The 72089-nt window shown below is 37.6% G+C and overlaps 3 protein-coding genes across 3 annotated transcripts; 1 reads left to right on the top strand and 2 right to left on the bottom strand.

Moving 5' to 3' along the window:
- The first annotated feature begins 14675 nt into the window (after window positions 1-14675).
- LOC140331961 (E3 ubiquitin-protein ligase RNF31-like) lies at window positions 14676-36880 on the top strand. Its single transcript, XM_072413286.1, has 14 exons — window positions 14676-14844; window positions 15297-15342; window positions 17758-17873; window positions 19335-19505; window positions 20172-20354; window positions 20873-20971; window positions 21642-21731; window positions 24589-24682; window positions 27340-27458; window positions 28502-28615; window positions 30121-30178; window positions 33796-33871; window positions 34225-34387; window positions 35109-36880. The coding sequence occupies exons 1-14, from the start codon at window positions 14809-14811 to the stop codon at window positions 35148-35150; spliced, it is 1407 nt and encodes a 468-aa protein (XP_072269387.1). The 5' UTR covers window positions 14676-14808; the 3' UTR covers window positions 35151-36880.
- Window positions 36881-44777: 7897 nt separating this feature from the next.
- On the bottom strand, window positions 44778-56724 carry LOC140330675 (aquaporin-4-like). Its single transcript, XM_072410998.1, has 4 exons — window positions 53065-56724; window positions 50478-50642; window positions 47661-47741; window positions 44778-46167 (listed from the first exon to the last, which is right to left on the bottom strand). Exons 1-4 carry the CDS (start codon window positions 53428-53430, stop codon window positions 45982-45984), a joined length of 798 nt encoding a protein of 265 aa, XP_072267099.1. The 5' UTR covers window positions 53431-56724; the 3' UTR covers window positions 44778-45981.
- A 155-nt stretch (window positions 56725-56879) lies between these two features.
- Window positions 56880-62841, bottom strand: ZFAND1 (zinc finger AN1-type containing 1). Its single transcript, XM_072413248.1, has 5 exons — window positions 62685-62841; window positions 59456-59498; window positions 58651-58690; window positions 57212-57339; window positions 56880-57170 (listed from the first exon to the last, which is right to left on the bottom strand). The coding sequence occupies exons 1-5, from the start codon at window positions 62737-62739 to the stop codon at window positions 56963-56965; spliced, it is 474 nt and encodes a 157-aa protein (XP_072269349.1). The 5' UTR covers window positions 62740-62841; the 3' UTR covers window positions 56880-56962.
- Window positions 62842-72089: the final 9248 nt, after the last annotated feature.

Here is a 72089-nt window from a genome sequence, read left to right as displayed (position 1 = left end):
CTGGGGACAGATAGGGTTGGATTTTGGAGTTGTGTAGAAGTGACAGGACCTGGAAATGTTCTGAATATGTGGGATAAATGAGAGGGCAGAGTCAAAGGTGATGCCAGGACAAAGTGCCTGAGGGGAGGGCCGAATAACAGTGTTGTTAGTAGTTAGGAATGTGTCAGGGGGAGATTTGCAATAAGAGGGGTGAAGATGATGATGAGTTCTGTTTTATCCAGGTTGAGTTTCAGGAATCGGTCAGACATCCATGATGAGATGGCTGACAGGCAGCATGAGAGATCCAGGACTGAGGGAGACAGGTCAGGGGTGGACAGATAGATTTCAGTGTCATCAGCATACAGATGGTACTGTAAGCCATAAGAGGATATAAGACTACCGAGAGAGGAGGTGTACAGAGAAAAGAGAACTGGTCCAAGGACTGACCCTTGGGGATCACCAACAGGGAGGAGAGTAGGAGAAGAGGAATTACCATTGAAAGAAACTTGAAGGAGCGGTCAGACAGATAGGAAGCAAACCAAGAGAGAGCAGTGTCACTTATACCAATGGAGCGCATGATTTGTATTAGAAGCGGGTGATCAACAGTATATATACAACGGGGGAAATAAGTATTGAGCCCATCAACGTTTTTCTCAGTAAATACATTTCTATTAGGGCTATTGACATGAAATATACACCATCAGAAATCAAAACAGATACAGTACCTCCATAAATTAGGTTATGTGTAATAACGTGCAATGACATAGGGAATTAGTGTTGAACATGCTTACTGAAAATCAGTTAATACTTAGTAGAAAAGCCTTTGTTGGTATTAACAACTTCAAAATGCCTCCTGTAGGAAGAAAGTAGCCATGTCTATGTATTTTTGAATCATTTCTTGTTTTTATGGCAGTTTTTCCATGGATATGGCTTGGTATCCAGATGAAACATTTTAAGCTTTAGTAATGCACTGATTCTGCCTTCTTCCTGAAGAGATGGACTAACAATGAAATAAATAAAGAATTTTAAAAGTGACTAAATAATAGCCAGGTCTATAATAATATGTACCACATCCCTAAATATACTACATATTTTTTACGCAACCATTGATGAGACTTTTCAGGTATGATTACAAAAAAGATCATATTTTATTAATACAATTTATTATTACAATACAATTGGTGCATTTGCAACCTTAGTACCATATATCACATTTCATAGTCCACAGTTTGCAAATATGGATTCTAATATATGGTACTAAGGTCAGCAATTGCATTACATTCTTTTATTGTGAATGATGAAATAATAAATTATGATCTTTTATGTAATCATACCTTAAAAGTCCCATCAATGGTTGTGTAAAAGTTTGTAGAATTTGAAAGTTGCCAAAAAGTACCTGCAAACCAATGCCAATATTAGTAAGACTATAACTGCTTACACTGAATTTAGAGCACATAGGGATTGATACGGAAGAATATAGGTTGTTTTACTTAATAACGTGAATGATCCCCTTGCAGGGCCGCATTTAGCTTAGCTTAGAATACAAATTTAATTTGAAAAACATACCTGCTCATGTGCAATGCAATGTTTTTGATTAAACTGTTTGATGTGTTTGCGCCCCTAAGGAGGCTGACAAACAAAGAAAGCATGGTGGCCTGGCAAATAAGGAGTTTACTAAACGAATAAGAAAGTTGGTGACTTTGCATCCAGTCCTCAATAGTAAGATGTCAACAAAAAAGTAACAGTTCAAAGTGAGAAAAGAATGAGAACAGCTGTATTTCAAAATGGTCAGCCAGTTGCCCTCACATTATGCACTTACAGTATATATATACCGTATTATAAAGTGCTGACGTATTGCACAGTCCTTTACAAAGTCCATAGTCATGACATAAGATATCATTCAAAGGGACTCACAATCTAATGCCCCTATCATAATTATCTGTTAATAACACATGGTCAATTTTAGGGGAAGCCAATTAACCTAACTGCATATTTTTGGAATGTGAGAGGAGACCCATGCAAACACAATGAGAACCTGCAAATATCATTCAGATTGTGTAACCTCTAATGGTGGTCTAACCTCTGAGCCACCATGCTGCCCGTACAAAACTCAGATTAAAAACAATATGGCTAAAAAATTTAGCAGCACACAATGTTATCATGAGCCAATGTATGGTATTTTCAAAACATAAATGTTTAGATGACCAAAATTACAATCTAAAATGTGACATAACAAGGATCCAAAATTAATTCTGCAGACTTCTTGTCTAGAGCAGCACTACATAAAAGACAAGTAAAAAAAACATCCAATACAAGAAGACACCTAAAATGAGATAGTTTGTTAACTTTTGCTGATTATTTAGGGAGTCTTACACCAGAATGCAACAAATACAACATCGTACTAGCAAAATTATATTCTGCAGTCGTTAAAATCAACTGTCCTATCTGGATCATGACCAAATGAAAAGACACATCATTTGTATTAGAGACTACTAGAGATTTAAATTTATAATTATTTAAAAATTTGCGATCAGGCAGGTGATCCCTGCCCAATTGTCAGGGCACATCCTGCTTCCCCTTTAAATGGCGAGACTGTGTGAAGAGGAGTTATTAGATCCCGGCCGACCAGAATAGTCAAAGTTGGGAATGTGGAAGAAAAGAAGGAAGCAGATGACCAGCATTGATGATGGAATGAGAACAGATGAGTGGGTTGACGGGGTTTACTTCTGCTTTATATCTGTATGCAGAATGGAAACATAAAGGACACAGAGTGATTACACCCAAAAGTATTCACCTAAAAATGATAGTACAAATCCACAAGTCCCAGTTTAGGACGATGTTCTAGAAAGGCCAAATCCAGACAAAAGTGCATAAAAAAGTAACACCTGCAATGAAATTCTACACAAACAGACAAAGAAACACAAATAACTGACTCTGCTCTGCAGTAAACTGGAAAATTATTATTCTCTGTACTAAGATAGTATTACATAATAACAATTAATTAATATTCAGACTGAAAAGTGCACCATATATATGCGAGACAGTTACAAGTTACAAACAACAGAAAATTAGTAAACAGGATGGTAGTTAATAGTTAAACACCAAAAAACACCAAAAAACAAAAACAAACTTTGATAAAGAAGCCAAGGAAGACTAAATATATGCCAGTCGTTTTGGATACAACCCTTCTGTTTAGCAGAAGATTAAGTGTGGTGAAAACGTACCTGTGTAGAGAAGGTTACATTCATAAGTATTCAAAGCAGATAGACATTTGTACTGAGGCAACAGAAGAGGGATACAAATACAACTGAAAAATCTTCACCAACTTCTAGTCTAGCTCTGTACATACCAGACAACAAATCAGAGCCAACTGATTAGAGGATGGCACTAAAATACTTTATACTCTAACAGTGTTTCTCAACTAGGGTTTTGTGGAACCCAAGGAATCCTCCAGGTTAGCTTTATTATGATTAGCTTTTCACTTAAGTGTGATTATTATATAACATAACTAAAAGGGAAAGCTTAAGGTGAACATATGCATTTAACTTAAAGAGAGCTTGACTGTGACAAGGCAGAGACCCGCAGTCAGTACCCCCCCTTCCTCTTTACAAATAACACAATACCATTGGTTAAATGGCCTTTTAGTAAAACCTAAATAACTTTAAATTAACAATGAAATAATCATAAATAACAATAAAACCACATTAAAAACTTTTCTATACCAACCATATAAACATAACCTAAACAACCACCTTTTAACCTTGGACCAATTTAAAACTCCTATGGTTAGAGGTCCTCGAAGTCCCACCAATTTACCTCCTTCTTTGGGTCAGCACCACCGTGATATATATGCTCCCAGCCGCAACCAACCAGCTCAGGAATGATACCAACAGCACTCGCAGCTCTTTATTCCAAAACCATTCAATCCTTCCAATAACAACATAATTCCAGAGACTCCTACACCATAGATGGGTCTTTCACCCCTACTGAAACATTAAACCAACCAAATTCCCTCGACGACCTTACCACCAGAGCTACAAGTGCAGTCTCTTGCCCTTGTGTGCCCCGCCACACCCGAAATGCCCTAGACATAAGACCAAAATCCACTACTCAGTTGCACCCCAAAACACCCCACCCCTTCTAACACAATTACCACTCCTTTTTACCATCTTATCCGTCTTGGACTTCGCTAACCGAAACCGCACCTGACCCCAAGAACAATCCACATCCCCCACCTGCATACCGCCTGGCCTTTGGGCGGCCAAACTCACCAAATCCCCAATCCTAAAAGCTCCAGAAAAGGATAAAACGAACGCCACCCAAAACAATAACACCTCAAACCTAGACCGACAAACCCCCTCCAACCTTCTTACCACTGCCACCAACAATTGAAAGCACACTGTCCGCCTCCCATCCACCACCCTTTTACCCTTCCTAAAACCCTTCACTGCCTGCCTAACTAAAAATTCCTTACTGAGGTCCCTAATACCCAACCATCTGAATAAAAACTGCAAATCCCGCAGGGTTATCTTCCGCCTTTCACAGGCACTGACCACTTCCCTCCGCAACAATTCCAACTTATCCACTGACAGCGTGCATTCCATGGCCAATGTATCAATGGTTATACCCAAAAAAAACAACTGTGTCGTGGGTCCTTCCCATTTTTCCTTTGCCAACTGTATACCGAATTGGCAAATTCAGTACACGGAATTCAAATGCACCCATCAACACCCTGCACACCGACTTCCTAGGCGGCCCGATGAAAAGGAAGTCATCCAAGTAATGAATGACTAAAGCCATCATCGACACTTCATGCACCAACCATTCCAGAAATGAACTGTTTCAAATAAAGCACAGGACAAGGAGCACCCCAAAAAAAAAAAGCTTTTTCCACAAAAAAAGCTCCTCAAGTACAACTTAAAAACCTAAGGTTATCCAGATGTACCTGCAGCAATCTAAAGGCTGCTCCAATGTCGCCTTTGCCAACAGGGCACCCCTACCATACCTCTAAACCCATTTCAAAGCACTGTCAAACGATGTGTAAGAAACCGAACATAGCTCCAGGTCGATAGCCTAGTTCACCGAGGCTCCGGCAGTGATGAATGAGGTGAAATTTATTTGGCTCCTTCTTAGGAACCACCCCTAAAGGAGAGACCACCAAAACTGTCACAGGCGGACCTTGGAATGCCCCCCCATTCTACCTAGCCCCACTTCCTCAGCTGGGTCCACCATGCAGCCCTCACTGGCCCTGCCATCACCCTGCCCTGCTGGCTCCTCCAGGAGCACTACCGCTATCGCCCTTTTCATCTGCCTGCATCTGCACACAGGCATTTGCCGCTGACGTCATCCGGCCTGCCTCCCCAGCTTGACACACCGCTCTGGAGCCTGATGGCCCTGTCTCCTCGTGCCACACATCCGGGACCTCCTTCCTGACAGCCAGGGTGGCCATCTTAGAAAAGGGCCACCGCCGCCAGGTTGGCGGGGACCGAGGGATCCCTCCTATTCCCAGGACCCTGAACAAGCGATGCCAGCCCCTGGGAGCCCCGCGGCCAGCCAACTAGGCCACAGCAGCAGCGTGCTGTGCTGTAAGCCATGGAGGGTCCCTAACAGGGCTCCTAACTAGGCACCGAGCCCTAGGAGGTCCAGGGTTCAGGGCTCAGGCGCACTGGAGGCCTAGACCTCTAAGGCCACCTTGCGTCCAGTCCCCCAGCATTGGAGAGCAGAACAACCCCCTGCGGAGTAGCTTCCACCTGCTCCTGAAACCATCCAGGTCCTCAATCCGCCGCAGCAGCCCTAAGCTGGGCCAGCAAAATATCCACGTCGGCCATGTGCTACTACATAGGCTGGATATTTACACAAACTTTTCCACTCCCTATCCTGCTGCAAAATGCTTCACCTCTTCCATCCCCCCCCCACCCCCACTTATAACTCTTCTGTTCCCTTCCCACTATTACGTCACCCCTTACTCCGACTAACTACCTCCCTTAAGACCACCCCTTAAACCTAAATTTCCACTGCCTGCTCCCTATTCCCTCCGAGTCATGAAGGCCTTCCACTAGCCCTTACTGCATTCACCCACTCAAGGCCTCTCTGTATTCCTCTTTCAGCAAAATAAGAAGAAAAAAACTAACCTGTAAACTGTTAGATAACATAAAGATAAGATTAGGTGTTGTTGGTGAGGGCAATAAAGGACTATATTACCAGCAACTTTTTCACAGGTCTGTCATTGTTAAAAATCCAAGCAAGATTTTTACCACTATGAGCAAATGACGCTTGTGCAGTAACTGAAAATTTCAGCCATATCATCCAATGTCACTGTTGGTACAAAGGAGTAAATTTGGGATGATGGGCCGCTTTATCAGGTAAATCTGCTCAACTGCTTGTTAAGGCAAATATTTAATCAGTAAGTCACATTATGAAGAGGACCTGCTAAAGTTCAAACTCAACATCAGAATGAGGAAGAAGGGTGATCTAAGCGACTTTAAAAGTGGTATGGTTGTTGGTGCTAGGCAAGTACTCAGTATTTCAGGAACTGATGATCTCCTGAGATTTTCCCACACAACCATCTTTCAATTTTGGTGGAGGTCAGAGGAAAATGGTTATACTGGCTAGAGCTGAAAAAAAGGCAACAGTAACTTCCTCCAGCGATGCCGAGCATCTTCTTCATAACCTTACAATACCTGTCCGCATCTGCATCCCCGGCGTGTGAACGTTGGGGACGCGAGGCCAGGGTAGCAGATGCCGGCCAGGTCTTAGGCTCGAGGGCTGGACCGTTAGGCAGGTAGGCGGAACCGGGCAGGAAATTTAAAATAATGAGGAATTTTAAGATGTACCTCTTTTACATTTAAAAATCCTCATTATTGTACTGCCAGGGAGGTTAGGTAGATGGGCTACAGCAGCAGGAGACCATACTGGTTACTATTCCTGTCAGCTAAGAACAGACATTTGAGGCTACAATTCACATGGGCTCACAAAAACTGGACAAGAATAGATTGGAAAACATTGCCTGGTCTCATGTGTTTTGAGTCTCTGCTGTAATATTCAGATGGTAGGGTTATAATGTGGCATCAACAACTTGAAAGCATAGATCCATCCTGCCTTGTATCAGCAGTTCAGGCTGTAAAGAGAAGGAAAATATTTTTTGGCACACTTTGGACCACTAAGTACCAATTGAGCATCATATAAATCGCTGACCATGCCCATCCCTTTATGACCACAGTGTACCCATCCACTAATGACTACTTTCAACAGAATATCGTTCCGAAGGCCCAATCTTTGGGTTTTTTAAATTTCAATGTGCAATTTTTTTCCTTTTGCTTTTTCTCTAAAGTTTCAAAAAGGTCAGAGTTTGACTCCATAGAGTCTGCAGAGAGTGTGCAAACCTGGAACTGGCTCAGAAACCTTACCAGAAGAGTGCCCTAAAAAAATTGTTATGTGTGTCCCTTTTAATAATGACCTATTTTTTAATTCATTGGGCTACAATGATAAAATAATATTAAAAGTTTTTAAAAGGAGAAGGTAGTCAGAGAAAAAGGTATTATTTTGAAGCTGCTACATGATTCCTAACCGAGTCCAGGGTAGCTTCAAGGACCTGAGATAACACTTTCGTTATTTGCAGCTTAGACATTTGGTTGGTGTGCTGAGTAACATTTGCCTGCTCCAGCTGTTAGTGATTAAACCGATCTGTTTAAGAACCCCTAAAACTAGGAAACTAATCTCAATCCTATATTTGGAACTTGTTAGTGTATCTAACCCACATGTGCATAAATATGTCTCCCAATAGGAGAGAGATTTGGGAGGGTCTATATCCACCGAAGAATGGTTTCTCACTTGGTCTAGGATGACGGGGTGTTCCAGGAATGTGACCACATTAGAATCGGCTTATAAGGTCATGACGCAATGGTATGTGGTTCCCTCTCGCCTCAAGCATTGTACGAACCAAAGTTCTAGTATGTGTTTTAGAGACTGTACAGAAGAGGGCACAGCAATACATATAAGGTGGAAGTGTCTATTTGTAAATAGGTTTTGGAGCAGAGTATTCAAATTTTTGAATGGTATGCTTCAAATATATCTCCCAAAAAATTATTGGGTTGCTGTGCTACATTTCAAACCCTCAAATCTAACCAACAGACAATTCCAGCTAGTTACCCAATTTTTTGCTTGCGGCAAAACAAATAATAGCACACCATTGGAAATAGCAGATTCTACCTTTTCATGAGGTGAAAGCCCGAACAATAATACATTAAAATTTTGAATAATACATAAAATGTATATGAATACATAAAAATTTACGAGTATTTCGTCAGATTCTCATGGCAAGTGTATGTCCATATGGGAGCCATGGTTACAATATGCGAATCCATCTATACCCCTAACAACGTTATCTGGTTGGTGACAACTTACCCTGCAATCATTATGGTTAATGTATATTTTTTTTTCCCCACAAGTTTCTTTTGTATTGTTTTCTATGGGTAGTTTAACTGTTTTATTTTCTCAAAGGTTAGGAAATGGACTCTGTCTAATAAAAGGAAAACACACTGTACAAAACAGTTTTATTGTCAAATTATCTGTACATGTATGCTATTATTAATGTATGGAAATCGGTATTGCCACATGTACTATTTCACTGCTCCTCACCTTATGTTATAGATGTATGCAAATGACTATTTGTTTATTGTTATTTTTGTTTAAAACATTTAAAAAAAAATTAATAAAACTCATTGAACACAAGGTCCTGAGATAACTGTTGAGACCGCTAGAGGCAAATGTATATAGTACACGTTTTAAATGCATCTTCATTGGGCAACTTGTTTACCTCCAAAATGACAGATCCCAGCATGGTGCTGGAAGAAGTTCTGCACAGCAACAACTGTATTCCACATTGCTTTTTGTAAATGTGTCAGGAATGATATCATGGGGATCACTTTTTAGTTTTTTATGTGACTTTCTGTGTTCAATATGTTCCAGTTTAGCAAGCACTTACAAAACATGAGCAGTTTATTACAAATTTCAAATGTTTGATGGATCATTAAGGTTCAGCTGGATCAGGTTGTAATGTCCCAAATGCACAGACTGTGGGCTAGTAAAGAGGTACATTACCTTACACATGCTGTCACAATTTGATTTTTGCAAACACTGGAAACCTCTGTTATCAATCACAAATAACAGGAAAGTACAGACAATAGAAAAGGTAGACTTTACCTATGGAAAAACAATTTAAAGGCAGATTTTCAGTATATCAGATGTAACAGCAAGTTGTCTGTCTACATTCCTTAAAGTGTGCGCAAGCTTTATTCTATTAAGAATGTGCGTCTTTAAGCTTTCTTAGACTTTCCAGGAAGTAAAAATACAAGCTAATCTACTTCAAAAAGGATGGAATCTTCTCTAAATATATATATATAATTGGGTTGCTGTGCTACATTTCAAACCCTCAAATCTAACCAACAGACAATTCCAGCTAGTTACCCAATTTTTTGCTTGCGGCAAAACAAATAATAGCACACCATTGGAAATAGCAGATTCTACCTTTTCATGAGGTGAAAGCCCGAACAATAATACATTAAAATTTTGAATAATACATAAAATGTATATGAATACATAAAAATTTACGAGTATTTCGTCAGATTCTCATGGCAAGTGTATGTCCATATGGGAGCCATGGTTACAATATGCGAATCCATCTATACCCCTAACAACGTTATCTGGTTGGTGACAACTTACCCTGCAATCATTATGGTTAATGTATATTTTTTTTTCCCCACAAGTTTCTTTTGTATTGTTTTCTATGGGTAGTTTAACTGTTTTATTTTCTCAAAGGTTAGGAAATGGACTCTGTCTAATAAAAGGAAAACACACTGTACAAAACAGTTTTATTGTCAAATTATCTGTACATGTATGCTATTATTAATGTATGGAAATCGTTATTGCCACATGTACTATTTCACTGCTCCTCACCTTATGTTATAGATGTATGCAAATGACTATTTGTTTATTGTTATTTTTGTTTAAAACATTTAAAAAAAAATTAATAAAACTCATTGAACACAAGGTCCTGAGATAACTGTTGAGACCGCTAGAGGCAAATGTATATAGTACACGTTTTAAATGCATCTTCATTGGGCAACTTGTTTACCTCCAAAATGACAGATCCCAGCATGGTGCTGGAAGAAGTTCTGCACAGCAACAACTGTATTCCACATTGCTTTTTGTAAATGTGTCAGGAATGATATCATGGGGATCACTTTTTAGTTTTTTATGTGACTTTCTGTGTTCAATATGTTCCAGTTTAGCAAGCACTTACAAAACATGAGCAGTTTATTACAAATTTCAAATGTTTGATGGATCATTAAGGTTCAGCTGGATTAGGTTGTAATGTCCCAAATGCACAGACTGTGGGCTAGTAAAGAGGTACATTACCTTACACATGCTGTCACAATTTGATTTTTGCAAACACTGGAAACCTCTGTTATCAATCACAAATAACAGGAAAGTACAGACAATAGAAAAGGTAGACTTTACCTATGGAAAAACAATTTAAAGGCAGATTTTCAGTATATCAGATGTAACAGCAAGTTGTCTGTCTACATTCCTTAAAGTGTGCGCAAGCTTTATTCTATTAAGAATGTGCGTCTTTAAGCTTTCTTAGACTTTCCAGGAAGTAAAAATACAAGCTAATCTACTTCAAAAAGGATGGAATCTTCTCTAAATATATATATATATAATATAAATGCGGGCAAAGGAGGGGAGGAGGGAACTGGTGGTGCTAGGAGGAACTGTTCTCTGTAAAATGTTCATTGTTTCTGCTGATTTGCAAATGACAGCTCCATCTCAGACGGCAAGACAACGAAGATAAACAGGCCAGTAATTGTTTTTCCTGTTCTTCAATTAAAGCATTTCTTTTTTCTGGTTAGCCTTTCATAAATATATCCTTTCTAACAAATTTAGGCATTTCTATAGTCATTATTTCCAAAATACCTCCACTGCTGTTTGATGCTTTTGGTGTGTTCCTGACTTGGGGTAGGTGAGATTCCTAATGATTTCGGTGTCTTTGCTTTATCCAGCTATTTCTTTTTTTTTCCCATTATGTTATTGTTGGCTACAATGGGTATGGAGATATGGATACCGTACATCTTCATTTGCCTACATTCTCACCTTATTTAGTTCAGTTTCTTGACAGTGGAGACGTCGTAGTTTATCTTGTGCAAATAACCCAACACTGCTAATAACCTGAGTGTGTTGTCTCAACTTTGAAAGTATGTTAAAGTGTTTTGCTTTTAGTACACAATACCTTTCTCCCTCTAAACGTGTAAAAAGGTGGCCAGATATGGCAGCCATGTTTCTGCCTTAGTACTCAAACTCCTTCACATTTATGTTTTGTTATGTTTGTTTGATTTGACAGCTTTTATGAAAAGCTCACTTATATAGTTATTTGTAATGGCATCATTGGGTTTTTTTTACAAAAGAATCAAATGCTTTACTATTGTCTAACAACAGATAGGAAAAAGTAGAAAGTAAATAAAAGACAAACCCCAACTAACATCATCAAAATGGAGAAAATGGAAATGTAATGGAACTTAAAAAAAAAGAAACTAATGGCAATTTTAGACATTTGGTTGACCAAAATGCTCTGCCAAAGGCTCAGTCATGTTCCCAATGTTGAATAGGAGTCTTTGGAAACCATATTGTGCTTGTGTTTGCTTTTGGCTGTGGTTGCAGTGGAGTGGGATGAGGCTCCCAAGAGCAAATAGACACTTGTGTGCTCAGTTGTTTTTGCTCCTGTTTGTTTTTGGGAGGAAAAACTGCACCTCGATCACACTTAACCTCACTCAACCAAACGGCAAAGTGGTTTTTAACACTGTGGTTGACATCATAGTAGTTTATGAAGAAGATTGGGAGTGGCTAAAAGAGTGGATTTCAGCCACAAGTCTGAAAGAGAATTTTTGGAAATGTATTGATATGGAACTTCTATTGCCCTACTTAAAAGATTAGAAAAAAAGTGGTAGAAACTTGGTGACACCCCAGGTAGGCTTAAATTATTTTATTAAAAAGACAAATAAAGTCTAAGTTTTAAAGTATGCCAAAGAGAATAAGCCAATTTTTCCATAGGTGAGGAAATTTCTAAATAGTCAGTTTTTCCAAACAGCAAACTGAAACCATGAGTAGGGGAATGCTGTTGAATCTCTACAATGATCTGTCAGTTTCACTTGAAGAGCATTGTGCAAAGTTAACAACACAAAGCTATCAGTTGGAATTTCCCTAATCTAAAATGAAATCTGAGCCGGGGTTTTTTAAACTTTGCATGTCAGAAGAAGTCCATATATAAGATGAGATGTTTGCTAAAGCTGCATACACACTTGCAATTTTTGTCGTTGGAAAGGATCTTTCACGATCCTTTCCAACGACAAGGGACTGCACGATGCATGAACGGTGCTGTACATACAGCACCGTTCATGCTCTATCGAGAGGGGAGGGGGAGAGCGATGGAGCGGCACCCTGCTGCACGCTCTCCCCCTTCCCTTTCATTAGGATCGGTCGTCGTCAATCGTCCGTGGATCCGGCAGGTCGGTCGTTCGGACGATGGACGACACCGACTGTACACACGGCAGATTTTCGCCCGATATTTGGCCGATGCCGATTATCGGGCGATAAAAATCTGCCGTGTGTACGTAGATTTAGGATAGGCATATTTTTAAATCAGCGAATCTAACTTCCACAGAAAAGCCACAGCAGGTGAATCTTTCTGGTGCACTCGTTTTAAATGGGAGCGATTTATTTACTAGGAATGAAGGTTTAGAAAAAAAACTCTTTATACTGACGCCTCAGAGAAAAATGGCGGTCTTAAAATTTATCTTGGTTTGTGTATACATTTGCTTGGAAAAAAACATTTTGTAAATGATTACTTGGAAAAATCAGTCTGTAGAGGTGGCATTTTCCAGGTATTTTTAATTAATTAGAATTTACTATGTCTTTTCCTGTATCTGAAGATAATTCACAAGACACATACATAATAATGACACCTGACAACAGCATCCTGGTATCTGTAACCATCACATGTTTCTATTTCTCAAAATATTTTCCACAGAAAATATCTTCTGGTCTTTTGCCTACAGCTAGCAATGTGTTCCGATAGGGACTGCTGCACTCTGGAGTCAAGCGTGCTCTTTTTGCAAAGTGATTTTTCACCTACTATTTTGAATACAGTGAAACTATGTCAATATTTACTGTGTAGAGTAAAAAAAACAAATCTAAAAATTAATTTTTGCTAATACATGATTTGATGATGTTAGCACAGGTTCACCTTAAACACTGCACTTGGTTAAAATTCACTCTGCAAAGTTAAAATTTACTTGACCACAAAATTAATTTTCGTTTATCTTACTGAATAAGGGGAAGCTATTCTGGATTCCATCATCCAGTAGTGGGCCTAAACAACGACTGGCCAACGACACTGATGAATGAGGAATGTTACTGGAAACGAATGACCGTCCCGGCGGATCAGATTGGGCAATGATCGTTCGCTATCTATTGCGTGTACGGTTGAGTAGTGATCGTGGATGGTTCTGCGGTACACTTTCTCCTGTACATGTCACTTCCTGCATCGTTTAAACAATCATATCTAGTGTGTGTACAATATTGGTGGATTATATTTGATCAATCGCATTGTTAGAGCGTGTACAGAATCGTGCACTATACGATTGTTCACAATAATCATTGATCGGTCGATAATCGTTCATTTTCCAACAATAAATATTGCACGTATGAACGTAGCCTAATTTATTAGGATACTGAAAGACTGAGAAAGATAGACTATCATGGGAGAACTTGAATGATCCAAAAACCAGGAATGGATTTCCAAAAAAAATAATTTCCGAAATCATCATCATTAGTTATCCTGGACCAGATCTATGCCAGGTTTGCTAAATCACCCAAGTTCTCCCTTAACAATCTTCTGTTCTGGAAGCTATCAAGGCTATTTTTTTATTGGATCTCTATGTTAGTGGTACATTTTTCCCCATCCTACAAAAAAAGGAGCACATTTGGAATTGTACAAACATCTAAAATCCAAATCTGAAGTTTAAAATTGAACTTACATGTAGTTGCTAAGAATCAAAGTTCTTAAACTTAATGGGGGGGGGCTACAAAAGACTCTTTCTGATTTCCCAAATTCCCAAACCTGTTTTTTTCATTTTCCTTTTTTTCGGTTCTTTGCTTACATGTTTAATTGTACTGATAGCCAAGAGTGCCTGCTGAATATGTTTCTAAAGCATCTAAATTCTTTTTTACCAACAGTTTCAGAAATCTAGGTTCCAATCTTTTGTGAGTGCCCCAATAAAGTCTTTAAGTGGAGAACCTTGATATTTGTAGGGCTAATAAACAATCTGCTGTCAAGCAAATAACATAGGAAACTGGGCACGGCCATGGGGATGTACCAACTCCCAGATCATCTCTTCTTACATAGAAATGTCAGCTTACCTTAAAAAATCCAACAAACACTGAAAAAACAGTTTCTTTGATTCTACTCATCTGTGGGAACATGAAGTGGGATGTGAACACTGAAATTGTGGCATGGGAAATTGTGGCATGGGAGTTTAGAATTTCCAACTTAGCATCTGAAGTAAGGATTTATAGTATTCTTTATCCAATCAGTTTAGCAGTATTTCCTTAAATTCCTATATATGAATATACATTTTCTACAATGAACCAAGATAATGGTAGTTTAAATGATAATTAAAGTTATATATATTTCACTGTAATTCATTCATGCAATATTTTATTCATCCATGCAGTATTATATAATATTGTCCTTTTGCCTTATGTTCCACAGAAACCATGAAAATAGAACATGTGGAAAATAACTGTCTTCAGGTTAGTTGGCACTGAAAGTTCTCTATAATGGGAGAGTGTGATACAGAAGCCAAAAAATTGTGAAATCTGATTTACAGAATGCTTGTTTTACTTCATCCAATATCAGTGCAGAGGTATTGCAAAACCTAATTTATAGGATGCTTTTTTGGCTTGTTTTTAATCACCTTCTGTATTGGAGACAGTGGTCACCAGAACAAATAAAGGGAGGTAATCTACCCGATGGGACAATTATTTTATTAATTTCCTACTTTGTGTCAAGTGTAATTACAGCCACTATAAAGCATATGTCCCTAAAAAGTTACACTGATTGTGCTGATATTTGTCTGTAGATTTATGTGAAGCTTTCACTTTACTTAACCTTCCTTTACACTTTGGTTATTCAGACCTTTCATGTTTCTAAAATATATTTTAACCTACATTTTGTAAAAAATTACTCTCTTTTTTGCTTTTAGATTTTCATTCATCAATGTTTTTATTGGCTTTGCTGCAAACAAACAGGTAAACCTCCTTTCATAAATTATCATTTATGGACATGGCTGGTATACAAGAAACTTGTGGTATAACCCTGATGAGTTTTAAATATATATTGTAGATTTACCTAGCATTAATAGGTATGATTCTTTGTTGGGAGTAAGGAATACCAAGTCCCGCATAGGGTTCCTAAATATTGGGCTCAATTAAAAGATATTGGAAAAGGCTTTCTACTAATTCTTTCCTGAACAGTGCAAAAGTAACTTTACTCCTTCAAACATTACTCCTCTAATTAGACACTTATAAATACTCATGTTTTCATATCAGGTTATCCCTGTTTTGGAATGTGTTGTCAAGAAAATGCATAGGTAATACGTAAGCATCCTTTTGACACTAATATGCACAAAGCCAGTCAACAAATCCTAATATCAGCAATATTTGGGAAGTGGCCTGTTTTTCTCATAGTACACCTGCTGTTGTCCACGAACTTGGAGAAGATGGAAAGAAGTCATTAGGTGTATTAGATGCTCCGGAGACAAGCTAGCACTTCACTTGCTTAATGCAACAGACATTTTAATATTTATGCATAGTAGGTCTACATGTATACAAACCATGCAAAGCAGCCAACGCAAAATTTGATAAAATAAGAAGAAAGAGAAATAAGCAGCAAAGACATTATTCTGGAGAAAGGAGTTGTCACCTATTCTTAGATTTACAGAAACAGGGATAGTTCTGGGTCAGGTATATCATTGGTTATAACAGCAAGTCTACTTTCCTTCCTTAAGGCTTGCAATATGTGGAAAATAGGTACGGTGCACAAAATAATTATTTGCTCGTAAAAATGTATGTTTTTTTGTCAGTAGAATATACCTAAATTTTCTATATCCCCTGATAAAAAAACATTTGTGAAATGTGTTGGGAAAATAGGGTCAATGTAGCTAAGATATCAGTCTAACCCATCATAATATTGCTTCAGGACTTTGACTGGTACTGTTGATGCATTAATGTATATAATTAAAGAATTGATATGTTTAGTAAAAGAATTTCCAAAGAAATGTACTTTCAATCTCTATATGGATTTTATGACAACCATGAAAGCCCCACTCTCCTACTAGATCTACAAGTATATGAGTCTTTTTGTATTTTAGTCCAACCACAAATTCTTTATCACATTAAGATCTGGAACCATACAGTGATAAATCTTCCCATAAAGCTTAAGTTTCTTGTGGACTGTGTCAGGTTTCCCCTGCATTTTGCTGTATTTCTACCCTCTATTATTATTTATTATTATTAAACAGGATTTATATAGCGCCAACATATTACGCAGCGCTGTACATTAAATAATGACAGACTAATACAGACAGTGATACAAGAGGAGTGGACCCTGCCCCGAAGAGCTTACAATCTAGTAGGTGGGGGAATTTCACACACAATAGGATGGGACTTTCACAAGCCTTCTTGCTGCAAAGAAAATTTCCCCCAAGACATGATTTTACTACAAAAATGCTTTACGGTCAATTTTTTGTTATCGAACACGCTTTCACTTTTAGGGGACAGTTTGTAAATTGATTATTTACAGTTGTGGTATATTTTTTTGACTTCCTAATGATTTATTTAACTGTACTCCAAGAATTATTCAGTAGATATTTAATCTTTTTTTTATTAGTTACTACTCACCAACAATTAGCCTTCCAGATAAACATGTATTCAACAACTATAAAATTAATCCAATTGATCACACAGAGAATTTCAATTTCACAAATGATATGACCTGAATGATGATTTAGGTGTGTCATAATAAAGGGGTTGTATACTGATGCAGTCAGCTATTTTATGCTTTTTCATTGTAATTCAAAACAGTAATTTTGTGGAGATCCATTTAATCTTTTTATTTAAAAAATATCTATTCATAAAATTAAATTCAGTGTGATCAAGAGTCTATTTAAAATGAATTTGTAAAGGAATTTCCTAAATGAAAATTGATTGTTTTGTTTTTTCATTATGTGTATATTAAGATAAGCAAACAAACCTAAAACATATAAAAAAAACTAAAGAATGGCAAATTGAATTTGAAAGGTACTAAGTCGACATGGATAAATGTGTATGTTGTATCCTTTCCTTTTCTACTTTTATGTTATTGCTATAGCATCGAAGAACTACATGCTTTGGGGGGTGTACACCGTGATAATGTTATATTGGGGATGGTAAAAGGTGAGTATTACAATGGTTGTGCTGGTACACTTTGGGCTTTGGGCTTATAAGTAAGGTGCATAGAGGGACTGCTATTGTTTTGTGTTTTTAACCCTTTTTATAGTACATGGTACTAAAAGATAAAAATGTTTATGGGGGTGAATACTATTTAATGTAACAACAAGTGTTTTAATCAAATACATTTATAGCAATATTTCTAGCGGACATATAATTTCTGTTTGTTTTTAACAGACTCTGTAAATACAGATAGTTCCATCGATGGCAATACAGACAGCACCATAGACGGTAATACAGAAAGCGTCAAAGCTGTCAATACAGCAAGTGAAAGAAGAAAAAACTTCACTCTAGTAAGGATTAATGTTTTTCGGCTCTAGTAGAGTCCATGAATGTTTCTAAGTTTAAACAGTTTCAACATGTTTACCATGTACAGTATTACTGTTAATGTCTTTTTTCACTGTTTTTTTTTTATTCAAACAACCCAATAGGAGACCAGGTGATTGTCTAACAGATTTAATTTGTCAAGTATGACTCCAGGGAGAGACTTTCCCGGACAATATATTTTTGTATGATCAGTATATAAATCTCCAGTTTTATGATGACCAAATCCATGTGTTTAGTCATCCATTGGCTATACAGAAATAGGTCTATACCAGCTCAATATGGCAATGAGCAAGTTACTATTTAGGTCATTTAGTTTGGTCTTAATAATTTGTGTGAACGACTTAATTATAAGTGGAATTTACTGTCTACCAATGAGCTTCACATTGCGAAATTTATGAAGGGGAAAACAGCACAAGCACAGATTAGGCAGCTTTATCTGGGCTCAGTAGGAATATTTGCCACCACAACAAGTCAAAATGTTGCATTTGCTTAAAGTATACTGCTATTATTCTGTATTACAATGTGCTTCCTAATAGATTTACTGGACATACTGGGGTTGATTTATTAAAGGAATACAGATGTTCATATTTTGTATGTTCACTATGCTTATTAAATAAGATGAAGTTGTGTTCACTTTACTCATTCATTTATGTGTAAGCAAAAGTCCTAATTTTTTCATTTACTATGAAGATGATTGCAGATTATGCAAACTGAGCACTGCTTATTCTTAATAACTTTGCAAATTAAACACTCTAGACAATTTGCTAAATGAACATTCATATTGAAAAGTAAAAACCCTATATTTCTTTAATAACACAACCCTACTGTCTTTGTAGCTGGGATACACTGGGGCTAAAAAAGCATCCGGATAAAGGTTTCTCTATTGTAAACAGAATGATCAATTATAAAAATAGCACTGTATAGCCATCAATCCCCTTGCAAACCAAGTCCAGTAGGTCCTGCACTGTCCCATTTTCCTTCTTCTTTCCACCACCATCTTCTTCCTTCTTATGCTTACGCCACCCAACCTTGCACTGTGCAGACGTATAGGTGATGCTCCTCTTTACCCATTCATGAGATTGGCACTTTTTTTCTTTAAATTCCAGGAAAGCATTCATTTCATTATATAGGAGGATTAACCACCCTTTTGTATAAAGTAAAAATGTGGTCCGCTCTAAAAATTCAATCATCTAAATCTCTGTATAGGAGAACCTGGACTCTGGCTGTGCAATGTGCTTGTACAAGTATTATCATAGCGTCAATAAAATGATTGTGTCCATAGCATTTGCCCCGCTAGGTAGAATACAGTCAACGGAAATGGGTAATTGCTCATAAGTTGTGGCTGGAAAAGGAAAAGAAGTTGCAGTGGGAAATCTAACTATTGTTAAATATTTCTTTTTAGTGATTCAACCAAATGTTTTTTTAAGTCACAGGAAATAAAACAAGAAATCTATGAGCGATTATGTAAAGTGAATAATGGCTTCTGGAGCCCAGAAGAAATTAAAGAGGCTGTTTCCTCCTGTCCAGATTATCAGTCTGCTTTCCAGTATCTCTCACATGAATGCCCCCTCTGCTGTGACAAATATCCATATTCCAAGGTATCTAATTTTTTATTAATCTGTAAACTATTTTGTGAGCCAACACAATTTTTTCTACCATTATAGATGGGGCCAGCATACTGCCCATGTAGTCTTTATTGCAGTATATAGGCCAGAAAACAAAAAAAGGAAAGCTTTTCCAAAAGTGCAATATGAGGCTTCAATCACAATAGACAGACCTTATATGCTAATCAGCTAAAACCCTTTACATTGGATTATATCCCAGTGTGGCAATGAATTAAGCTGCGTACACACGTGCAATTTTTTTCGTTGGAAAGGATCTTTCACGATCCTTTCCAACGACAAAGGACTACACGATGCATGAACGGTGCTGTACACACAGCACCGTTCTGATCTATGGAGAGGGGAGGGGGAGAGCGATGGAGCGGCACCCTGCTGTGCGCTCTCCCCCTTCCCTTGAATTAGGATCGATCGTCGTTCATCGTTCGTGGATCCGCCAGGACGGATTCTCGCCCGAAATCTGGCCGATGCCGATTATCGGGCGAGAAAAATCTGACGTGTGTACGCAGCTTTAGACTCACTAGTGCTGACTATGCCAGTAAAGATACAGCTGCAAAAATAGCTGGACAGTAAAGAGAGATATATGTCAGTTGTATTAAGGTCATATTTAAATTCCTAAAATATCACATTTATTTTTTTTTTCAGTTTGTGATGATGACACACTGCAATTGTTCTTTATGTGAAAAGTGCTTTATTCATCATTTCTCGTCGGTCATTAAAGAAAAGAGTATTATACACGTGGTGTGCCCCCTCTGCAACAAACCTGAACTGGAGAAAAATGGAAACTCTGAAGAATCTAGGGAGTTCTTCAATTTGCTGGACACACAGGTTCCTAATATATAAATATTAATAAACTGTCAATTTATTATAAGGTAAAGGGACAGGGCCAAGGCAGAAGAGAGACAGGAAGCAGCAGGTATGGCATGTTTTGGGGGGCATTCAATGGGTTCACATTGAAGGGCACCAGGTTTGTGTTGATGTCAATCTTTGAGTTCATCTTATGTTTGAGATGTTTGAGGCATTTTCATGATCATTAATTGATATCAATGTAAATAGATTTGATCTGCAGTAGACCTTCTTTTGACCAGTTGGCATTTGGCCATCTTCCTTCAAAAGGGCCATGTATGTGTACATTAATGTGTGTGAGGTTGTTTGTGATGTGGACATGTATGGCAACATGCAAACCCCTGCATCAAGATGCACATACAGGTGTGTCATGTGTAGAACTGGCTCATTCTTCTACTCTAGGAGCAGTAGTAGCAAAATCCAAATGCATCTGTTATCTATTCTTGGGAATATTGGACATGTATAATATGTACATGACTACTTTTTATTTTATTTTACAGATCCATCACTACCTTGACAAGGAAACTCATGATTTATTTCAAAGAAAACTGAGAGACAGAGCACTAATGGAAATTCCCAGGTTTAGCTGGTGCAGTCATGTAAGCTTCAGAAACTGTATTTGTAAATGTTATTTAATTGGCATTAGCAAAAGGGTAAAAAAATGACTTTTGTTCAAAAACACCCCTCTGCCATATTTCAGGTCTTCTAATTTTTTTTGTCTTTATGATTCTGAACATTCTGAAATATTTTTCCTCAAGTTCTATAATAACTAATTTCCTACTGTATAGTACCCTATAAGCTACTATATACTATAAGCTAGCCTATGTCGATTCATTATATGGAGCAACATTACATAAAATAAGACAATACACTTGCAGTAAATACTCAGGACTAATCCTAAGAATAGCCATAGACATTCATGCAATCTAGCCTGACCTAGCACCAATCTATAGTCTATGGGTTAATGGCAGACACTGTTGGCCACTGAAAATGCTGATAGAATGTTAAAATATTTTTCATGGCCACAATTTCTTTCCTTCTGTCATGCTAGCAAAGATGTAAACACCTTGTCAAGACACTGCTGTTCCTCCTATTTTTTTCTTATTAATATAACATTCGGTATTTGGATCCAAATATCCAACGTAGGGGATTTGTTATACAACATGTTAAGCACGGAGTATGTCCAATATGTTTCAGTTCAGATTTGATTTAAAGGAAATTCCAGTAAAAACAATGTCAATGCTTCATAATGTGTTTACATCCTTTTAGTGTCCTTTTGGAGTTGTACATGAAGGAGACATGTTAAAGATGGAATGTCCGTCCTGCAACAAAAGCACTTGTTTTAACTGCAAACAACAAGTAAGACCAAAAATTATAAGCAATAAGTATTATTATTTTTACATAAAAGGGAGATGAGTGTCCACTTGTGTTATAGTTTTCACTGAACTTAATGTTGCAACATTTAAAGGGACTCCCACTAAAATAAACTGTACACAATGAAAGTGGAACTAGGTCATAATTGCAGAAAGAGACAGGCATGGTCCCTTCTGCAATAATGCGGCTTACCTGCCTAATAGTTCTGGGGTTCTGGGTTTCTGGCAAAAAAATTGCCCATGAGCAGAAGTATGCATCCCTTGTGTGTGTCAGGTTATGTCATCCTGGTGTGGCCGAAGATCATAGAGAAGTGAAAAAATAGAAGAAAAATGGCAGCATCTGGCGCTGAAACTTAGAGTTCACTAGGTTTAGTTATGTTTTAAAGGGCTTCCAATAACAAAGACACTAAAGACTTACCATATTTTCCCATGTATAAAACGCTCCCATGTATAGGATGCACCTTGATTTTAGGACCCGAAATTTGAAAAAAAAAATTTTATTACATAACATTATTGAACTTACTGTATTGAACTTTATTCATCAAAAAATCTTTACAACTCCTCATAACTCTTAAAACTCTTATCCATATGATAGTTATTTGGCTTGTCTTAATCTGTGTCTGATGATGAATCACTGTCTTCATATATTGCCTCATCCTCAGTTCCATCTATTGTATGTGAAATACCACACTTCTTAAATGACTTGACAACAATCTCAATCTTCACACTACCCCAGGATCTTTTCACCCAGGTACAAACTTCTCCAATAGTTGGTTTCTTCACTCTTCCTGCTGGTGTCAAATTGTCCCCAGAAGCCTTCATCCATTGGGTCTATTCTTCTCTCATAGCAGCTTTGAAGGGTTTGTTAATGCTGACATTAGGTGGTTGGAGCTGGGACGTCAAGCCTCCAGGTATGACGGCAAGTTTTGTTTTCCTCTCTGCAGCAATCTGTGTTTTCTGTTATGTATACCCTGAACTGATCAAGCACCAATAGGGCAGGTTTGCAAATGAGTGCACCTGGTCTTCTGCTCCAAACTTTCTCAAACCAGATCTTCATCCCATCCTGATTCATCCAATCTTTGTCATGAACATGAGCAATCACTCTTCGAAGAATGTCTTCTTTTGGCATTGTTTTGCGATTGAAAATCAGCATAGGAGGAAGCTTGGTTCCCTCAGCACAACAAGCTAGAACAACTGTATAAGTATGTATTGTGTCCTCCTTTGAATTCAGTGACTTTTTTTTTCACCAGCAATTCTTCTTGCCTCATGCTGAACCATCTTTGTGGACACAGGAATTCTGATTGCCCTTTGCTCTGGAACCCATATCTTTAATTCCCACTCCAAATCAGGACATTTTGCTGACTTGCCTCTCATGGCCCTCTTCTTCCGTGGCATCTTCAGTAAGGTCTCTTCTTCCGGTAGCCAGTCTCTGATTGTTTTCTCAGTTGGAGGAGGACCAAATTTACGTTCAGCAGCACGATCTCCCTTCACTTTTGCAAACTGGATGACTTTTAACTTGAATTCAGTGCTGTATGCAAATCTTTTCTGAGCCATGGCTTTATTACCTCTGTAGCCTGAGTGTGCTGTGTAGGCATCCGTAGCTGTATAACTCCAATAAAAAAAAATTGCGAAAACAACAAACGGGATAATTGCAAGTAAAGCGTGAACTGCAAGTTAAAAAAATAAATCTACCATTATAGAAGACGAACTGTTTTTAAACAAAGTGCGTCTTATACATGGGGAAATATGGTACCTCTTCTGCAATTTCAGTATTTGCAGTAATAATGAGAAATTGCTGCCTAAACAACCTACAAAACTTTTTGGGGTGTCAATTTCTTGGTCCTCCAATGTTGGTTTCATTTGCCCACTCTAAGGACCCAGAGAAAACAGCAGTGTATTTTAGCAACAGGTTTTCTATAAAGCTGAATTCAAAACACATAAAAACAACACCAAATGAAGCAAATGCATGTTGATACTAATGAATAAATGTATTTCAATGCAACCAGTGGAAACACCAGAATTTTCCTTGGTATCAGCCTCTTCTAACCCCCTGTAAAAAAGAACTGCTGAATATGGTAAATATAAATATATTCATATGGAACGAGCTGTTATGAGGGAAAGAGCAAAGGGTAAGCTCATCATTCTGTTGCTATTCCTTAATTGTCCAGTCACAGGTTAGAGGGAGACAGCAGACCTTGCTGTTTCTTAGCTGCAGCAAAGTAAATCAGTTTTTCAGGTGGCTGAGTTAGCTAGGACAGAAGCATTATTTATTTCTTTGTTAGTAAACATCCAACTTTCACCATATACCAAAAGTTTATCAAATCAATGTGTTGCAGAAAAGATGGTTGTGCACATGTTTTTTTTGTGCTACTATGCAAGTAGACATTTCTAGTGTATTGGCCCTTGTCCTGACCCATGGGGTATGTAAAGGGCTGTTATTAGTACAACTAGTAATCATTGGTGTGTATAAAAAGTAAAAAGCCAACTTTGGGGTGTACCAGTTGTAAAATGGTAAATTAGTTTTTATTTTATAAATGTAGATTGCATAAGGCCCTTAAGAAATATCATGAAAACATGTCAATAAATATGCAATACCAATAACTATTTAGTTACCAAAGAAATTATAATTCCATGTTGAGCTTTAGGGACTTTCTTGATGTTAGAACCCAATGAACACAAAAGAATCAAGTTGAATATTCTGAATGGAGTTTGATTGGCTCAGTTTCAAATCAGTGCAATTTGCCTAAAATTCAGATGTGATCTGCATAAAAATCACATTTTCTACATCTAATTGACCATTTCTAGTGCAGAATAGTGATTTTCTGTTACTCTGAATCACACAGTGGGAAGACGTGCATGAAATAATGAGCTGCGAAGAATTTAAATTGTGGAAGAAAAACCAAGAACTGGAAGAATTTATTTCCAAGAATGGGATTGGTAGTATAATTTCATCAATTAGCATTTGTATTCCTAGCAGTAAAATTTGCCTAAAATGCAAAGTGTATGTAGAAAGCTTTCAGGCAGTAAATGTGTTGAAAATGGCTTCTCCAAAGTAAAAAAAAAATCTAAATAGGTTTCAAGTGAATCTCCTATACCTTTGAGTTTTAAAGGATTACCTTGCTTTACTGCTTACATTTGATCGGGAGTTTTGTCAGTAGCCATGCAGCTTTCATTTTGTAATACAATATAAATATTTCTGTTGTACTTTAACCTCCTGGGCGTTACACTGAGGTCTAGATTTCTGTACCAAAAGCGGTACACTGTTTTTCATGAAATTTCTTTTTTAAATTGTAGACCTGTAACTTACAGAAATATGTCCAAACAAGGGTCTAGTAGATATCCTGAATATAAAAAAATGTTTGAAACACAATCATGTAAAAAAAAAAAAAAAATTACTTTTAATAAAATTAAATAAAAGACACAAAAACAAGAATACATAAATAAATCAAAAATACTGAAAATGCAATAATTCGGTATACTGTACAGTAATATATTTTTCTAAAACACCTCCCTAGTGTCCAACAGTCCAACGTCACATACCTATAGACAAAACCACATAAATATATTTTGTATTATTTTGTATTGGATTGGATACAGGACTTTGTATTGAATCCAATACAAAATATTTGAATTTCCCGCTACAACCCCCATCGACAGGCGCATGCACGGACACTATCAGGAATCGCCGAGGGACGCGTACGCGAATGCCGGGTATTCTAATTCTTTCCAAACTTCTGTACTTCCATGCAAAAAGTGTTAATTTTTTTGCATGGAAGTTTATTTTAGATTATAGGCTATAATTCACTGAATTACTCAATAATTACTTATAATTCACTGAATTACCGCATAACTCACCGAAATATGTACAAAATTTTATAAATTTAAAAATAATTTTTTTTTATAAAACATAAAAAAAAATCTTAAAAAAATCCTTAAAAAAATATTTAAAAAAAAATAGTGTATAGTGTGAGGTTTTTGTACAGTAGCTTATATAATATATATATAATAATATATATATATATGTATTATATAAAGATTTCTTTGTTGTTGGTGACTTTTTTTACGAACGATTTTTGCCCAATCGATCGTTCGTCGTTCATTTCCAATGATAAAAATTGGAAGTGTGTACGCAGCTTTACTCTGTAACACACTTTCCAGGACAGTAATATTATGATACATTTGTTATGCTTTTCTTTTATCCACTGAGAACAATGTAACAAATGTATCATATTACTGTGCTGGAAAGTGTGTTACAGAGTAAGAGATACTTGCGGGGCATCTTCTCAATGACTGCAGCTGAGTTTATCTGCAGTTCAGTTCCCACGGTCACATGACCGTCGTAACTTTGTGGTCCCAGCTGTGACTGCAGGCGATCCCTGGGCACTAGAGGCTGAATGGAGACAAGTTTCCCCATTCATCACATCTAGTGCCCTGTGTTTTTGGATAGAGAAACTCTATCCAAGAACACATGCAACTAGTAAAGGGCTGCAAGAGCAATCTGATTGCTCTTGCAGCCCTTAATAGTCCCTAAAAATAACCCGAATTCTCCCACCATGGACTTCAATGGTGTTCGAATTCAGCATTCGATCACCCGAACAATATCTCACTATTCGATCGAATTGCTGTCAAATCAAATAGAGAGATATTCAATCAACACTAGTCATTACTAAAGGATTGTTTAATAAATTCCAGGGACAACCACACTTTTGAATACCAATTTCTGGCCCAGTGACAATATTTATCAGTACAAACAGGGGGGGAAAACATTGGGCCTGATTTAATAAAGTTCTCCAAGACTTCGAGAAAATAGACTAACATCTAGCATGGTTGTCAGCATCGATTAACACCCCCGTATAGGCTCTCCCAGCCTAACATGGGAGAACCATCTGCTATTAATTGGCAAATGTTTTCAAGGCTGGACAAGATCTATTCTGGATTTGCTGGAGCACCCAGGTTCTCCCATGATAGTCTATCTTCTCCAGTTTTGGAGAGCTTTAATAAATTGTATCCATTGTATCCTTGCATATATCCTGTGAAAAGATCCTGCTGGTTTAGAAGGTCAGACATTTACATAAACACATATTGCCTTGCTTGTGAGATGTGATCTGTAATAAACAGGTCTGTATGTCTTTATGATTGTTATGGGTATCTGCCTCTCCTGCTGGTGGTGCTGAATACCTTGGTATGATGAACTTCTACTAGCCACCAGCAGATGGTCACATCCAGGAAGAACTCTAATTGCAAAAAGCTGGAAGCTCCCTATTTAGGACCCTTCCTCGAGTCCTTGCCAGATCAGCAGTGTTATTTGGCCCGCTTTCTGCTGTGCTCTCTGGACCAACCGATCTTGACCTGACCTTGTTGGTGCCTTTGTTTCTTATAAGTTTGTTGATTTTGGCATTGTTTGTTATTTTCTGGATTGGCATCCCTCTTGAAATAAACTCAATCAGCGATCTTACATCAGTTATTGCCATTGGTGATCAACTTCTGCACTATTTTTGCAGTTTGTAACAATGATATTTATTGGTTTGCCAAAAGAGGAAAATCCAGATATATAAAGGATTATCTTGTGATCACAAAGTTTTTATCTTATACAGAATGTCCATCTTGTAAGTTCCAATTTGAATTGTGGAAAGGAGGATGTCTTCACTTCAAGTGCACACAGTGTCAGTATGAATTCTGTGGGGGGTGCAAGCAACTCTTTCATCAGGGACAGGTAAGAATGATCATTCATTATCTAAGAGATACAAATGCAGTCAAAATAGAAATAAAAATCTTCTAATTTATGACACACAGGAACCCAGGATTTATGCTTTTATTTGTGCATTGCTTTTGTGCATTAATTCAGAAAATGAAGCTGATGCAGGGTGAAACAGGGGATCATTTATCATTGGCTTTCTGTTCATCCTTTTAAGTAGTCATCTGGATCAGCGGTCGCCAACCTTTTCGGTCCTGCGCACCACTAAAAATACCGGCTCCTGACCGCGCATGCGTGTGGAGGCGGTTGTCATGATGTCATAATGCCATAACCCCGCCCACTTTCCCATCGCAGATATGAGCCTGTGATGAAAGAGTGGGTCGATCCAGGGACATGAACCGCTCACTACCATGAACCTGGGATTTGTGCGGGGGACGTGGTCTGCGGCTCTGACCGGTATGCCCCGCCAGCAGGGTCCTTCTCCTGCCCCGCTAGGGGGTGCACCGGCCAGAGCCACGGACCACCAAAATTTTCTGATGAAAGATCTGGATAACTTAATAGTTTGATTACATTAGCTTATCTTGTGAGAGATAGAGAATTGAAAAATGCATTTTACCTAGGGAAATGTTTAAATGTACAGGTAGCATATTGGAGGTTTAAATCAAATTTACTTTTGTTTATTATTCCCCTGTATTATAAAATTGTCATTATGTGTTCTTTACTTTTATAAGTATAATATTAAGTTAATAAATTCATTATTAGTAATTAAACAATGTATGTTTTTACAGATCAGCACCAGTAAGAAGTGCTACACATCAATATGCACATTATTACACATTCACACACTTTGCATTCACAATATGCAATTTTTTTATATTCAAAGCACCCCCGATATACACACACATACAGTATACTAATACACAAGTACCTTTTTAGAACATGTATTGCTTAGATCTCAATAAATACCTTTTAAAACAGAGGGTGTTGTTTTATTATGTTTTAAAAAGCATTTATGTAATGTGAATGGACTAATGCTCTTTCTTGTCACTAATTCCTACCAGAATTGTGATTTCTCTGAGGAATGCCAAGGGAAGGGTTTACATGCTCATCACACACGTGACTGTTACTATTACTTGAGAGACTGGAGCATTGAGAGGCTTCAGCAACTTCTGCAGGTAGGAGAAGTTATACATACATAAGGTTATTATTATATATTAATAATCATAATATTAATTATTATTGTTGTTAATAATATTAAACATATATAGCGCCAACATATTACACAACGTACATTTAATGCATGTTGTACATTAAATAGGGGTTGCAATTGACAGGCCAATACAGGCAGTGACACCTGAGGAGGAGAGGACCCTGCCCTGAAGAGCTTACCATCTAGGAGGTGGGGGAAGTATCACACAATAAGAGGGGAGTTATGTAGTGGTGAGAAGCAGTGATGGTTTCAAAGGAGAAAAAAATATTGGTAGGCAAGTTTGAAAAATTTGTTTTGAGTGCTCTTTTAAAGGAGCAGAAAGTAGGAGCAAGCCAAATAGGATGAGGAAGACCATTCCAGAGAGTTGGGGCAGCTCTAGAAAAGTCTTGGAGCCGTGTGGGTGATGAGGTTATGAGTGAGGAAGTCATTAGTAGATAAATGGAGGAACGAAGAGAGCGGCTAGGTAAGTATTTTTTTTACCAGGTTAGAAAGGTAAGTGGGACAAGAACTGTGGAGGGATTTGAAGGCAAAGCACAGGAGCTTGAATTTGATTATTATTATTTTATATATAAGATCATCTGATATTTATTAACTGATAAGGTGGCCTTACCATCTCCAATCCTTCCTCCTAAGGCAGAGATCTATCTTGCAATTTGATATCCTAGCAAGGTCATGACAAAAGCACAAATAACAAAGACATTCACAGTGAGGAGCTGGGACTCCCAATATACTATCAAAGCAAATGATCAGATTTAGAACTGGGGTGTCCAAATACAGCCTTCAAGGGCCACATACAGGTCACAGATGTTTGATTTTAAAATCCATACCTTATTAAATTTACTGTTGTGTGTTAAAGAAATACATTCTTTAACAAGTTGAAAACCCCTAGAATGTGATTGAATGTTACAGGTTAATATGGAGTTATTATATGTGATTATATGTTCTAGCTCTGCCCATAGGCTATACAATACTTTAGTAGTATTAGAAATAATAGAAAAAGATGACCTGTTCCATCAAGCACGTATTACTCACCCAATAATTTATTTTTCTCCACTACTCATTCGACAAGGATGCTGGTATCCAATGGAGGGAGAATATAGAAATCTAGCAAATGTCACATGGAACAATACCCATTAGGGTAAATTTCACCAAAAAAACTGCTTGAAAATACATAAATGATATGTTGCTGAAAGCTAGGAAGTCATAAATAATTGGGGGTAAGATAGAATTGTGGGGGATCAAAGTGCCACTCACATAACATGTGTCTAACAAATATTTTTATTTAGGTTCAATAAAGATAGCCAAAGTGTTTTGGGGCCCCAGGGTTCCCCTGCATCAAGGCTGGAATAAAGTGAAATAGATAAAGTTACAAATATGAAAACATTTTAACCAAATATTATTATGTTTGTTCCAGCTCTAGTTGTACACATGTTACAATAATGGTATTAAGAGTTTTGTTCTTTGCTGCAGGAAAATGGAATACAATATGAGAGTGATATCACTCAGCATCCCCCAAACTCCTTGCGAGGTAAGTGGAACAGACCATAACCCCCTACTAAATCACATAAATGTTTTGATAATTTCTTTAATAAAAAAAAAAATAAGACTTAAAATCCTATGAACAGCTGAGTCTTTTGCACTCATTGTAAAATCTGTATGAAGAGATGAATATCAAGGCAGTCATGGCTGAACTGCTAGAAATACTATTTACCATGGATGAGCTAAGTTGGCAAATATTGATTCTATTTTGTTTAAATAACACAAACATTAAACTACAATTTGAGTTTTCAGTATTTAATTGCAGGCTTTCCAATGTAATTGCAAAGCTTCTAAAAAAAAAAAAAAAAAAAAAGGTATTTTCACAAAATTTCTGGGTGGGGAGAGATAATATATCCCCCCTTTATATTTTATTTTTGTTGTAAATTAAAGGTATGTTGGAAAAAACATCTGTTGAATATTGTCCGTCATTCTCCTATTTGTCCACTAGGTGGTGCAGTGATTGTGTTCACTTGCTGTCTTATATTGTTTCTATGTCTGATAGAGATGAACATCCAAGTAAATGAACTCAAATATAATTTGTTGAGAGACTTTTCAGTTAATTCCTAAAGATGGCACTTAAAGATTTCAAAATAAATAAATTAAATGATCAATAAATTAAATGAATGCATGTATTTTAAACAAAATTTTGATATTAGCACAACAGACACTTTTGATTTAAAGTGACAGCTCAGCTGCTCATCCCTACTATGTAACTGACTAATATGCTGATCCATTTTCTGCAATACTTTACAGTCACACAAGCACTCAGCTATGTCCGAGCACTTACATGCATGTTCGGATAGATATTTCAAGAAAAAATTAAATCCAGTAAGGCTTCTTTATTTTAAAAATACTTTAAAATAAAATTATTAGGTGAATGGGGACCATTTTACACCTTTTTCTATAACCAATGGCATGAGACAGAGGTGCCCCTTTCCTTCTTAAATATTTATTCTGACCCTGGAACCACTACTTTGTACTATAGGGGGTTAGGAGGGATATTGAGGGTTTGGAATTGGGTCCAATAGTACAATAGATTGTCACTTATGCTGACGATCTTCTATTTGCAGTCTCCAATCCCATAGTCTCGAATCCCATAGTCAAACTTGCTTCAGGCCCAGGATGAATATGGCTCCTTGTCCAATTTTAAAATAAACTACTCTAAATCGCCAGCACTGAACATATCTCCCCCCAGTAAGCAATGTGCCTCACTTAAACTCACTTTTTCCTTTATTTGGGAACCATACTCGATTCCTTATCTTGGATTCAAAATCACGAGTGACCTAAACGATTTATTCTCCAATAATTACCTACCGCTCATAAGTACTCTACAAAGGGACCCGACGATGCCACAAGAAAGCGTTTTCTTGAACGGGGCACATTAACATCATTAAAATGAATGTCCTTCTTAGGTTTCTTTACATCTTTCAAACTCCTACCATAAGAGACCCCTGTTCTTTTTTCGAAACCCTCTCTTTTAAAGTATTTAGTTTTATTTGGCACAACAAAGCCCCAAGGATTCATGGATCCCTACTAATGAAACCCAAAAAGGCAGGTGGATTGGGAGTACCCAATTTCTTCCACTACTATCTGGCTACACATTTAGTGGATTGGTGCCGCAATCAGAAGTATAAACAGTGGGTGCTCCTGGAACAAAATTTTTCTGCACTCCCATTTCATCTACTACCCTGGTTACCGCCCTCGGCCTCTCCTGGTCTTAGACTGCACCCCACTTTGGGACATACCTAGGACTTATGTTCCAAGAATTTTCACAAGTTGGATCTTTCTCCCTCTCCTTCACCTCTCTTCCCTGTTCTTGGGAATGCTGCATTTCCTCCAGGAGTAGAAGATCTGGTCTTTAAAAGACTGCAAACATAGAATGTAGAGCCCAACACTTTTCGGGGAGGGAGGGGTGGGTGGACAGGGACACTTTTACCTCCCCAACACAGGGTTACGGTCTGGATTTCTGGAAAGCGTCACAGCTCTCCCATTATTACTATCCCTACCCGAGTGAGAGATATACTAGGCCCTACACCCCTTTTGAGCTATTGTGCCTGGGTTAAGGGGGGACTAGATACACCCTAGTAGCCCTTTACATCGTGCTCCAAGATTCACCTTCTCCCTGCCTGCCCACTTACTTTTCAGATTAGGAATCAGATTTGGTTGTCTCGCTAACGGCGGATCAAAGGGCAAAAATCCCTTCAGTAAAAGATTTCGAAAATCCAACTTCAAGATTTTATCCAGGTGGTATCTCACTCCAGAAAAGCTGCAAAAAATGCTCCCAGAGCTATGTGATCGTTGTTGGCGTTGCCAAACAGCTTTAGGGTCCTTCTTGCACATATTTCGGGAATGCCCAAACTCTTGCCCTTCTGGTCTGCGGTCATAGGTATTACCCAGTGGATGACTGACTCCCAGATCCGAGACAATCCGGCATTTTTTCTCCTACAACACAACCCATTCTCAGAAAAGATGTATAAAAGTTCAGTGATCAGACATTTCATTGTCACTGCGAACTCCTGTATTGCTGCCTTCTGGAAGAAAGCAGATCCCCCTCCATCAGTTTATGGTTGCAGAGAATAAATGAGATCCACCGCATGGAAAACCTGACCTCGTCCTTACGGGGCTTGTGTAGAAAATTTTTCAATATGTGGTACTACTGGTCTCAATTTACTGCCTTTCCTAAGTATGGTCGCTCCCTGTGCTCATCCTGAACCCATCACCTAGTGCATCCTGGTATTAGCTTCTTGGATCCCCATAGTGCCATCACGATTTCTGGATCCTCTAACCAGTTTTACTCAGACGCATGACTTATTTCCCTTTTTACGTCCCCAAATCTCCTGACTTCTTATCTTCCATCCCACAAGAAATGGTTATGGATGCAAGGTTCCTTGGAAATACTCTCTGTTGGTTTTAACATGCTCTGTTTTCTTTTTGCATTGTAACATGCTGTGTTTTATTTATTGCTCATTGTTTTGTCTTTTTATTTGCTTTTCTCTTTCCAGTTCTGTTTACTTTTTGTTATGACTGCACTTTCTTTATTAATTGAGTACCTGTGGCCTTCCTCCTTGGTATCCTTCGCCCCTATCTCTACCCCTTCATCTCCTGGAATTGATAATGTATTTATGTATGTTGTTTATTGTTATTTGCACTATTGCATCATTTCCCCTCTGTTCTTTTTACCTTGTTGAAAAGCCCTAAATAAAGAATAAATAAATAAAATAGTAAATTTTCCCTACAGCTCATCCAATTATATGAAAATAAAAATTTGTAAAATAAATGTTATGCAACTGATTGAAAACTTTTATATAATTTTATTTAGTGTGAACATTCTTTAATTCTATAGTAAACCAGGATCAGAGTGAAAACCAAACCATTAGCATTTAAAGCAGAACTAAGCTTTAAAAATTGCTACCAGGAAAATCTTATCGGCCTGATCACAGTTTTTTAAATTGCATTTACCTTTCCACGCTCCACCACAGGTGCTGCCATCTTCATCCACTCCTTAGCTTAGCAAATTGAGCCTGATCATTGTTCAACCAAATATATTTTACAAAATAGCATTCTCTAAGTAAGTAACAATATACAGTACATATCATCCATTTTCAGGATTGCTAACGGAAAGCATACAAAAAAGACAACATGATGGCAAGCTTGAAAACACCGAAGACAATGATGACAGCAAGTAAGTTGTGACAAGTTTGGGATTTGCTACTTCTGAAGGCTCTATTTAGTAAACTTGTTAATTTTGCATATATAAGATCTGTAAATACAGAGAAATAAGTGTGGTACACTATGTAGTAGTTATCATTATAGGACTGGCTGGTTAGTTAATGGCAGTTATTAGAACTACACAGCCAGCCCTAAATTTGTAGTGATGAATATATCACTCTCACAAAAAGAAGCAGATACTAAAAAAACTACATAAATAAAAAAAAACTGCCTTTATTTCAATGTTTGACATTCAATTAGATTTTATGTGAGTACTATATTGGACAGATAAGTGTTTTTAATATTATTTGTTTTTTGTTTTTGAAGTATTGAAGAGAAAGAATTCTTGGTCCAGTTAATCAATGCAAATTTCCTTGACCCAGTGGATCTGTACACAGAACAGGAGCTGAAAATAGAGCTTCAGCGATGGAAATTATCAGTTCCTGATTGCAGTACAGATGAAGAATACTACCTGAAAATACTTAAAATGGTAATTGGTGTGGCTGTAATATAAAAACTCATAGAAGTGTTACTAGCTCATTTATTGTTGTAGTATTCAACCACAAATAAGATGTTCTCTTAGATTAAAACTGTGTGTGTTGTTATTGAATAATTGCACCTATACAACATATTTCCCTTTTATTTATGAGGGCCAATGTAAGTCTACAAATAACATATTATACTTTTTTTTTCTTTTTGTAATGTACTTTTACAACTGTACTGGGACCATCAATAGTAATGCCAGTTCAAACTTCCTCATTTTCCCAGTAAAATTAAATGCAGACAATGGCATTCTACATGCAAAGTTCTACTGGGAATGGCGTTTCTGGGATCTCACTAGGCGTACATGCCCACTAGACTAGATTATGATTCTGGGTAGATAAGTGGGGCCACATGGACATCCAAAGGGATGCCAGAGAACTTTTTTAATATAATATTTCTATCATTATCTCTTTCTCACATTTTTATAGTATATGCTCCTAGACAATTTACGGAAGGCCCTGTACAATAGTAATTTCGGAGCTGCTGCTTATAATGGAAGCTTATCCTTAACAATTATTTTTATCACAAAGGTGTGCTATGTCTATAACAAAATAAATTATTACTGTGTATCTTTCATATGTATGTGTTTTTTGTTATTGCATCATTCTTTGTGTTAACGAGTAAACATTTTGTCCCTTTTTTAAGAAGAACTTGGGTTTGTCTTACAGAAAATAAAGCAAGAAATACCACTGTTTTGGAATCCAGAATAAAATGAGCCACAGTTTATATGATCTGCCTGAAGCGTTATTTTATGCTGAACTTGGAGGATTGCATTGACCGAGCAACGCAAGTACCTAACCCCCCGGGTGACTACACCTAAGAACAGTTGAGAAGCACAGCTACCATGAACAACAAAGCATTTTGGAGGGAAATAATATGTATAGATAAATACATAAAAGAAAAGGGTTTTCTTGTCTGAATATTTATATCCATGTCCCTAATGATTAAGAATAAAAGGCTGAAGATTTGGAAGAAGCTGGCAAGGATGCAAATTATGTTCTGCAACTCATTTTTGGATTTACTGCTTCGGTAACCATACCATAAAAGTGTTACTGATTCAACTGCAAAAGCTGATTGCCTAAATGCCTTCAGTTTTACCATTTGGTTTGTTTTATCAACATTATTAACAAATATGTTAAAATTGGTAAAATGTAATGGTCTATTTATAAATGTTTTCTCCCAATGTTCCTAAAATGATTTATAGAAAAAAAACATTAGTTAAATTGGATTTACATGTTTAAAACGGAAATGGAAAAAAACGTTTACAAAAACTAACCATAGTTCGTTTTCTGTTAGTACACAGAACTGAATATTAGCAAATTCTTACCTACCATAGGATAGACAAGGTACCACTCATCCCACTTGTGTGGTTACTGGGACAGGAAGTTAGGAAAATCTTCATTGGGAACACAGACAAAAAATGTCACTATTTGTTTAGAAGAATTTCTCTTGATTCTTTTTTACTGCTGCACAGATTTCTCTTCACTTTCTATGTGGTCATTTTGAAAAGAAGTTTGAATAAATATCAGCAATTGGTGCAACAACAACATTAAAATCCCTTTATCCTGCTTCCTCAGCCCAGGGAACGTTGCCCTATGGGGAGATTCTAAGTGTAGCGTCTCCCATAGCAGCCCCCATAGGGAATGAATAGGGCCTGCAGTGAACAGTATCAGTACTGCTCACTGACTCCAACTGTGCTGACGTTAGTTCTTTTTGAACCAGCACTGCCTTGTGTGTCCTCGATCAGCTTGCAAGTTGCCAGCCAAGTTGCCAGGTACACAAAATCAAGCACTCAAGTGGCAGTAAATCTGATTTAAACCTTATGAAGATGGAGGCTGAGCCCAAAAACATATGTTACACTTAACAATTTCTCTGTCTTCTAAATCAGTGGTCCCCAACCTTTTGGAGCTCACAGGCAACTAAATCTACGGACTCCAGACCACGCTTGTGTGGGGAGCCCTATGTCACTCAAAGGGGAAGAGACTTCCACCAGAGTGATGTCATGGTGTCAGAACCGTCCCACTCTCCCATCGCAGGACCGAGCTCAGTCCAGAGACACAATCCGCCTACCGCCCTAAGCCTGCGATACGTACAGGAGACATGGCCCGTGGCCCTGGGGGGTGCGTCCCCTCAAGCGAGGCCAATGGACCACACGTTGGGGACCGCTGGTCTCAATGCTCTCGTGGCCCACTAGTGACAGCTGGGCTGCGAGAGCATTGACCAGGGGTTGGGGACACCTGTTCTAAATAATCATTTTTTTTATGTGTAATTAAAGTTAACATAAAGATGGAATACATTGCTCACATATGTGAAATACACTACCTATATACAAGGAAACATACTTCTGTATTTTATATCACTTGCAATATACATTATAAAGACTTTTTGTATAGCACAGCCTAAACTAATAAATTGTGCAATAAAGTTTAATTTATACTTATTTGTGTGTATAATATACTATTATTTAGCTTAGCTTTTCAGCTCAGATTAGGACTGGCTTCATCTATAGCAGTGTTTCTCAACCAGCACAATGCAAACATGTAAGGTGGGCAGGAATCTCTCCCAGACACCTGCAGCATAAATTGTTCTCTCTGCCTAATGCTTTACTGATCAATCTATTCCAAAACCTGTCTGACTTAGACTGCTACCTGTCAATAACCTTTTACCGCTGATACTTTGACACATCACGATTTCTGCATGTGAGTTAAATAAGCTGCCACAGCATACAGTTTGGTTGAAAAAAGACACTTATTCATTGGGTGCAACCAACCGCCCCCCCCCCCCCCCATTCAAAAAATTTTATTAAACAAAAGAATACTGAACCATTTCAAACAGCTAATTTAAGGGGTTCCAGGACTGCCAGATTATCGATAATTTCAGGAGAAAAGCATCTTTCTGCCTGGCCTCAATTGAACTAGCAAGGACTCCAAATAACATATGTAAGCCAAGTGAGCTGGTGGAAGCATACAAATGGCACAGAGATGTCCCCCACGCTGATACCAGTAACAAAGATAATTAAAGAATTCTATCATTATTGGTGTATTTTACCTTGTCCATATGCAGGATGCAAAAAAATCCATAAATGTGCTCTTTACTACAATCTAAAATGTTCTATAAATGAATAGAAATAGAAAGCCCAACTACATGATGACTGACAGTGACTGCACCTTCCATACCCCAGGTGCTGTAGGTGTTGGCACCAAGAAGAGGTGAATCTGTTCCTAGAATGTGTCAACGAACATTACAGTATACTAATTTTAATATCATATAAAACCATAAATTTTACCTCACATATTCCACGTGTTAAGTAACACTGTACAAACCACGTTGTGTAACTCTCCTTATCCACATGGCATGTTTCTTCTGAAAGACAACATTCTTTGTATACTGCTATTTAGCATTTGGAATATGTGGGTGTTGTTTTCATGAGTATAATGAGACAAGTTATAATGATGAGAGCTGAAAAGAGCTAAAAAGTGTAATGAAAAAATGTAAAGAACAGTATATTAAGTTTATTTTATTGAATTAAAAAATTCGACTTTACATAAATATCATCATCGACTTTACATAAATGTTAAAAACATTTAAAAACACTATACATTAATCTCTCTATTATTCTTTAATCTTTCCTCGACGCGTTTCACGGAACTGGTCGACTTCATCAGGAGAAGATAGATAAGAGAGATTTCAAGACATAATAGTCAGCACCATGATTATGTGATCCCCTCAGGAATTGGGCACTGGGTTCAATGGGAGAGCAGTAGCTATGCAGGGTCTTTTATGCAATTAAGCCAAAAATGGATAGATTGAACATTTTCAAATATTCTGGTAACTACACCAAGAACGTACCAACCGCATTTTCCCGTTTCCAATTCCCTGGAAAAGAAACCAATCCAGTGGTGCCTGTAATGGAGGAAAGAATAATTGAGAACATAGAGAGAATAATGTATAATGTTTTTTAAATGTTTTTAATATTTATGTAAAATTGATTTGTTATGTCAATTAATAAATGTTTTAATTAAGTTGAAAGATTTTTTTTTCAGCTTCTAAAAGTCCCAAAGTTTTTATTTCAATAAAATAAACATATATGGTTCTTTAGGGATGAGGCAAGTTTGTGCTTAAAGCAATTTTCTGCATGGTATTCAAATATTTTGCATAAGAACAGTATATCAAGCCTAAAAAAGTAGGTATCTGAATGTCTTACTTCTAATACAAATACAAAAAAGGGGTTTATTTCTGACTTTAGGTAAATAGGCAGAGCCCAGCAAATCATTTTATTTGCCCCCGTGCCAACTGTATACCCAAGACAGATGGTTTCCAGCACAGTAATACACATAATACACATACACATGCAGGGTTATCTCTTTACCAAGTTATTGCCAAAAATATCCACCAGATGTCCTTGTTGGAGTAGAAGAATGCTCCATCATGCTTTACCCACAGGAAAATTTCTGTAATATGATAGCCAGACAGGTAAGGCAATGAAAATACAAGTGATGAAATAAAACACACCTTCACATATCTTGGAATGTTGTTTGTTAAATATTGGGCATCTGCAGGTAAGCAGAAGTGATATGTTATGTGCTAAGTTCTCGACCCAAAGTCTCAGAGAGGTATATAAGTATCTGATTCAATTTAGCATACAGACTCAGGGAAATATCTTCCAGTGTTTGCCTAGGCATAAGAATAAGTAATTGAATGCTGCACTAAGTACTCATGTTGGTGTTCGAATTCGGATAGACCTGACCCAAAAAACATGGGATTCAACAGCGCAAATATCTGTATAAAAAATGTGTTTAAAAAAAAAAAAAATTTAAGTTTTTTACTGAATGTTTTATTTTTTTACACGTTATCTTACAATGACAGGATGATTCCCACGGCTGCACAGACGTTGAAATCCTCCTGTCAGTGTGGGATCCCCGGGCACTAGAGATTAAATGGGTACAAGTTTCCCTATTGATCACTTCTAGTGTTCTGTGATTGGTTGATGAAAGGTAAACCCTGATAACAGCTCAAGCATCATCAGGATTCTCCTTTCCCCAGCCAATCACAGAACACTAGAGGTGAATGAATGGGGAGACTTGCCCCATTTAGCCTCTAGTGCCCCGGGGATCTTCTCAATGAATGCGGTTGCGGTCGCATTCATTAACAACATTTGCGATCCCCGGCACTAGAGGGTAAATGCTGACAATTTAAAACCTCTAGTGCTCTCTGATTGGCTGAGGAAAGCGTTCCTCTGCCAAACAGAGAGCACTATCCCTATTCCTGGATAGATTTTCTATATCCAGGAACACAGGACTCCTGTGTTCTTGGATAGAGGAACTCTATCCAAGAACACATACAACTAGTAAAGGGCTGCAAGAGCAATCAGGGGAGTGGGGCTGTCAGCTCTGTTACCCTGATTCTTCACAGTCCCAATTCCCAATTCTTCACAGTCCCCAAAAATAACACGAATTTTCCCACCCATGACTTTAATGGTGTTCAAATTCAGCATTCGTTCACCCGAACAATATCCCCCTATTCGATCGAATAGCTGTCGAATAGAATAGTGAGATATTCGACCAACACTACTAAGCACCACGTAAAGGCTGCATGATAGTTTGTAAGGAAGCAAAGTCTGAACTGACCTGAAGGAGCATGGGGAAGCTTGGTGCTGGTAGACCAGTTGACCACTGAGATCATTAGCTGCTTTTAAGCCCTGTTTATGCCCGTCCATGGTGGACAGTGTTGTCTATAGAGCAGATAAAGACATGTACTGGTAGCTAGCATGTATGGGGCTGATTTATTATTAAATATTATTGATTTACTGCATCTTATTATGCATGCCGAGTTGTGTTACCTGTTATACGGCTTTCCACTCTACCTAAAGCCACTTACAAGTTACACAGTTACACAAGTTACACAGTTTGTTTTGTGCCTCATTCTATAATTGTAGGATCCCCAAGGTATAAAAAAAGCATTGACTACTTTTTGACCTGAAGAAGACTTTTGAACCCCTGTGCCATTTATAAAGATATGTCATTACTGGTGATATAAATGTTTACCTCCAGCTTTTCCTTCTTTTCCACCAGAAACCCACACAGTGTTTTTGGTGGGAGGTTTTGAATCAACTTTCAGGCAATGTGTGTGGTCTGTTTTGCTACAAAACTTCAAAAGTTGTCAGCAGAAAATTACTAGCCTGACCATGGAAAATAGAGAGAATATTGTAGGAATGTATTAGTTAACACAATTTAGGTGTCTGCTAAACTCTGATAAAGACAGATACTGAATCAGCTGAAGGCTGATATTAGACGGGAATCTTGCATGTGTACAGTGCTCAACATCCATCTTCCAAACGACCGTCCCGGCGGATCCACAAACAATGTACCATGAATTACTGTAATTCAAGTGAAGGGGACAAAGCGCAGCGGAGTGCTGCTCCCTCGTTCTTCCCTTTCCATAGAGAAAAAAACGGTGCTGTATGTACAGAATTCAATCATGCATTGTGCAGTCATTTGTCGTTGGAAAGGATCGTGAAAAACCTTTCAAATGACAATTATTGCACGTGTACTTAGCCTAAAAGTTTACCCCATATATTAGGGCCTTTTGAATTAGACATAATTTTATCTTTTACTGGATCAGTGCAGCTTTGCTATTACTAAACCATCTTACTGGACTGTGCTGTAAGAAATGTTGCAATTATGTTAAAGGAAGTATATTTAGCCTCTGGGTTCACCTGGGTGTAGAGAGCAGGGAGTGTCTCTAATATACACATTTTTTGCTGGTTTTCATTTGTTGCCTTTACAACACTGGAATTTCCTCAATAGCATGACAAACAATTGACTGACTCATGATGTGTCATGAAAATCCTGTTGTTTTTAAGTCACAGATTGCCTATGTTTTCTGTCTGTAGGTGGGCAGATCTGGGTATGTCTGCATAACTCCTAACCTTTCTCCAAAAATAAATGATTTTTTAACATAAATATCACATTTAATTCAGTTTTAAATTGGAGCATTACAGGATAATTATGGATCCCACTACAGGGGTGATTCTAAAGCAAAATTAAAGTTCCACTTGTAAAATTTGCAATAAAACAATTCTTTTACACCTAAAAGTCTGAGTGCTATTGTTAAAGAAAATGCTGAGCAGTGCATTTGCAGCTCAGTGTTTGATGCCGAGTATATGTATAGGCCAAGTATGCCAGCAACTGAATGAACTGCACACATGCACATGTGTTATGTCATCCCCGCCCTGTTAATCATGATGGCCGAATATCAGGAAACCTGGAAGAAATGAAGAAGATGGTGGCTCCCACGACATAATCAGGAAAGGTGGGTGCATTTTAAAATTAGGATCAGGCAGACATGTTTATTTTATTGCAGAAGGGAGATTGCCTGTCCTTTCTGTAATGAAGGACCTGCCTGGTCGCATTTTTTAAGTTTTTACATTTAGCTTCACTTTAAAATCATTACTAGGTCTCTGGGTCTTTATAAAAATGCACATCTATGACAATTTTGTCTACCACTGCTTTAACAAAGAATATGTGACATTTTGTGGAATATTTGCAACCCCTGCATTTGTTATCCTGGACAGCACAAAGCGGCCAAACATGGATGCATGACATCTCCCTGATATTGTTTGTTTAGGTAACATAACAGCTAATCACCCAGTGACCAGTCCGATCAAGCGCTGCTTCACGGTGACCAAGCAGGAAACAGTACAAAGTGTTCCCAACATCCAACCACCTATGGAAGTGCTTTCCGCCGTTTAATATAACAACAAAGTTGGATTAATATTGTAAATAGCAGAAAGCACTCTTATTGACTTTAGGTTGTTAAGGAGCATTGACCTATCATTGACATTACCGTGTTGGACCATGGGGGGGGGGATATAGTGCAGCGGTGGAGCAAAGAGCAGGCAAAGAACAGGCAATTCCAATGCAAGTTTTATCCAAGATCAAACATTGATCAATAATGCCATAGTTTTTAATAGATTTATGGTAAATTGGAAATGTTTAATAAAGTAGAACTAAAAGTGGTAGAAAGTCATCGATCCCCTCGCCATTGTACTCAAGTCGGTCCTGTGCTGTTCCCTTTTCCTTCCTCGTCCTGGCATGAGCTAGACACCAGGCACTGCCATCTTCTTTCTCTTGTTCTGGGTTTTCTTCCTACATCACCAAATCTCACACTGTGCATGAGCGAGATTGGATGATGTACTTCTGTAAAATGTGGTGACCACACTGTACATGTGTAGAAGAAAGCCTTCTCTGCGCATGCCCTACATCATCATAATGTATGTATCCCAGGAGGCTGCGGGCAGCGGTAATGATAGAAGAGGGATAGAATGTTATAAAATTAATAAAAAAAGAAATAAGAAAAAAATTAACACATTTTGTCTTACATAAAGAAGTTATCTAAGGAAAACATGATGATGGCTCTGCTTTAAATTTAACATTTAATCAATGACTAGTGTTTGTCCACCTTAGGACAGATTTGTAAGGGTCTGAAATAGATTAAGCACTGTAGGTAAAACAAATTTTCTCTTACACCACCACAAGGATGTGGCCAGAGGCCAATCTTATATTGCAGCAGAGGAGTTTTTTTAGAACTTATACTCTTGTACACCATATATTACTGCTATACAAGCCCTTTTGCAATTAAAATGTAATGAACAATTACCATTTTCTTCCAGACTATAGCTGTCTATTATTTTGTGATACTTTTTTATCTGATAATTTGTAAAGATTTTTTACACAAAACATTAAAATTAAAATCAATATAAACAAGACACAAAAGTACAAGGATACAGAATAATATAATGTGAGGATGTTAAAAACAACAAGGCAGAAATAATGAAGTGCATTCCACATCATAATGAAACAGAAATCATTTAATAGGCAGCTGGGACTTGTTGAAGCATGCTGGAGCTATTTCTTTACTTAAATCATAAACAAATGTATCAGGCATTAAAAGTTATGATGCAACATTATGTACAATGTTATGTTTATGGTACTGTTCAGAACACCTTTTCATTACTGAAAATCAAAACGGTATGTTGCCAAGAGAAGGCCATCATGACCAGAGGAGCTGAGGGATCTTTAAAGGCTCCCAAGGAGTTTTCTATCATCTTAAACCAATATGATCAAATTTTTAGAAATGTAATTGGGTCTCCTCTACTAATTTATGTTCATTTTTTATAGGAAAGTATAAAATGCACCCCCATACCAAGTCATTCTTTGCATTGAGTTTGGGAGCAATGACAAGTGAGCTGCAAATAGCATTATTAAAGAATTGCTAGAAGACGAATATATCAAAGTACACAATTGATGGGATTGCATGTCAACATGTCACATTGAACAAAGTGTTGTGTGTATTTATCATTGAAGTCTAGTATCCAGACAGCTTAGGGCATATCCATGGATAGTGTCCTGGTTTCTCTTGGACATCTTTATATGCTCAAATGTTATCCAGGAATTGAGGTGTACAGTAAGCCCTGGGTGAGATAACCAACTAGGTTAGCCTACAGGATTGTAACGTTGAAACATTAGCTATTGATTGAAGTATTACTTCTCATTTGTCTGGAATTACACCCATGTCCTATTTGCATCTATTTCTACAGCATTGCAGGAATGTGTCCAGGTATTTAAAAAGGAGTTACCAATTCAAAAAGTGATATCACTTGCACTAGAAGCTTGGTTAAAAGTGCCTAATAAGGTGGGGTCAGTTGTATGGTTTGCAAACTATCCTGAGACTGCAAGGAATTCTCAGGTATACTGGTAGACAATGTTTTTGCTAAGGTCATATTACATGCAGAGCTGCTGGAACTATTTTAACACACCCTCATGATATAGTGCAGCTGCAGTAGTGACAACTCCCTGCTTTCACTCAATACACCAAGCTTAAACAATCAAAAGTGAGCCATAAAGCCATAAATGGATATAATTTGTTAGGTACCTAGATCCCAGTAGACCCTTTAAATATTAGAAGACAATTTGGTAAGAGAAGAGGGGAGAATCATTTACAGCCACCATGCCTACCAAGTGCTGAAGCCAACTGGCTACAATATAAATCCAGAGATTAGAGACCATTAGGCCACCCATATATTGATGCCTCTTATACTGTTCATGCAACTCTCCTGCATTGAAATTGTTTATTCTGGATTTGGTTGAAGGTTGGGCTCCAAGGCCTTGACAGAGATGCTGGGAGAGGGAGGCATTAAAATGTTGGGTGGCCTGGGCACAATAATCTCTTTGAGATTGCCCAATTTGTGTCTGTGACGGAAAACCCAAACTACGTTGTTAATGGTAATTAATTAATAACAGAAAGACTGACAACTCCATATTTAAAAACATTTAATTTTTATGCAAGATATAAGAAAAGACTATTTAAGTTAAAAAAAAAGTTTTTTTTATAATCAAAAGAAAAATAATAAAAATAGTATAATTGAGGCAGTGTTATACATACAAATGACCAAAAATTGTAATAATAGATAATGCAAAATAGGAAATGAGCATTAACACAAACAACACAAAAAATACAGGTTCTTTTTCAGGATGAAATTCCAAAAGAAATATCAAGATTTAAATACAATGTAAGTCATAAGGGGTATGCAGGATAACATTGTATAAAATCAATCTGCTACACTGCGGGCAGCTTTAGAATTAAAACTATTCCCATAAAAAAATATATAAATATTGATCAAATGTTACATATATAATTCTAAAGAAAAATGCAGTAATACCAATTAAACTATAGGGCTCTATTTATAAAATGGTGAGCCTGGCATTCACCAAACATTCTCCGATGGAGAATAAATCACTGCCATTGAAAACACATGGACCTGGAAGATTTTCCAACAGAAAATGTTTGGTGATTTTTTAACAGTTTCTTTTTATTTTCCCTTCACATAATTGGGTTTTCTTTTTAACTTTATTTTACCAAATCCATTGAAATACATTTAGGCATTTTTATTACAAGTGGAAGTGCTTTACGTGTTTTGTACAGCAGCCCAAAACTGTAAACTGGTGGTCTATTTCTACTATAGAGATGAACCACCACCATCATCTAAAAAATGGGTAACACATAAGGATGAATTTTTCCAGGCAGAGTAAAGCCAACATACAGCAAAACTCCATTTTAAAATTTTAGATATTGCAGAAAATTAGAAAATGTGTAAGGTTTTCCCTGACAAACAACAGAAACACGTTCTACAGTAAAGTGAGGAAGGATTAGAATCACTGTTATGATTTATTTTACCCCCAGAGTTTTACACCCCCCCCACACTTACCATATGAAATAAATTATTGAAACATTTCCAGTAAACCTCTAGTACTTTATAATATATTTACCTGTTAATGTTAATAAGAGCTTTTTATGTAAACCAAGTTATGTTGACTGACATTTAGGCATTGACAAAACAATCATTATTTCAGTAGCAATGAGCAGCTTTGTACTTCGTTCTCAGTCAACATATCTGCCACCCAAATCTCAGAAGGACCTGGAGCACCAAAGCCCAAAAGTTTATTTTTTTAAATAGATGGCATCGTACTAGATAACAAAATCTCATGTGTCACTGGATCCAAGCTTGCTATATTCTCCTCCAGGAACTACTGTTAACTGAACAGATTCATCTCTATTCTGAGGTCTTGTGAGACTAGGCATGTGCTTGAGTTCAGGATCTGGGCAGAATAAATACTGATAGACAAAAGCAGCGAGGATACCACCCATCATTGGACCGATCCAGTAGATCTGCAGAGAAGTTGAACAGTATTTAAAACAAGAAAAAGTGCACCAGTGATTATTTGAGATATTATTCAATATAAAATATATACAAATTAATTAGGTAAAGTCACGTTTACAGGGGAATATGGAACCTATGGAAATTGGAGAGAGGAGAGAAGAGAGGGAAGTAGACAAAGGAGTAGAAGAGATGGTGAGGTGGGTGAATAAAAGAGAAGAAAAGGAAAATAAAGAAGAGGAGAAAAGAAAAAAGGTGATAGGTAAGGGGAATAAGGACAAAAAAAAGGTGGAGGAGAGGAGAAAGAGGACAGATATAAGAGTGAAAACAAGACAGAGAGAAAGCAATAAAGCAAAGAAAAGAAATAATTGTGAGGAAAGAGAAGGAGAGATAAGACAGGTTAGGGGAGAAAAAGAAACAGAAGAAGAAGAAGAGATGAGGGGAAGAATGTGAGGAAGAAAGAGGAGAAAATAGATAAAAGGAAAGAAGAGAAAGAAGATGAGAGAGGATGAAACAGAGCACAGAAGAAAAAGAAGATTAAAAAAGCAGGGAATGAGAAATGAAGGCAAACAGGAAAGGGGAAGTGAGTCAGGAAATTGATAGGGGAAGGGAATGAGGTAAAAAAAAGAGAAGAGGGATGGCGGAGGGGAAAAAAGAGAGATGAAGGGAAATAGGACAGATAAAAGAAGAGTAGAAACAGAACAGATGGAAAGGGATGAAGCAGAGAAAACTGGAAAGAAAGTCAAGATAAGAGAGGAGGAAAGAGAGAACAAGTAAGGGGAGGAAATGATTCAGAGGAAGAAGAAGAAGAGATGAAAAGTAAAAAAAAGAGTAAGAGAGAGTAGAGAAGAAAAATAAGAGGTTATAAGAAGGAAGCAGAGGAGGAGAGAGTAGAGAGAGAAGGAGGGGTGGATAGAAGTGGAGTACAGATGAAGAAAGGTGGAGATGAATAAAAGGAGGGAAGAGGAAAGCAAGCATACAAGAGGAGGGGAGAGGAAGAGTGAGCAGGAAAAGGGAGGAAAGGAAAGAAAAATAGAGAAGAAAAGAGATTGGATAGAGAATTGCTTGACATTTTCTGGTATGTTTTTCTTATGCATTGGACAGGTTTAACTTTGTAACCTGTATACCCATTGAGGAGACAAGAAGTGAAAGGGAACCTGTCTAGAGAGAAGACAATCTGCAACCATTTTTCCAGTAAAACATGAAAAGGCTAGAAGTTCAGTCAAATGATCTGTCATCCTGTTACAGTGACGTCTCCTTACATCTCCTTTTTTATCTTTCTGTCACAAAAACAGGGAACACGATGAACTCTCTACAGAGATTTTAAAAATAGCAGTAACAGCTTGACAGAAGAATTTATTCCTAATCAGTTCATTCAAAACTAAAATGTTAGTACACTCCTTGGTGCTACGAACCTTTGGATGTGTCCATTTAGGCAGCTATTACATTTTATTATTATACATAATGTATTAAAACCTTTTACATAATTAGATTATACACTTACCCAATGGCTTTCCCATTGATTAAATACAAGACTTGTTCCTAGTGATCGTGCTGGGTTCATGCTGGCACCAGTGTACTGAATCTAACAAAAAATATAAAATAAGTACAAATATTAAAACATAAAAAAAAGGAAGCCCCTTGGGTGACTTATTTTAAAAGATGCAGTGTGGGGCTGTCATCCGTTCTTCATTACCTATTCAGTAAAACTTAAAAAGTCTTGCCTTGTCTACATTTCCAAGTGAATGATTCATTAAGCAGTGTAGAAAGCATCAAGATGACATTTCATGCACAATGTTTTGCAGACATTTACGGTCGGAACTTTCATAGTTTTAAGCTCACAATTTACTTTTAAACAAGGGTCCTTAAAAAAATTTTTTTAGTAATGGGGCTGATTTAATAAAGCTTTCCAAGACTAGAGAATATGACCCAGGAAACCCAAAATTGATTTATTAAAAATGATTTGCTATTAGCTGGCAAATATATTCAATCCTCAACCAGATCTATTGCAGGTTTGCTGGATCACCAAGGATCACCTGTGATAGTCTATTCTCTCCAGGTATTAGAAAGCTTTATTGAATCAGGCCCAATGGCATCACACCTAAATGACACAGCAGTTCACTGAACATAATATGTACAAATATTATTGTACTAGTTTGCCTGTTGGCCAAAATCAAAACAGTGCAATACCATTTGTAAAGAATCTCAACTAGGACACTATCTGCATCAAGTTTTTGGGTTCTCCCGTGTTTGCATGGGTTTCCCCTGGGTACACCGGTTTCCTCCCACATTCCAAAAACATGCAGTTGGGTTATTTGGTTTCCCCCCAAAATTGACCTTAGACTTTAATTATGATATATGGGTATAGTAGGGACATTAGATTGTGAGCACCTTTGAGGGACAGCTAGTGACTTGACTATGGATTTTGTACAGTGCAGAGTAATATGATGGCGTTATAATAAATTATATAATTATAATAATCATTATAATGTACAGAAAAATGGTCTCGACACCTGCCACAAGCACTTTAAAGTGGTCCCACTCTCTCCATCAAACTCCAATTATAACTAAACTGTTGCATTTTGGCATATGGACCCTTTACACTAAAGATGGAATTGGTTGGAGGCTTTAGATCAGCTTCATTTTTTTAATGCACCGCATTAAAAGAATGAAGCTGATCTACTAATGGAATAAAATCAGTAATAAATTGCTATGATATACATGCATTGGGGAACCATATTGCCACCCAAGGGTATGAAAGAAAACCTATATACACTATACATCCCCGGTAAGAATACACAATTCATGTCTCCAGTGAGCAGTTTGATTTGAGCAGGATATACATAACACAATAAATGATGTAATAAGGGTGGTGGAAGCAACATTCCTGAACTTCATACTTGTAAAACAGGTTATGTGTTCTGGGTAAATATATCAATACTGTTGATTGAAAATACTAACAAATCTTGTGACAAATATGTACATATCAACAAATATATCACATTTTAATTGATTATAGATGACAAACATAAACATTTCAATCTATAAATTCCAATTATTATCTATGAAAAACAGATTTTTGCCTATATACATATTTTGAAGAGTATCAATTCCTAGGGTTCTGTAACTGTAATAGTGGGTGAGGCATCACTCCTGCAGTTTCCGTCAGGCTCAAAGTGTACTTAGAGGGGTTCCCCGGTCTGTATGAGACCTTTCAAACAACACTTGTTCAGGGGACAAATGTTTAGTAGGAGATCGTTCTGGACAGATTTTCCAGTGACAACTATTTAGGTTAGGACTTTCTATCATTTTGGGGATATTTCTTCTCATCTCCTAGTTTGGGTCTAAGACAAGGAGTAAATGGAAATCTGCTGCCACATACAATAAAACTACCTAAAGTGTTTTATAAGGGAACTTAATGCTGGATGTTGTGTTCAAAACAGTCTCACAGTAGGCAAGGACTAGTAAGCAGCATTGAATGTGGTCTTCCTGCAGCTGATCTTTTTCCCATTATTGACATACAATACATTGTGACTCTGTGAAGATGACCAGCTTGGTAGAGGCAGGATTTCACATTCCTATGTCAAGACCTCCAGCAAAAAAAACAATGAATAGAATTACAGTGACTTCACCAAATATCACTGCAAGTCTTCTCACACTGGCAGTTAGAGGCAGCAGTGCCTTATATCTCACAGTTTAGATATACAGCTTTATGACTGTGGTCATAGAAATGCCTGGCCCTGAATATGAGCACCACCCAGCGGATTTATTTTTATGATAATGCTCAGGCACACTTAACAATTCAAAAAAAGCCCCTATTTCTACTTTAATTGTTTAGTTCCACTTTATGCTTATAGGTTACTTTTAGGTTTACTTTGACTTGACTTTTATGATCCAAAAGCACACAGCTAGATTGGATGGATAACTCTAGACAAAACCTAGAACAGTGTTTCTCAACCAGAGGTTGCTTGAGAACAATGAGCAGTTTGTAACTCTCAGGTCAATTTAACTGATACAAATGGTTTTTTGGCTAACTGTAAGGGTGGTAGCCTTCTTAATGGCCAGAAATGTAGGAAACAGTCTTCTAACTGGCCATCACCCTAAGATACTGTGATCTGTGGAAATACTAATAATAGGAGGGGTTCCCTGAAAACCTGAATTTTTTTCAAGGGGTTCCCTTATGCTAAAAAGGTTGTGAAACTCTGATCTAGAACATAGGAGATTGTATTACTTCATGATACCAGTGGTTCCCAGCAGACAGTTTGTACTATATGATAAAGTAGCCTAGTTCTTAAAAATATTATAAAACAATTCTACTTACTGCAAAAAGATGTCCAATGGTAACAGAAAGGCCTATGATTAGAGGAATAGGGACTTTAATATCAGACCTTTTCTTGTCGCAGGAAGCAAAAATTGTGAACACCAGCTGAAAAGTGATGATGGTTTCTATCAGCAGAGCCTGACCATGTGAGATTGTCTCATTCTCCTGCAACAGAAAAAATCCTTAGTATTAGAAATAACTATATGAATAAATCACTTCTTAATGATATAGTTGTGTTTGGCCAATTAGCAACAGTTTCCATATTGACCAAATGAAACAATTTACCCATTACTACAGAGAGCAGCTGCTTATAGATTATTTGAGCATGCTGTGAAACAATCCTCTTGGGTCATCTTTATTTTACAAGATTTTAAAGACAAAAAAACGAAAAATCAAAAACATTTACTTATTTTAAAATAGTTAGACTAATGTACATATCCAACCTACACAAAACTGCTAAATACTTAGATCTGAATTTTTCCTCTGGATTATTACACATGATTGTGATCTAGAAAAAAAATTTCCTTGTGATAGGCCATAGCTGATCACCAATGAAAATATATCTGTCAGGCTATAACTTTCCATATCCTTTGACAGCAGTGTTACCCTCAATGACATATAGAATACAAAATGTGACAATATTTAATGCCAGTCCCACATACAAAAACAAATAAAGTTGCATTGAGTTCAAAGAACCTCTAAAATTAAAATTTTAAAACGTGGCACACAAAAATCAGTGCAGAAGTATTATTGTACAAAAGCATGTGTAAATTATCCGCATAATATGTATGCACATACATTTTGGCTCATGACTTCATCTGCCATGTTTTATCATAGCTGTAGTATAATAAAATATATATTGTAACTTTCATTGGACTTGATTGTTGGTGCAACTTTTTAAGATACCATTTTTAGAGGTTCTTTGATATCTATTCTGCTATAAAACCCTTTAATAATAATAAAATTAGAGGTAATGGTTACTCTATTAAACTGTCCATTGTGAAAAAGTTTTTCTTTTTTTCCCTGAACAGGCTTACTAAATACAATACAGAAATCCATCTAGGTCTTTAAATTACTCAGTAGGTGGTTGTGTTTCCACTGCAGAGATTTCCCTTAACTTCACATTCTACGGACGGGGTCACAAGACAAGTTATGGAAATTCTTACTAATAAGTAAAAAAGAAAACAACTGGGGACTAACAAGAAAAACACCTTTTTAATACAGTGGAGAACACAAAGAACCTTTGTAAGATTTTCATCCCTGCCCAGTAGCACTCCTTCTGCTAATATCCTGCCCTAGTGTCTCCTAGTTAGATGAAGGTTCTAACCCTTGCCTACCCTGGAGGTCAGATGAAGGTTCTAACCTTTTCCTACACTCTAGTTTGATTAGAGGTTCTAACACTACCCTCAAGGCTAAATGGAGTTCTAATTCTTCCCTACCCTATCACAACTGTCTTGTCTTGGCTGAATTTAGAAATCTCTATTGCTTTCCCTATTTAGATATAGATAAGTGACAGATTCTCCCTAAAGAATAAACTACCAACGCACCCTGCCTAGACTTTCCATCACTTCTTCATTGCTTGGGAATACCGGGTGCTTCTGACTATGGAGGTTCATAACCCAGGAAGCTGTGTTAATTCCCGAGAGGCCAATCACTGAGCATGTAGACTTTTACAAGAGGAAGTCACTAACCATGTGCAAGATCCAGCCCTCTCCAATATGGAGCTCACACATGGTTAGAACTCTTTACTCACACTTTACTCTATTACAACTTTACTCTATTACAATGAATAGATGAAGAAGCTAGGAAAAAAAGGGAGAATAAATAACCTTGGTGGGTAAGGAATGGGGGGTAGTTCTTTAAGTTGAACTAAAATGAGCAAATTGACAAAGTCTCTAAGTTGTCATAGCTGAGGACTTGTAACAATTGTACACAGCATTTTAAAGATAAACTACTATTTTAGGAATAAATATCATTATCAATTTAAATCAATATGAATCATCAAATAATTTATAATAAATAATAAATTCCAAGAAAGGGAACAAATTGTGATTTTTTCTGTAGGACGCATCTTTCCTAGAGAATAGTCTTTCTTAACTCTAGTCCTCAGGGATCTCTAACAAATTATTTTTAACTTCCAGGAGGTGACTCATTTAATAATTATTACCAAATGAAAAGAACCACCATATACAGTAAACCCAAAGCACTGTTTAATAATATTTCGACAGATATCTGTGGTTACAAGTAATGTGCCGTGACAAATCAAGCCATGACACCTGGATGCAACAGTTTGGCTGTGTTTTACATACAGCACGATAGTAGATATTACCCCAAGATCACTGTACTGAAACTGCTGTATTATAAAAAGTTATCAGAGAACAACCCGTAGTCATCAATAATCATTGGAATGAAAAACATAACTATAAAACAACAGCATTCTAATCCCAGATTTATATTTTAAAATGATCCTTTGGCTCAATTGCTGAATAACTACATGTAATAGAGACTCATAGTTACTAGAACCAAAGATATGCTAGACAAGTGGGGAGGCCTTTAAGCCTTCTGCTCTATGTATCTTTACACTTACCTTGGTGACACCGACTGGCCATTTGTCTACTGGAGTAACAAGGGCCACTATTCCAGCTCCAGCAATTGCCCCCAGGCACTGAATGATAATATAGAAGAATCCTTTGGCCACGGAAATCTTCCTGGTACAAATCATGGCCACTGCTACCACAGGGTTCAGGAAGGCTTCACATATATGTCCAAAGCAGTGAATTAATATGGCGATACTCAGTCCAAAGCAGAAGGCTATGTGGGTATCACTGTTACCTATTGAATTCATATTTGCAGTGGACCCTAAACTAATTACCAGAAACAAAAGGACAGCTAAGAATTCCCCAGCCATAGAAGTCCAGAATTGTCTGGTCCATATTCCCTTGAAGGCTGTCATTTTGCAGCAAGAGTCGTGAGAGGAGACTCTAAAAGTTATGAATGATCTTGGAGGTTGGGGGCTTTCCTATTTAAATAAAGGCAGCAGAGAAACAGGTTAAACAGGTAATGACGTGAGGGTGAGACAACCCCTTCTTTCTACCAGAAACTTCTTGCTAGAAAAAACGTTTCTGTCTACAGCCTCAAGGAATGTGCTGTGATCTTTTAAAAAAAAGGCAAGCCTATTAATACATGGATATTTGTTTACAGAACAATCTAAGGTGGTTATTCTGTGTCACTGCTGGTTTTACCTAGATCATATGGACTTACTTTGCATTTTGTGTGTAATGTGGGGAGTCTCTAACTTCTAAATAGTTTCTTGGTAATCCAAGGCCTATAATATACAGGCAAATCTGATGCTATTTTTTTTTTTTCACTGGTGGAGCCAATCCTTTTCCCTAAAACAGAATCATGTTGATTTTTACCAAAACGTTCACTGGCCACTCCAGGGCACACAGCGGCAGTTTGCCAGGAGTGGCAACCTGCACCATAGGTAACCAAATTTGCACTCATTATTGCAAAAATGAGTGTTAATAATAAGCCCCCTATGGCTTCTAATGCCACATTAATAGAGCACATTTCCCTAGATTGCTGGCTCAATTAGCTCTTGACTCTTTGGCTTAATCAATTTTAATCATTAGAAACTTAAAAAAACTTCCAAAGAACTGCTTTTGTTTAATCATCCAATATTGCTTCATATGAGTATGCAGTGCTTGATCCTTGTTACCTGTTTTCAGACAAATTCTCTGCAGATAAGACATTTAACACATGTGGGTGGTAAATACAGGAAAATGGTAAGCAATGGGATTAAATCCAATCAGAGGCTCTACCTAAGTTTTATGATTATACCCTATAAAAAATATTTACAAGACAGATTAGAGTTTAGCACAGTATTTATATTAAATATTCATAGCTATAGGCTTACATTCTTTTCATAAGAGATCTTGGTCTGGACTTGACAGCCTTACAGAATTTGTTCATCTCGATCAGATTCACATATAAGTGTGTGAAAGCAGAACCGTCCTGTTTCTATCAGTCATGTCTATACAAGTCAAGCTAGCTGTGCTGTTCTCATTGTAATATGAGTGTAAAAAGCAATCAGCATCCAATTAGCTTTAATTAGTACAGTATGGAAAATAGTAAAAAAAGTGATTTAGATTGGTTTGCTCTACACATTTGTTTTCCGCACTTTTCTATTGGCCCAACCCCAGGAAAAGGTAGCTTGTTGATATGGTTGTGATCTGCTGCCCCATTTGCTGGATTTTTCTTTACTCTTTGTTTTTGACAGATAACAGAGAGTGATAGAAAATACCACAATTGGGACACAGACAGCAGTGAAAAAAAACACTTTCTAAAAAGAAAAATATAGAAAATTGTGGGAATTTGTTTGCAACTTATCACATGGACAGGAAGTAATGGGAAACCCTTCTAGTACCGACTGTTACCAGTAAAACTATCCCGTTACACTAGATTTTTTCTTTGGTATGTGTGCCCTGGGTGAATTGCTCTCTCTTGTTGTTTCTTCTTACAAATGACCCAGTGCAGCATTATTAATAACAAAACATTCTTTATATGAGATAAATAAATCCTGTCTATTATTAATAATAATAATAATAATAAATATTAGTCAGCCATGTTGGATTCATATGTTCTCAAGAAAAATACAAGATTACTTTTGAGAAAAGTCCTGGGTTTATTTCACATGGATGCCTCTAGGCCTGGGTGGGTGACATTCTATAAACGTCATTTTCAATCATTAACATGAATAGAAGCATTCATATGGACTTCACGTCTGCCTGTGTAAAAAAGTAACACTGTGCTCTGCAATGTGACCTTACAATTATTGTGGTGCATTTACCAGGATAATCAAAACAAATTAGATAAAACACACCACAACGAACATAACATAGAGGCAGACTATTCATTTCCAAAATGGAATATGCAGAACAAAGTTGTGTTGAGATGCTATTACTAATGGCACAGCAGTGAACCAACACACACAACGTGTGCTATGGTGTTACATTCCCTTCGGCACTGCTGTAAATTGGGGCCTAAAAATTTTGAGCAGTACTTTTGACTGTTTAGTGTTTCATATACATTTCTGATGCTTTAGAAAGTTCTGATGCTTTGCTTAGAAAAAAAAAACTACAAATGCAACTACGCTGCTGCCACCTAGTGTTCACAAGTCATTAATATTAGCACTATTTTGAACAGGAAGAGGATTAACAGGAATAAAGATGATCTTGTTACAAAAAAAATCCTAAATTATTTACTAAAACAGCAAACAGGAACAAAGGTCTCATATATAGCCAATGTCATAATAAATATATAAGCATTACTGCATGGCATTATTGCTGTAGAAATTCATGTGTTTTGGACACGAAGGTTTATTATTATTATTAATAATAACAATAATAATAATAATATTAAACCAGATTTATATAGCGCCAACATATTATGCAGCACTGTACATTAAATAGTGGTTGCAAATGACAGACACATACAGACAGTGACACAGGAGGAGAGGACCCTGCCCCAAAGAGCTTACAATCTAAGAGGTGGGGAAAAAACACATAATAGGAGGGGGGATATGGAATGGTGGGAAGTAGTGAGGGCTTTGAGAGAAGTTTGAAAAATGGGTTTTGATTGCTCGTTTAAATGAGCAGAAAGTAGGAGCAAACCGAATAGGATGAGAAAGACCATTCCAGAGAGTCGGGGTAGCTCTAGAAGTCTTGGAGCTGTGCATGTGATGAGGTTATGAGTTAAGAAGTCAGTAGTAAGTCATTGGAGGAGTGAGGAGTGTTTACATAGTCAATTAAAAACTAATTATACCCAATTTGATAACTTGCAAATACCTATCTGTACTTTTCTGTTCCCCTTATATCTGACAACACTTTTTTGCCTACTTTGCTCACTAGAATTGTGGCAGGGTGCAAATATATTTCAATATAAAGTTTTGCATATGACTGATGAAGAAAAGAGATATTTTGCACACATTAACATTCTTAGCACATACATAATAATATGTTTAGCACAATAGCTGCAAAACAAAAAATTAGCAAACTGTATGTTCCCATATGTGCTAGATAAGCTCTGTATTTAAACTTTACAGTGTAAAAAAAACATATTTTTGTTTGAATCAACCATTCAATTTAATTTCCCATGATCCTGTTCTCTCCAAATAATACAAAAGAAAACCTTTTTGTTATAAGCCAGAGCTGTCCAATTTCAGTTCTTGAAGGGCATGATCCCCACACATTTCTTTACCAGATGGCATTTACATTTAATAAAGTTTAGTTAAAGAGTAAAAAAAATGAATTGTGAAATGAAAAAGCTGGTCTGTGGGTGGCCCTGGAAGACTGTTCCAAAAACCATGTTATAACCGTTTGTAATGAAGTCATTGGAGACTGATTGTGTAGATTTATAAAAAACAAAAAACATTTATTCCTTTTATATATGTACAGAATTTGTTAGTTAATCAGTGTTAGCTAATACTAGCTCAGGTAGGAATTAGGATCTTCAACAGCACTGCAGTCATTATCCAGATATTCTATGATAATATTCCCACCGCTGTATAAAGCATTTTCTGGATGTGAAAGCCATTTTTCTACAATACTGTCTAAAGGCAGAGCCTGTCCTGTCTCTGGGTGACACAGTCGCAGCTTCTGCAATAAAAAGAAGACAACACTTAGCATGTCGCATACACACACACATACATATCATCCCGTGTTTATTGAACTTACCTGAAACAAAAGTGTTTTTCACAAAAAGGGCACAGAACTTCAACTAACTCCCTGTCACTGCAGCCTTTATAAGTACATGGGTATTGTGTGCTCCCCTCAGATTTCACATGATCAACACTCACAGGAACCTTTGACCAAAACAAAAAGAAACATATATATATTAGAATTACACTCAGAGCTTCCTGTAGCAATAACCTTCTTTACATTTTATTGATGTGACAGAACTAAAGAATCTATAGGCCCAGTCTGGGTGTAGATGGCACCATGGTGCAAATGTGTTAATACACAGAATTAGTATCCTTTCTTTAGAACATATTGCTACCAGTGACAGTGTAAACTATTCCATATAGTTTGAAAAAAGAATCCACACATGTAATCATCCTACTAATATATAGTCAATCAGCCTAAAAAATGAGAACTCACGGAGACGGGTATTACGTTGTTTAGAATATGGAAAGCTACAGTGAGAAACACTATGTAGATTATTAATGGGACAAGACTAATGAGCTAATGTTAAAGTGGAACTAAAGTAAAAAAAAAATAAAAAAAAATTACAAAAACACTTACCTTTAATCCTGCATTTCCCTCGCTGGCACTGGAGCTTCCCTTGATACAGTCCCGCGTCGTCTTAGAATTCTTCTTCGCCCTGCTGCTGAGAGGAAGCACCGGGCTCCACTTTCTTCTCTTCCCGTCTTCTTGCAAAGTCACTGTGGTGCAAAACCAGGTGACGTAGCCCACTGTTAAGAGGGGGAAAAAAAAAAAAAGCCGATCTCACTGCGCATGTGTGACATCAGCAACTCATTCTCAAAGCCTCCCAGGATGCGTGACGTATCTCAGGAGGCTTTGCGTTCTCATTTAGTCTTAACGGACGCTAGAATCAAGACTTAAAGGGACAGTGCCGCAGACCCTTTTTTTTTGATGGGGGAAAGGATTCAGTTTTGTCTACCCTTTTATGTAAAGTAAAAATGTTGCATTTAGGTCCATTTTAAGGTAAATCAGAATTCAGCTTTAAGCACCAAAATGTTTTCATCTTATCACTTTTATTACAAAATCCAAAACACAAGAATACTTTCTTTAAGCATAGTAGTTAGTTTCCTGAAAACAGTTCTATATTCAAAAAAGGTCTACAATGATAAAACTATGTCGAACAACTTGCATGCAGATATTTCTGGTTTGGAAGGCCTCATTAGTGCAAGATATGGAAAACATAGCACAGCTGGCCACTGAAGAACATAATAAAAATTATAACACTTCCTTTAAAATAATTGAAAAAATAAACCTTTTTTTATGACAATAAATTTAACTAGTTACCTCTGCAGCCCATAAAAACAAATAGTCTTACCCTAATGTTTCAGTGATTTAATACTAAGGGCTCATACATTTTACAATGAAAACCTGTTACAGATACACTGCATGCAAACACATTTTATTATCATTACCTCTATACAGCCATGAGAGTCTTTGCTTTTGTGTACAAGGCTGAAAAGACAATGAACATGCTCATTAAAAATGGTATATACCTACTTAGTTAGAATGTTTAATTTTGTGAGAAGGAAACATGAGGAAGACAAAACACACACAATCAGTTTTTTGTTTTAAAAGAAAAATCATAAAATCGCCTATATATATCCCAGTATCCTCTTTCTGATCACCCTGCTGATCTTTTCACAGGGAATAATGGAGAATGAAAAATAGTACAGTTGTCTCTAGAAGTTGAGGGAAGATCTTACCATGAGAACACAATATTACACAGTATTTATATAGCACCAACATATTACGCAGCGCTGTACTAAGTCCATAGTCATGTCACTAGCTGTTCCTCAAAACAGCTCACAATCTAATGTCCCCACCTCAATCATATGCCTTTAACACAGTCCAAGGTCAATTTTGGGGGGAAGCTGATTAACCTCACTGCATGTTTTTGGAATGTGTGAGGAACCGGAGTACCCGGAGGAAACTCACGCAAACATGGGGAGAACCTGCAAACTCCATGCAGATAGTGTCCTGGCTGAGATTTGAACCTGGGACCTAGTGCTGCAAAGGCCAAGGTCAATGTGTAGAAACAGATAAGATTGGTGATATTTCCCACATGTTTATATTGAATTATCACCTTCTATCTCCCCAACATTTACAGAATAAAGAGCTTAGAGTAAGGCCAACATTTTACAATACAATGTACACATTTATCAATTCCAACTGTATTTTATAATACAATACATCTGTCATCCAATAACTAACACTCACCAGTATACTTTTGAACAGCCGTCACAGACAAAAGGAAGAAAATCTGTGGGAAAAACAGACCAAAGATGAGTCATGACAATAATATAAAACATTATTACAAAGGCTGCTACATAAACATACAACAACAATCCACCAGCAGTAATTATCAGATTGGCCACATGCCTATTCATAAGGTAAAAAGCAATGTAGGATCATTAATTAGCATTTACATTAGTCTAAGGCTGCCTTTGTCGACTTTTTAAAAATGGAGGAATAATTAAAATAACTTCAGGTCTTCAGGGAACCCCCGCTATATTTACATATTCACAGCACATTAATATGGCGGTCAGTAGGAAGAATGTCACCCTTACAGATATCTAAAATGATCATTGGTCTCAGTAAACTGACCTGAGAAGCAGAAAGTGCTCATTGCTCAAGGACCCCCTAACAACCTCTGGAGGAACCCTGGTTGAGAAACATTAAAAAAAATAATTAAAACCTAGATTGTAAACTCTTCGGGGCAGGGTCCTCTCCTCCTCCTGTGTCATGGTCAGTATATGGAATTTGCAACTCCTATTTAATGTACAGCGCTGATAATATGTTGGCACTATATAAATCCTGTTTATTAAAGTGTACCTAAACTCAGAATTTTCACTTTACATAGGGTAGACAACACTTTTATGTAGGATAAAAATGCTATTTGTGTTATTTGTAAATAGTGCAGCACCGCCCCCTTAATTCTTGATTGCCTACGCAATCAAGAATAAATGGGAGCGCAGAACCTCCTGGGATACCTATGTCACGCATCCCGGAAGGGTCTTGAGAGCTCCTTCTGCATGTGCTCGAGCATCAGAAATTGCACGCATATGCTGTGGAATCGGCAAGTTTTTTCCCCATCTACGTCACCCGATCTCGTACCTGCATCGGGTGACATAGGAAGAAGAACCAGAAAGAAAAGAAGATGGCGGCGCCTAGCACGTTGGGCCGAAGACAGATACCGGGGCGACACCAGATCCGATGGAAGACACCTCCAGATGGATTCTGCTCTGCGGGATTGAAGGTAAGTGGATTTTTTTTGTTTTGGGATGTTTATTGGTTTACTTGCTGCCTGTCAGCCATCTCATCATGGATGTCTGACCGATTCCTGAAACTCAACCTGGATAAAACAGAACTCATCATCATCCCCCCCTCAAATTCCAAATCTCCCCCTGACATATATCTAACTGTTAACAACACTGTTATTCGGCCCTCCCCTCAGGCACGTTGTCTTGGTGTCACCTTTGACTCGGCCCTCTCATTTACCCCCCATATTCAGAACATTTCCAGGTCCTGTCACTTTCACCTACGCAACATCTCCAAAATCCGCCCCTACCTGTCCCCTAAGACCACCAAACTCCTTGTACATGCTCTTGTCATCTCCCGTCTGGACTACTGTAACATCCTTCTCGCTGGTATTCCACTAACCCGACTCTCCCCTCTACAATCTATTATGAATGCTGCAGCCAGACTCATCCATCCTTCCCTCCGCTCCTCTTCCGCTGCATCTCTTTGTAGTTCTCTCCATTGGCTTCCATTTCACCTTAGAATCAAATTTAAGCTCCGGTGCTTTGCCTTCAAATCCCTACACAGGTATTGTCCCACTTACATTTCTGACATGGTTAAAAAATACTCCCCCTGCCGCTCTCTCCGCTCCTCCAATGACCTACTAATGACTTCCTCACTCATAACCTCATCACCCGCACGGATACAAGACTTCTCTAGAGCTGCCCCGACTCTCTGGAATGGTCTTCCTCGTCCTATTCGGCTTGCTCCTACTTTCTGCTCATTTAAAAGAGCGCTCAAAACCCATTTTTTCAAACTTGCCTACCCGTCTTCTTCTGTCATTTGAAACCACCACTACTTCCCACACTACATATCTCACATCCTTTGTGTGTGAAATTCCCCCACCTTCTAGATTGTAAGCTCTTCGGGGCAGGGTCCTCTCCTCCTGTATCACTGTCGGTATTATTCAGTCATTTGCAATCCCTATTTAATGTACAGCGCTGCGTAATATGTTGGCGCTATATAAATCCTGTTTATTAATAATAATAATAATAATAATAATACTTCCTCTTTATTATTAATTATAATATTGATAATATTAAAACCTGATTGGCTGCCAGGGGTTCCTCCACTCCTTTTCTAGAAAAGGGATCATCATTTTAAATTCTTATTTATGTACCGTATTTTTCGGACCATTAGACGCTCCGGACTATAGGACGCAACCAGGTTTTCCGCACGGGAAAACAAGAAAAAAAAAATTCATTTGATTTCCCCTGAGATCCAGCGTGCGGCACTTGTGCCCGCCCATGAAGGCGGCGCCGATCAGCATTCATCAAATCAATCGGCGCCGCCTTCGTGGGCGGGCACAAGTGCCGTACGCTGGAACACAGGGGAACACAGAGGAGGAACACAGACACTGGCTGCTGTCAGCCGGGGACCGGCGGGGACACAGGTAAGTAAAAAAATATGCCCCTGTACCTCTGCATTCGGACCATAAGACGCACCCTGATTTTCCCCCCACTTTAGGAGGAAAAAAAGTGCGTCTTATGGTCCGAAAAATACGGTATATATAAACCACAAATTATTTTGTCTAATATAACACTTAGAGATCTGCCTGTTCAGACAACACCTGTTAATGGGTGACAATATTCTGAACAATGGTATTATGGGCAGTACGGTGGCTCAGAGGTTAGCACTCTGGCCTTTGCAGCACTGGGTCCCAGGTTTAAATCACAGCCAGGACACAATCTGCATGGAGTTTGCAGGTTCTCCCCGTGTTTCCGTGGGTTTTCTCTGGATATTCCAGTTTCTTCATGCAGTTAGGTTAATTGGCTTCCCCCCAAAATTGACCTTAGACTGTATTAAAGACGTATGACTATGGTAGGGACATTAGATTGTGAGCTCCTTTGAGAGACAGCTAGTGACACGACTATGGGCTTTGTACAGCGCTGCGTAATATGTTGGCGCTATATAAATACTGTGTAATATTAGTTGCATTGTTTTGTGACATTGACTTCTGATGTAGATTAGTGGCCACAAAGAAGCTGTAGGTGATCAGCAGCACCAGAAAGGTTACCAAATGGAGAAAACCAAATAATAAATCCTATTTCTGATACACAGGAAATAGGATATTATTGTGGTACATTCACTAAATGCAAAAGCAAAGCTCAGCAAATACAGTTTTGTGTGTTCAATGTTGTTTTATCACCTAGCTGGCCACAGTGCTCCACATCACAGTGCTGTCCAATCTCCAGCTCTGCCATAGCGATTCCTTGCGTCTTCTCCCTTTCCAATAATAATGTTTGTTTACAATGTATGGTACAAGAAACCGGATGTGAGTCAGGAGGTACTTTTCCAAGCGCTTCCCCACACAACGCACTACCAGTGCAATCGTTCCACTTGTTGTGGTGTAAAATGAAATAGCGAACAGCAGGGGGCGCTCCGTTCATAGGAGATTAAAAATGCGGGACAGAGCTCGTGCTCGCTGAATTGCAGGCAGCCAAGTCATGTGTTGTCGCTGCGCGTCCCCGCTGCCTGATCACTAGGCTGCCCACATGACCTTTTGGAATGATGTGAATAAATGAATGAATATATAGCTGCTGTGTATTAAAATGAATATGGTTTGGGCGTGAATGTGAATATAGGTTAGAATGCGTTTACCACTGCCCCATGCCTGGAGCTGCTGCCTCTCGGGAAGATACTACATATAATGAATCCCTGTAGCAGCCACATAGAGGTAATAATAGGGTAAAAGGGGTAATAAAGCAGAAGTAAACCCAAAACTCACCCAAAAGAATAAAATCACACCTTCAATCACGCAGATCAGTCTATCTGTCGGGAGGTTTCTTCCATCGGGTCCCCCGTCGACCCGGTATCCATCTGCAGCCCGGTGCAGAGGGAGCTCCAGGCGCCACCATCTTCCCTCTTCTTCCTGGCTCTTCCTCCTACGTCACTTGATTTCGCACTGTGCAAGCGTGAGATCGGGTGACATAGATCGGGAAAAAACTTTCCGATACCACTGAAAACTTGCATCTCAGGAAGGAGCCCTTTCATCAATAGGGAAGAAAATTCCCAATCCAGCAGCCAAGAGCCTCCCGGGATGCGTCACAAAGGTATCCTGGTATTCATTCCTGATCGTCTAGGCGATCGAGAATTAAGGGGGCGGTTCTGCAACCTTTTTTCTTTTCTTTTTTTTTTTTTTTTTTATAAAAAAAAGGGTGTTGCAATTAAAGATAACACAAAAAACTAAATTTTTATTTTTAATAAAAGGGTCTTCTACCCTTTCATGTAAAGTGAAAATTCTGAGTTTAGGTACGCTTTAATAGCTGTACATATAATTTGAGCAGTACTGCTACCTATCACTGCCGCAAGCTGTCACATGTGCAAACGCAGGTTCTTGGAAAGAACCAGCACTGTCATGTGAGTGCAAAGTATGAGCTGTGTGGAGTCGCACAGAATCCCATGATAGAGAGGCAGCTGTTAATCTGCCCTAAGTTTGCAGCACAACTTCCTATGTAGACGGGTCACATGATGTGGCATTTATTGATGCCACCATTTCTAAGAATGATCAAAATGCTCTAAAAATGTCATCAGACTTCTGTTTTAAATCTAGTCATTTTTATTCAAATCTGTTTGTACTTCTGTTGAATATTTAAATAAATTACACCGGGGAACAATTTTGAACCAATATTTTGTTGACTTTTAAGCTTATTTGACAATTTTTAAGCCTATTTACACTAAAATAGGTATACTGATCCTGAAACTGCAGTTAGGTTTCTTCTATCATGTCAGGTTTTTTCTCTACCGCTTATATTAATGCAATTACTGTAGCGTAGATTTGTATAGGCTATTCATTTACACGCAACACAGTGTGGTCAGAGGTTGTGCGCTGCTCTACGTAGTAAATAAGCAACATTTATTTTTCTACTTAGACCTTTCATTCAGATCATGTCTGGCTCTGCTGTTTTCTCGTTTTAAGTAACTAAACAACCCTGATCCATTTTGTTATATCTGTGGCAGTTTCATTATTTCCAGTCAAAGGGCAAACATCAGCACATTTGTGGAGACAGTGATCAAGATAAGTCTTGGGCTCCTCATAAGGTGTGCAAACAGTGTGTCGAGGGTTTACAGATATAGACAAAAGTAACCCGTGATAATATGCTATTTGGTATACCCATGGTTTGGCGAGAGTCAGGAGATCATTTTAGTGTTACTTTTGAATAGTGAAAACTTCAGGATATAACAAGAAAAATAAATGTAACAGAGTATCCGAGTCTACCATCGGCTACACGTCCCCGGCGTTTGAACGTTGGCATGCTAGGCCAGGGGAAGCAGATGCCAGCGAAATTTAAACAGGATCTTTAAAATACTACGTATTTTTAAATGTATCCCTTTACATTTAGAAAATTCTTAATATTCATACCGCCAGGGAGGTTAAAGAGATCTCCGGGGAAGGTGTTGGGTGAATGGACTTTAGGTACATGAAGGAAGGACCTCCTGGATGAATGTGAACCTAAACCCTCTCAGGGCTCAGTATCAGGCTAGTAACCAACCTGGAGCCTCTAGCTAGACATTGGGTTGCACTTTGAACTTGTTTCTAGCTGGACTACCATCTAGACCACCTTGAGTCATGGATTTGTGATTACCCTTCTGATAGGTGGGGTAGCAAAGGGCAAAAAGTTGTGCAAAGTTGTAAGAAGGGAAGGTGCTACCTGTATTATTGCTGTTCCAGCCTGGGGAGATGGACTTCTGCTTCTTAAATGAAGGACCTACAGGAGGAATGTAATGGGATTTATAGACAGCATTTATTCTATAAAAGACAGGGAAAATATTTTGACACACATTCTGATTAGAATGTTACGGCTATGGCCTTTATTTATGATTTTCTTTAAATTAAAAATAACAAACCATGCATTTTCAAATAAACTTTTGTTTAAAATAGTTTCAGTAACATAAATATAAAACATACTGCTAAGACCCCAGTCTCTTTAGTACTACACTGCACAAACTTTCCTTTATAATAGAAGAGATTTTAAAAACCCATTACCTTATGGTCCTGACATTTAATGGGGGGGGGTAAAAGACTAGGTAAAACTGTGTTCATCTGTAAATTGATGACTGTTATCTTCTATAGGAGTCAGGAGACCAGGAGTGACTGATAGAATGTATGGGAACTTCAGCTGAGATCCTCATTGCCTGCTTACTGATATGTACCTTTTCCTAAAATACTTGAGTATGTGTGTGAAATTGTCAAAAGTGTTACATATGCAAACTCCCACATTCTAGCATAATCCTCTGTTGGGGGCTGCTCAATTGCCACACTTCCATGTCAGACTATTCACATTCAGGATTTAGGAGAAGGCTAGTCATCAACCTGGAGCCTGAGAGGATGTTGGATTAAACCTGCAACCTGCCCAGAGCTGGAAATCACCACATGACCACCTGGAGTAGCCCCATAATAGGTAAAGGCAATTAATAGGTAAAGGTTGGTAAAGAGCAAACCATCTGCTTTAGAGGATTCGTAGATGAGGATATGTTTGGGAGAGTAAACTATACCCCTGAAGTCTGTGAGGTTTCAATGAGCAATAGACAAATCTTGGGAAGTTCATCCCACACGCTCTTCACCTGCTTTATTCCAGTTTAAAGCGTAGCTAATCTAGAATTTTCACTTTACATAAAAGGGTAGACAACCCTTCTATGTAAGGTAAAAATTCTGTTTGCGTTTTTTTTAAGTGCAACACCCTTTTTTTTAAAAAAAAAAAAGGCACCGCCCCCTTATTTATCGCCTATGAATGGTAGCGCAGAGCCTCCCGGGATACCTACGTCCCTCGTCCCGGGAGGCTCTTGACTGCTCCTTCTGTGCATGCCCGAGATGCCCTTTCCCCATGCGCAGTGAGATCGCCAAGTTTTTTTATCATCTACTTCACCCAATCTCGGGCCTGCGTCAGGTGACATAGAAAAAAAAGAAGGAAGTAAAGAAGATGGCGGCATCTAGCGGCCTCTCGAAGACGGATGCTGGGACGACACGGAAAGGAACCTCCGGACTGATCAACTGCTCTGCAGGATTAAAGGTAAGTGTTTTCTTTTTTGTTTTGGGTCATTTTGAGTTTACTTCCTCTTTAAGGTTGTATTTTTAAGGAGATGGTATCAGAAGTGAGTGGACAAAGAAATCTCAGATGATCAATGCTGATCATCTTCTACTTTGCTGTCACCTTAAGGTTTTACTTAATACCAATTCAGTTAACAAAGTTGTAAAGGAATTTTATGATCTTACCACACCTTGAACTGAAAGAACATTTGTCCACAAAGGTTGTTTATGTATTTTATAAAAATAAGGACAAAGGATAAACAAATTTCTGTGTCTGTGTGTACTTACCTCTCCATTATACAGTTACAGGTAGTAGCAACACTGGACTAGTACCTGAATAGAATTGCAACATCAAAGATAGTAGTTGAAGTGTCTGGTAGTCTAGTCCAAGGTGACCATACTTTTTCAAACTGGTAGCCCCTGGCTTTAAAGGTTAAAGTATATATTGGTATGGTTCCAAAAAATAACCAGAAATACGGCAAATATTTTTTTTTCAAATCAAATTTTTATTAAATGTTTTTACTTTTTTACAGTTAAAAAAAGTACAGTCTTTTAACAGTACAATAAAATAATAAATCATATACAAAATAAAACATGTTAAACAAAATATAAGAAAGAGAAGAAAAAAAATATGGCAAATATTGAGGGCTTGAAGTTCTTCAGAGATATAGTTACTTACCTGATATCAGAAAATTTGGATTGGTTGCCAATACCAAATCATTTGGAGAACGGTTTCAACAATAGCACTGCATTAAAAACATTCAGATGTAGGTGATCTACCCAACTCTACTGGTTATAATAAATAGAAGCCTAAATATGAGGCCAATTCTTCACTTGGTATGTTTTCCTTTTACCATAAGAAATTTAGATTATATAAAATGAGATTGGGACAAATAGTTAATTATTTTTAGACATGTTGCTGTGAAATGCGTTAAGTTTCTGGGTGATATTAAAGATTATATAACATTGTGATTAGAAGAGATTATATTGATATATCCAGAAGCTTTGGGAGCTCCGGAAAAAACATCACATGAGATTGTTCTTGAATAAATTATTCTGACTGCTGTACAACAGTTTTGTAATTGTTTTTACTCATGTAAATATATTAGTATATTTTTTATAATATTGGAGTGATCTGAAGTATTGGATTGTCCGAAAAATCCCTATGGTTTAAGTGGGAAACTAAATAAAAAAGAATTATATTCACAAATGTTTGGTCCAGCTGAAATCCATGGGCATGGAGCACTGACACAGCAAATGATGCTGCTTGAACACCTGACTCCTGATTTGATCACCTTTTATTTTTAACTGTACCCAGTTTCCATTGTTAACAATACCCTTCCTTAAGTTTAGTAGTTATGACCATCCATGATAAATTTACTCATCCTTTATTGATCTCTGTTCTCCCCATCATAAGCAATTTAATTCCCTGTGCTGATGTGTACCAGCTGCATAGAGCGTCAGTTCTTGGCTGTGGATTTTATGTAAATATGTGATACAAATTAGATTTGTTGATAATTCCTGCACAATATGGTACATTCATTTTACATCATTCCTTATCCCTTTTTCACTGTCAGCTCCTCAAAGCCTGGCAAAAACACCTACAGACCTATCATCAATAATTGATCCCACAGGTTATATGTATTGGGTGTGCTTGGTATATGGACCAAATGCAAAAAACTGTCTGAGCATTTCCCAAAACAAAAAATGTGTCACCCACAGCAATAAGCCAAATTCCTATTTTCATCTTTTATCCCATAAAGAAAAGGTTGGGATTCTGATACTTTTGTCTAAAAGGCGCTTCTTATCTTCCTCACACGTTTATTGTCTAGTTTATAGCATTTGAACAGTACCTGTGTTTTGTGCATCCAGCTCTTATATTTTCTCCAATTTCGAATTCAGGCCACACAGTTAGTTTGTCACAAACAAAAGCTCATTTGTGTGAAGATAGGTGAACTTGGATGAATAAGCCACTGAAAAACATTGGCAGTGTCAATGTCTCGGGGGATTGGGTTTCATAGAGTGTAAAATTCCTTGGCGCTGTCAAAAGGAAGATAAGGAGCTCATTGGGAGCAGGGGGATAAAAACAAGTCAAACATCAAATTACTGTCTCACAAGACAAAAGTGCTTTGAAATGAATTTAAATATTGTGGCAAATTAGCCATGCAGGATCATGAGCGGCAGGGAGCTTCATGCTGATGTAGAAGTGCATACATTATAAACAGCACTGAGGTTCACTGGTAATAATGTCATATGTTTGTTTCCTGGAGAGACAAAAGGGAGTTCAATTCTAATATTAAAGCTGATCTGTCACCAGACCATTCTTTTCAACAAAAATATTTTTTGTAGGGTTATAGGAGCATCCAAGTATTGTATGCATGGTATTTACCTGTGACATAGTGTAGATATCTGAAAGCTCCGAGGCTGCTTTTGGATGCTACCATCTTTAATGTGATATCAACATACCCAGCAGCCTCAGAGCTCTCATTTAAGTGACACTGAATAGTATTCCCATTCTCTGCTTCCCCAGGAGCTACATTAAAAGGTTTTGTATAGATGGGAGGGTGGAGGACTATGACCTGCACACAAGTAATTAGAAGAGCAGAAGGCTATGACATGCAAGGATGGAGAGCGTAGTGCTGGGGAATTGACTAGACAAATTTCTAGCAAGTTCAAAGACACATTGAAAGTCAGTAAAAAATAATGCATGGAAAGGGAAAAAAATCAACATTTGTAAGCCAGTGACAGGGTCTCTTTATATATAAAGCTATAAGCTAATTAAAAAGCAAGATCTATTGTTTCAAAATTAGAATCACTAACCACTAACAAATAACACCTTTGTCTTTTTTTTGCAGTAGGGTAGCTAATATGCAGCTGTCCATCACCCAATTTTCTCAAAGATATTAGGCCCAATGTATTAAAGTTCCCAAGACTGGAGAAAATAGACTATCATGGGAGGACCTGGGTGATCCAGCAAACCTGGAATAAAGGTTGTAGCATAAATAAATTGTAGCAAATTATTTTTAGGAAATCTATCTCAGGTTTGCTGGATTACCCAAACCCACACACCTCAAAACTCACACGTGCAAAAATCTTTCACGATCCTTTCCAACAACAAATGACTGCATAATGCATGAATGAACGTTGTACATAAAGCACCATTCTGCTCTATGGAGCTGGGAGGGGGAGCAGCTGCGTACTCTCCCTCTTCACTTCCAATATGATTGTTTGTTGTCCATCGTTTACTATAACTAGAATATTTGCCTTGCACTTACATTGCCTTCACTTACAATATGATTGTTTGTTGTCCATCAATCGTGGATCCACCAGGACCGTCGTTCGGATGATGGATGTCAAGCGCTGTACACGCGCAAGATTCTCGTTCGATATCAGCCCTTAACCATATCGGACAAGAACTACTGCACATGTGTACGTAGTCTTTGTCTTTAAAGGATAACTAGTTCTCACATTAATTTCGTTTACAAGCTCTGTTCTGACACATTGAAAAAAAAAAATGAATGATGTTACCTTTGTTAGGGGGAAATAGATGGAATGTTTATGGTTAATGAAATGCAGTTATAATACTGAATGAGAAACATCAGCTTCACTAAATAAGTTGTAACAAGACATGCTGTTCAGAGAGGAGTAGGTAATGCTATTACACGTGCACAATCTTTGTTTACAGTGACATATGCATTATGAGAATGTGGGAGTGATTATTTAGGATGTTTTAATAAGCAGAGTTATGCCGCTGTACATTTTATTCTATTTATTCTTCCATCCAAAGAGCAAGTCATAGGACATTATGGAGTAAAGGATGCCCACAACAGGTAAGTCATGTTCAGTCTTGCTGAACTAGCGGTATTAGGAGTATTAGTACCAGCAGTTTTAGTAGCCTATAATCCATAATTGGGTGTACAGGCGCCAGAAAAATGACACTAACTATACACAAATCAGACAGTGTTCCGGTGAAAGCCTTTATCATCTGAGCAAAATCACCATTTTTAAGCAGTTTCAACACTTTTAGACTGTTCAACACTTTCACTGTTGAAAGATTGTGACCTCCACTTTAAAGTTTTCCAAAACCATTTTGAAAGTGGAGAAGACCACAGGGCACAGTATAGATCAGTGGTGTTTGTTTAAACACATTTTTGTGTAATTGCCACTTTAAAAAATGAAGATTGAAGCTGCGTTTTAAATGTCACTTTTAAAAGTGGTGATTGTGGCTAGAAAAAGTTACAGTAAATTGCTCTATTAAAGTGAATGGAGCCTCTGATCACCAACGGACGCTCTGGTACAATGATTGGTCATTGTAAAAAAAAAATATATATATGAGAGTTTTATAAATACGGCTATTTGAAAAATAGTGTTCACCACTTTTTTTTTTTTATAAATAGCCCCTAGTTGTGCATTGTATAAGGTGTACCTTTTTTGCAAGAAAAACATTAAAAGAGCCTCGGAACCGCAGAACACGTCCCCAGATCTGAGCCTGCGATTGGAGAATGGGAGGGCTGTGTCCCTGAACACAACCCGCACATTCTCCCATCACAGGCTCAGATCTGCGATGGGAGAGTGGGCAGGGTTATGCCATCATGACATCACATTCAGGGGCGTAATGATGGCATAACCCCGCCTACCATCAACCCGGCCCCTTTGGCAAATTTTTTTTCAGATTGTGGCCCTTGACTAAAAAAGTTTGCCCACCCCTGGTGTAGAGGCTTTATAGGTATTGAGTTTGTATGTTTGTCTAGGTTTTCTCCAGGTGGTCCAGTTATTCTCCACATGTGAACAAGATATTTGTAGATTAAACAGAATCTACGTAGCTTTGAAGTGTATATAGCTGTGCTTTTATTAGCTTCTAGAGGGCCCTTAGACTGTAAGCTGTCTCAGGGATCAATATAAAAGCACATGATTATGTGTAATGCCCTGTGCAATATGTCTACATATAAAATGTACTGCTCTAAAGGAGATGTTTTTTCCCCAAGGAAATTGATCATATTCAAGCTTGCTTTCTCTTTTCTGAGATAAAAAGTTAGTACTGAAGGTCTCAGTGGGTTGTATGGCACCTAATATGGTGTTTTGAGCGCAATTCACACCATGGGCAATACCTTTAAATGACTCTTTTAAAAAAAAAATGGTATAATATAATTGACCAATCATGTTTTTTTGTTTTTAAGGTTACTAAATAATATCACATAATATAGTTATTTGATTTTATTTTAGTTAAGGACCACTGCAGATATAATATAAATATATATATGTTATATAACAAATGTTAAAAATAAAACAATAAAATAGTTATTTTGGTAATATTGAAAAAGAGGGGATTAAAACACCCAGCTTATTAAACCTTTACTATTTATAGTGTCTATCCTCATTTTAGTGCACAAACAAACATGCACCATTTTCCATCCTAACATATGATATATGTGGTGCGCTGCTCGTTACTGCATTAGCACAATGGTGGTGCCACTAAAAATTATTAGCATTGCAGTACACGCGTTGTCATGCTTTTACCGTACAATA

This window comes from Pyxicephalus adspersus, chromosome 5, assembly GCF_032062135.1.
Source record: "Pyxicephalus adspersus chromosome 5, UCB_Pads_2.0, whole genome shotgun sequence".
Taxonomy (NCBI): Eukaryota; Metazoa; Chordata; class Amphibia; order Anura; family Pyxicephalidae; genus Pyxicephalus; species Pyxicephalus adspersus.
The sequence above is the reverse complement of the archived record's forward strand: the minus strand, read 5'-3'. Positions and strand labels throughout refer to the sequence as shown.

Bases quoted from the DNA above. Each gene is read 5' to 3' on its own strand.
- ZFAND1 (XM_072413248.1), bottom strand. From the start codon at position 62,739: ATGGCAGAGCTGGAGATTGGACAGCACTGTGATGTGGAGCACTGTGGC. The intron at 59,499-62,684 runs GTGATAAAACAA...TTTTTCCCACAG, and splicing joins GGAGCACTGTGGCCAGCTAG to ATTTTCTTCCTTTTGTCTGT. The intron at 58,691-59,455 runs GTGAGTGTTAGT...TTGTCTTTTCAG, and splicing joins GGCTGTTCAAAAGTATACTG to CCTTGTACACAAAAGCAAAG.
- LOC140330675 (XM_072410998.1), bottom strand. From the start codon at position 53,430: ATGACAGCCTTCAAGGGAATATGGACCAGACAATTCTGGACTTCTATG. The intron at 47,742-50,477 runs GTAAGTAGAATT...ATTTTTTGTTAG, and splicing joins CCATTGGACATCTTTTTGCA to ATTCAGTACACTGGTGCCAG. The intron at 46,168-47,660 runs GTAAGTGTATAA...ACTTCTCTGCAG, and splicing joins ATCAATGGGAAAGCCATTGG to ATCTACTGGATCGGTCCAAT.
- LOC140331961 (XM_072413286.1), top strand. From the start codon at position 14,809: ATGAAAATAGAACATGTGGAAAATAACTGTCTTCAG. The intron at 14,845-15,296 runs GTTAGTTGGCAC...TTTTGCTTTTAG, and splicing joins TGGAAAATAACTGTCTTCAG to ATTTTCATTCATCAATGTTT. The intron at 24,683-27,339 runs GTAGTATAATTT...TATCTTATACAG, and splicing joins TATTTCCAAGAATGGGATTG to AATGTCCATCTTGTAAGTTC.